Below are 72089 nucleotides of genomic sequence, written 5' to 3'. Positions count from 1 at the left end.
TGAGGGCTCAGTGGAGCTCCTTTAAGGCTTATTGCAAGGAAAGAAAATCAGCCATATGCATGCCAACTTCCCAACATATACAAACAAGAAGTCATCAGTATTTGGAAGAGCTTGTTCTAGATTCCGGTCCCTTACAATTAAGTCCTAAAGGAAATAGATTGAGTAGTCTTTGATCCTGGTGTGAGGAAACGTGCTTAATTCTGTTGTGCGGTTCCATGGCCATTGGTGCTTGCATACTGCCAGGAACCGTACCCTGCATCTAATCTGTGACTCTCTGTTGAGATTTCATTTGTGACTCTGAAATGTTGATATGCCTTTTTGTTCTGGAAAAACGATGATGGCACTGCTAACCTCTTGATTCTTATGGATGATGCTGACTTTTTAATATAACCTGTAATTGAACATACAGTCATGTGTTTCAACAGAGCTTTATCCAAACATTTACTAAATGAAAAGAAAAGTATTTTTCTTACAATAGGACAGGTTCTTAATCCATTTCAAAAAACTGCATTATAATTCTATAGAATTGTGTTGATTTCATAGCTTAAATACTTCAGGATTATTATAGAATTCTTTTTTTCCTTTTCCTAGTATGGAGAATCATAATGAAAATTATTCATAAAACTTTTGGGGGACCTTCAGATAAAAGCACCAAAGCCAGAGATATTCAAAAAGCTCAGCATCCACAAGCAGTTAAAGGGATGCAATCCCTTTGTGGGATTGATTCATTTGTAGTGAGTGGCAAAATCCCCACTGGTTTCAAGGGGGATATGGTCTCATCCTGCATGTTCAGATGAGCTCATGTTTAGGTTATAGAGCTCTTTGAAAATTTGTCTAATGGAATTGCAGTGGTTGCTGCTGAGAGCTGAGCACTTTTAGAAGGCCGGTCCCTACCTAGGTGCCTAAATGAGAATCTGATTTCTTTTGAAAACCTGGCTTCCCATAGGGAGTGCTCATCACTTGGAAATCTGGGCTCGTCGGAAGTATTGATTTTGTAGAAATACCACATGGACAATCTCTGGCTGTTATTATCAACAAAGCACCAGTGAAGTTAGTGCTTTTAAAGTATGCAGGAAGTAGAAGAAATGTAGAGTACATAATCTGATTTCGCTTTTTGCTTATCTTCACACAGTGCTCTCAGTCTGAGCGAAATAAGAGCTCAGGTCTTTGCTCCTTCCTGTAGGGAATGGATTAAACTGAAATAGAACTTTGCCTGAAACAGAACACCAGGATTAGGAACTGAAGTCATAGTGTCTGCGAGCGTATTTCCTCCTGTGAGGCAAACTCATGTTAGGAAGACTCTTCCTTGCTTCCTGTGCCTGATTTCTGTAACGCAAAGTCCAGTCATTAACTGTATTTTTCTTCATATAATGTCACCCTTTTGTGAGACGGCAATTTTCTGAGAAAGAAAAAATATATCCTTTTTTATGAAGCCAGAAGGGTATTCTGACAGCACAATATGATGCTGCTCTGTGTAGTTACCCTTTATGGGCTTCATTTGATGCTTTTTTCCCAAGATGCACAAGGACTTGATTTGATTTTTCAGTTGCTCAGACACGTTTGGTACAGCTATAATAAGTGTTGCAATGAGATCCCTGGTGATTTATTATGGTTTGGATTCAGCTGTGCTCTCATTGTGTTGCCAAAGTTTTACAGACCTCCTTATGAGGCTGATTACTACCGTAGAAGATAACTGTCGGAAGCCTGGTTAGATCTATGGAGCTGAAATCTTTGTCAAGGTTTCTTTTCGAAAAGCGGGTTTACCTTTCCTTATATTAGCATACGAAATACTCGAGCTGAATGGGTTAGGTCTTTCAGATATAAGTATCTCTAATACAGTAGTATTGCCAATTAACACGTCACCTCATATGTGAACATAAGTGCAAAAGAAAAGAAAAATAACACATGTAAGACCAATATAGGTTAAAATGAAATGTTTAAGTAAATATTTATCATTTTAAAAAGTGAATTCTTTTGCTGAATTCTGCTTTTGAAAGCGAGACCATAAAGTTGGAATAAACATGCTGATTAACCGGAGTGCTGCCAAAATACAATAACATGACGTTGAGCAGAATTGTGGTCTTTGAGGCTGCGTCTTCACGGAAAACCTACGTTACACGGGGAAATAAAATTTTTCCTTTTGCCTACCAAACAACCCTGAGAGGAAGCTGGGCCAACAAAAAACCAGAAATATAGGAATTCCTCCGAGTACAAAGGGGAGGCAAGGGAGACCCTGACTTATAGTTTCTGCTCCAAAGACTCTTGATATTTTGCATTAATGCAATTAGTTTTCGAGGAAGGAAGCAATCCCATACTCAGCAGCAAGAAAAAAAGAGTTGTTCATGTAACTGTGCAGGCAAGTCTTGTGTTCTTTTTCATAAAATGAATTCTTAAAGTTTGGGTTTATTTTTTGTCCTTGACGAACTCAGTAGGATGGATGAAGACCACCTCTGCTATAAGAGCAGATAGGCTGTCTACTGGAGAGATGTGAAAGGTGGTACCTGCAGGTCTTGTGGATGGATTTTATTGCCTTTGGAGTAATTTTGAACTGGGAAATTGAACTGGGGTATCCTTTTGTTGCATTAGAAGTCTCACCATGAATGTAATAAATAAAAAGGCATAACTACATATTATAAAGAGACTGAGCACTGGTCCCAGAAGCAACATCTCAGTGGTGCAAGAGATAAGTAAAAATGTGTCATTAAACTCTGTCCTTTGTGAATATGGGAAAAAAGTTAATACCAGTTTACAGTTTAGAAGTGATAAATTTTGTTTACCTGAGTTTACCATCCACTGCACCTCTGATTTCTCTTCAAGAGAGACTGTGGAGAGAAGGGCGGTATCTAAGCCCTGGATCAGGGTAGGTATTACACACAACATCCACAGGGAACCTTGGCTTTTTCTTTCTCTCTCCACAATGTCCAGTCACTATGGCACTTAAGCCCCTTGTTCACTTGTAGTGGCTCTGGAAATTCTTCCTCCAGCCTCCTCAGCAGGGCATATCGGAAGAAAAAGGGGACAAGAAAGCCAGTAAAGGAGGAACCTGAGACTTTCCACCAACACAGGGTGCTTTTTATTGCCTGGCTCTGGATAGATCCACTGCTCATCACAGGGTCTGCCTTAGACATTTTTTGGAGGTAATTTGGGAAACTCTGTCATCCTGCACATTACATTGCACATTAAGGGACAGGCAATGAGGTGCTACAATGCTTGTTTTCACAATACTGGGCACTTAAGCCTTGAATTATTGCCAATTTATACTAAATATATCGTGAGAAGAGGACCAAGAGTGGTGACTACAGCATTAAAGCTTGGGAAGACTTCACTGAGACAAAAAGCATCAGCCGCAGAGCTCTCACAGAAATAGATACAACATAGAAAAAACATCAGAAATATTTTCATTAGTGTGGTGTGACAAATTTGAGGAAAGAACATGTATTAACAATCCAAAATATACAGCAAGAAAAACAGTGCAGAGTTGCACGTGAGGCAAATTGATCAAGGAAGGTGGAAGAGGCAGTTCTACCAAATGTGCTGAGAAGTCTTTCTTCTTAAATTGAATTTGGAGTATATCCCAGGTACAAAACAGTGTTAGCCAGAGTGCTCCAGATGGATATAATCCTGAGCCAACAGCTTACTATATCAATGCTTTTCATTGACTTTGGTGCTGCAGAATGAAATGGCAGCAAAATGTCCAACATATGATTCCTTTTATTACTACTGATGCCATAAATGACACTTTCCCTGGACTATCGACACCTAGTAATTAGTATTCACCATCATCAGTACTGTTTCCACCTGTCAAATTGTGAGTCTCACTGATTAATTTGATATTTTAGCAATAAAGTAATCTCTGCTACCAGATTTAATCCATCCTCTTTTCTGTAGCTACTGCCTCATTCAGAAAAACTGAACTGGCGTGGAAATAGCTGAAGTTTTTAATCACAGTTAAAATTAAAATACTAATTTCTAGAAATGGAACCACCTACAGTATATATTATATTAATATAAATTCCTCAGTATGACAGAAAAAAAATTACCGGGGGAGAAATCCAACATGAATAAAAGCATGATATGCAAACATGGAAGAAATATGGTTTGTATTAATGTGTGTTGCTGTAAAGACTCCTGGATTTTTCACAACTCTCTTAAAGGCAGAAAATTTATCTAAAAAATCACAATGTCATTTCACTTACTATGATCCTGGGAGGCATAGCTAGTAGGTAATTATTTTTGATAACTTTTTCTTTCCCACCCTAGAGCACTTTTGTGTATACACTGAATATATTTAACACTTCATTATTCAACAGCCATTTATCTTACCTATAATTAGTAGTTAAATAAGTGAAAAATACTGAACAGTTTTTTAATAGGAACTTTTAAAAGTACACACAAGCTGCTGTATTATTCTCAATCCCTATTAGAAAAAATAAATAAGTAAACCAAAACATATTCTGGACAAGTAAAATCAAATCCTGACTGACAACTTCTGTGTCTGTTCAAGCAGATACAATTTTGAAATTACTGACATATTAAGTTTTCATCCACCTTGGAAAAAAAGGGATGTGTACTGAAAATGCTGACAAACCCCTTTTGATGGTGTTGCCATCGGATGCTGATATAATTAAGTCCCAGAATAAGGTACAGCATGTTAGTGATACAACCTGTCAGTAATTTTGCAATGATTTATGATCTGCAGCTAACAATAGAACACCAACAGGACAAGCAATATTGCACACATTGTTAAGAGGAAACATTTTCCACTAAACTTTTAAAGGTAAATGTTATCATTAGGTTTTCTAGACGAGATCTTTTCAAAGATATTTAGGTACCTACAGGTACAAATACGTGTCAGCTATAATTCTAAAAGACCGTAGGCCACTTGGTACCGCTTTCCTTAGTAAGCATCAAGTATTTATGAATGTAAAATGCTCAAAAGTGATGCAATATAGAAACAACATAAAATTCAAAAGCTTTTGTTTTTAGGTGGAATGAGTGTTTGTAACATCATTTCCACAGAAATGGTAAGCAGGTAGATACAATTGAAAAGTGTCCACTTAGCTAAAACTAAGTCTCAGCTCTATATAGTACGGTCTACTAGTAGGCAGAAAACATGATTTATTTTATGTTGAGAAAAGATAGTAGTAATAATGAATAACTGAAATCAAGGAGGCTCTTAAGAAAGAAAACAATATTGTTTAAATACCTTATTATATTACATTGTCTGCAAGAAAACATACTAGAAAATAATGTAAAAATCACTTCAGGAAATGTTTAATATGCTGTTTCCCCCCCCCCCCCCCGCCCCATTCCTACTACATTTTCTCTTCTTCCACTGAATTCTGAGACATATTCTTATCTGACAATTTAGTTCCCATTACACATTTCTAAATTGTGACTGTTTATGTGATATGTTTCTATACACATATATGTAGTCATTCCTGGTTTTCAGAAAAGCTGTGCTGACCTCATACACTATTTAAATGGATGTGAGAAGGAAAAAATAATTAAAATTTATTTTATTGGAAAAAAATTTCAGGATATACATTGCTCATTTCACTGTGAAAATTAGCCTGTGAAAAAAGCTGGCTCATGAGCTGATACTTAAAAGAGTAAATGACAGAGAACTAGCCAGTGAAAGAGTAGTCGGACAGCTGAGCAGATATGACACATTTCGAGGAAGACTTCCTAATAAGTTTCCTAATAAATGTTATATCACTCAACATGGTACAAGGAGCAAACAGTGATGTAGGTTCCAGTGACAGTTTCCACTTTGTCTGATGGTATTTGTACAATGAACAGAGGCATTTTACAAGAAGTAGGGTGCTTTTTTTCTGTTTTTTGTTTTTTTTTTTTTTAATGGACAAATGAAATTAGATCTTTTCTATGCTCATTACAAGGTGCAACATACCAAACCTTGATGCCTTTTGGATAAGCCACAGAATAAAATTTCTTTTAGAACAGAACACTCTGCAATTCCAGGGACATCTCGGTAGGGATTCGGACAAAGCAGATTAAACTTTCCTCTAGATTTCCACCTCAGCTATTTTTGTTTGGCCCAGTTATAAATAATAACCTGAGCTCAATTTGGGCTTCTTAGCAAAATAGACCAGCTGTGATTCTGGTGACATAATTCCCTCATGTGCCACTTGTGATAAAACTTTTTGCCCGATGGACAACCTAGGTCAGATGACCTTTTCTAATATCAAAGGAAGCCACGGTAAGTTAATAGTTTCTTGATTCAGTCTATCTGTTATTTGTGTCAAGAAATAGAATCAATGGATGCGCAACAATTTAATTGTTCTGGTAAAGATTTTGCAATTCAGTTTCAAGATAGGCACTGCTGTTTACTGCATGGCTTCTTTTCTCTTTTACCTTTTCAATCTTCATGCTCTTATATTACATTAATTCCTATAGCCCATTCACACTGCTGATCAAACTGTGTTCATTCTTGCTCTTCCCATTACTTCAGAATAAGTAAAGCACAGGGGGTGGAGATAATCTCTTATGCTTAATAATTTTTAAATTACCTTTCCTCTTTTGCCTCTTATTGTTGCCATGCAAAATTCTGTAAGCTGTGAAAATATTCCTTTCAGCTCTGTAATGTGCCAGTAGAAATTTCAGAGTAGTTACAGAATCACTGAATCACAGAATCACTGAGGTTGGAAAAGACCTGTAAGATCATCAAGTCCAACCATCAACCCAACACCACCATGCCCACTAAACCATGTCCCACGATGCCTCGTCCACACGTTCCTTGAACACCTCCAGGGATGGTTACACTGCAATTACACTTTTTGACCAGAAAGCAATTATGTAACTGGGAATAAATAAAGTGTAATTATAATCTTGGTAGTGTAACCTGGATCCTAATAGTTATTTTAAAAATTAAAATATCAAATGGAAAATAATAAAGGCATCTGTCACATAAATATCATTCCAATTCTGTGAATTAGAATTACTTACAAAAAAAACCCCAACACCTCCACGATGTAACTACACTGTATCTTACCTAAAATTACCATGTAATTGAAATAAATATATTAAATTTGTTTTAAAGGAGTGTAATGAAAAATCTCATTCTTGCAAGGTCATGAACTTCCACTATGAAGGATAGCCTCTGTCTTAGCAGCTTGCAGCCTGCAAGGTAAAGTGTTTTAGACTACAGTAAAATCATTAGTCCTGATTATTTACTGACAGGGCTGTAAAAACAGAACGTTTGATTAACACGGCAGTTGTACAAGTATGAACATTTTACAGCATGTTGCTTTTACACTTGTCCCCTCAAGTAATAAATTATTTCTCAGATTAAATTTTTTGCACCAATCTGGGCCTTTCAGCTACTCTTTGTTAAGACTTATGTGAATAACTTATTTCTTTTCTTAATACAGTTGCTAAATATTCATTGTTTTGGAAAAAGTGGATTCTGTTTTGCCTTTGGTCAGGAATTATGATTGCATATCTGAATGCAACAGACAACAAGAATACACATTCTAGACATTAACCTGGCACATAACTTGGAAAGAGTAGCACTACAGAGGTGAAAATGTCTTTAACAGAAATAGCATAACTGGTTTTCAGATTATATACCTGTTGACATTTTCATTGTTCATAGAAGAGTGATTTTCACTCTGAAGTTCAAGGTACTTAAATTTAATTTTCACAGGATTTATGTAGGCATGTATGTGTAACCTTTTATTCCATAAAACATTCACAGAACAATTGCACTCTTTTGCAAACTATGCAAACTGCATGCAAACTATTAAAACAGATATATAACATTTGGTCTCACTTTTTTGACTGGTGTGACCTAAAACAGTTAGCCAGTTAGAATGCCTGACTGTCAGAGTTGCGGTGTATGATTTTGATCAAGTTGACAGATAAGTAGGTGAAAAATTTCAGAGGTAACAGATCACAGAATCACAGAATCATTAAGGTTGGAAAAGACCTGTAAGATCATCAAGTCCAACCACCAACCCAACCCCACCATGCCCACTAAACCATGACCCGCAGTGCCACATCCACATGTTTCTTGAACACCTCCATTGATGGTGACTCCACCACGTCCCTGGGCAGCCTCTTCCAATGCTTCACCACTCTCTCCGTAAAGAATTTTTTCCTAATATCCAGCCTAACAATGAAAGGTTGTGACGAAATTTCTGTAAAATAATAATTTGTGAATTCATCACTATCAGCCCAGGATTTATGTTTGATTTTTTTAGGAAAAATATGCCATCGGGGTGTCTACAGAAATGTATAGTTGCTTCAAGAAGTGCTATTTTGTAGTGTTGAACTAAGCTAGCTAAGAATTAGTTTATTGGGATAGAGTCATATTCATCTCTGTGCTTCACTGATAGTTCTTCAGTCCTTTTAGGGAACACTGGAAATTCCTCCTCTTTTGCTTGTTGTTGCAAAGGAGGAAAGAAGATAAGAGTTCAGGAAAGCACTTTAGGCTGTAAAGCCTGAGTGCGCAAGAAACACCTTCACTGACTATAGCTGGAGAATGCTCCCTGTTTGACACGTTTTCTCCCTGTAGCAAGAATTAGCTGTCTTCACTGGGAAAGAGGTGTTTCAGGGATGCTGCAGGATCTTGGGGATTCCAGAATAGGGATCTGAAGATCTGATGAGGTGAGATTCCTCATGATTTGGTTTGGGAGACATTTATTACCTGGTCTTCATTCACTTAATTGAAATTGCTTGCCATAAACAATTTTAACATAAGCCCTGAAGGCAACAGATCTGACTAATGACAACACGTATCAGTTGCTATAGGGTGCAAATGAATAATGTAGTATATACATAGCCAATGGGTAGGATTTGTCACTAAGGCTTTGCCAACATGACTGTGTTTCACTTCACAAAAATTTCTTAGGGCGAAGTAACATTTTCAAGACCCTTTTTCTCCATGGTGAAATTTCAGTGTACCTTTCCCAGGACAGAGCATATGTTTGTCAAAGTAGCAAGGTGTTATTCTGAATAGGAAACTGCAAATTTCTCCAGTTTGCTACAACTAGAGCCTAGCAATTTTGATGTAGAAATAAACTTTTATTATGAACAAATGTATCTGAAATTTAAATAAATAATTGAAATAAGTAATTGTGTCCTTGGAGACACTTACTAAAAGGGAAAAAAGTACTGCTCAAGGAAAGAATTGTATAAGGAAATATATTTTTAAATTTCTGTTCATTCTGTATCTACCTTTTATTCTTCGATATTCCTTTTCCTGCCAATACAAACTATTTAGACACAAGAGGACATACCCTGAAATCCCCATGAGCACACGTGCGTTTGTTGCAAGGATATCAGGCATTCCTTAATTTCCTCATTCCATTTCAACAAGTATACTTATGCTGAAGAATTTGGCTGTTTAACTGGTTAAAGTTTATCTGCCAAAAAATGTAGTGTAGAGTAATAACAGTACAAGAAGATTGGCGTAATAATCTGCTATCAACAAATAATTGGGAGTCTCCCTAGCAACAAGAACCAAAATGACTTAGTTGTACTTGATTTAATTGTTTGAAAATTAGTGACAATTCATTTTATTCAAATAATTTACTTCTGTTTCTTATATTTGGGTTAAGATAACATGCAGCTCATAGAACAACTGTAATTTGATTTAAAGTAAAAATCTAAAAGCCGTCAGATAAAGAAATATGTTTAGATTGGGGAAAACACTAGATGTTTACCATAATGTGTAATTATGGATTTGGTTTAGCAATGGCTGATCTGAACACTTTCCATTTCCAATTTTATGAATTCTCTCATCAAATATGTCTCACTTAGGAATTTTATTTAAGCTTGTACTGGATATTTACCATTGAGCTGTTTGTAAAAAACCACATAAAATATATAATAGAAATGCCTAACTAGCTATTTAGAAGACTCCAAAGAACTTTTGTTCTGTATTCTTATCCACTATTTAAGAAAGTATCTCTCATTCTCTAATAAAAAAAGCATTCACTAACAACTAACAGCTACAGGTTATTGCTATTTAATTCTGAAATAACTTTACAGCAAATGATCATATATGTTAAAATAAAATTACGATTATAAAAATATTTCTTGATCTCTATTAATAAATATAGAGATATGTAGCAGCTTATGGGGGTTTCACCACTGTTACTTATTTTTAAAATTAGTATTATAAATTTTTAAATACATGTTTTACTTTCATCCAGAGGGATTCATTTTGGAAAATTGCTTAAGTGTCTTAGGAGTATACATCACAGTTATTAACTTTACTGAGACCTAATTATTTTTTTCTAAATGTCATCTAGATTTCAGTCTACACAGATAACTGATAAATTTTCTGTGATTGTTCCTGTAACAGTGGAGAACTTTTTATTTCAAGGTACTTACTCAGTGGCTGCGAAGATGAAGAAAATACCATCTGTCTGTATAAATAAGTTCAGAATTAGGATGACTTTCAAGAAAACTATGTGCCTGGAGCATAAGAATGGTTCATTATAAAACTCTTTGGGAATCTCTATTTGCTACAACAAACTCTCTTCATTCAGGCAGCCTTCCTCCTTTGTAGATCTTATAAGCAGAATAGAGAATTTTAGAGGGCTAGGAAGAGTCAGCGAACAAAGATATTTCAATTCTCTGGTTACCATTATGCTACTTCATGAATACATGCTATCATACAGATTATTAACTTGATGTAGGAGTACTTGAGCCATGTCAATCCTTTTTGCTCGAACCCTGGCCTCCTAGTAAAGAATGCTCTTTTTTCACCTGCGACACCTACATAGATGCTATGTGTAACATGCATTTGAGATTTTTAGAATAAGAGACAAGAAATGGGATCTAAGGATGGTCCATGTGAGAGATGTGTCCTTTGTAACATGGCCACTGAAATCATTAGTTAACAATTTGTTGAATTCCGTATTATGTCTATAATAGCTTATAACCTGTGGCCATGGCAAGTGTTTGAAGATACCCTAGCTATGAATATGTATGGAAAGATAGAAAAAATTAATATAAAGGCAGTAGAAATATATAATACAGAATTTCTTAATATGTTCAGTTTTGTCTTTTAAAGAATCTGTCTTAAGCAATTTAGTACATCTCAATGACAATGTTGCCCAGCTTTGTTTTTGTTTTATTATATGATTTTTATTAGTTATTGCACTGTGTCCATAAACTCTACTTCTAGAGAAGGAGACATAGTAAAACTGTCATATTGAATTGAAATATCACACTGTGGTATAGCCACAACTATAAACGAAAGCATATCCAAAATGTTCCATATTTGAAAAGGTCAAGTTAGCAAAAGAACAGTTCAGGAATAGCTTTTATATCAGTGGACCTAATATAGTAATGACTGTCAAAACAAAAATTTAATCAAATAAAAAGTTTTAGGAATGAGCCCTATTAACTGAGTAAAGGTACAGATATTTTAGTTACCAAGTTCAATGGCATATGATACTATGCTGTTCTCTTCTTAGCTGATTGCTCTCCTAGCTGGGTTGTGAAACAAAGGAAAAGAAACAAGTTCTTTCTAATTCTCTTGTGGTCCCTGTTTATTTTTCCATAAAGATCCCTTTTCTGTAGTAAGACTCAACCATTACTTTTCTATTGTCATTCAGAGAGTCTTTGACATCTTTTTGAAATCAGGTAAGAAGTGTGGTGACTCACCCTATCCAGAAAATTCTGAGTGCAAAAGTAGCTCTTCAAGTAACCTGTTTTCAAATGAAGACTAGAATTCAAGAACATGTCTCAGCTTAACATCAATTTATAAAAATGACTTTGATCAGATATTTTTTTTCATATTTCTAGGAAACACGTTTTCTGTTTTACTAGAAAAATCACTACGCTTGACATAAACCTAGTTGGATTTCTTGTGTTACAGAAATGTTACCTGTTGTTGTTTAGTTATTTTTATGTCTTAGTCTGTCTCAGTTGCTGTTGTTGGTTTGTTCTCTTCCTTTTTTTTTTTGATATTTCTCCTTTCTTATTCTATGTTTTATAATATGTAGGTCTTTGATAGCATTTTTCAAGATAAAAGTAATTTTGACTTAAAACTTTCTATATGAAGATGTGATGTTTAAATCTTCTTGATGGTTAACTTACCTGAAAATGTTTGGTGTGTTTTGTACAGCTATTCTGACACTAGGACTGAAATTTAAGGAATTACTAATATTATAAAGAAGAGTGCACCTCAGTTAATTTTAGTCCTCAGATACTTCAATTTTTAAGCAGATTGATAAGAATCATCTAAGTTAAAGATTGTATAGTTGCTGAACAATAAATATATGTGAGCTGTCCTCAGAATTTTTCATTATGTTTCACAATATGAAGTTTATCTGCAAGGCTTCGAAAATAAACAATATGACATCATAACTTCTGTCCCATTTCTTTTTCTCTTCCACCCAAAAAGATATAAAGCAAACTATATATAGCTATTTCTAAGCTATTATTGTGTTAAGAAATTAAGTTGTGGTTTAACGTACATGGAAGGTAAAACATTGAATGATAATTAAAAAGAAGGAAAATGAAAACTAAATGAAAGAAAACTGGCATGGAATGGAAGAAATGCTGATCCCTGAGTTATTAAACAACTTACAGTTCTTTCCAGAAGCTGTAGAAGACTTTCTTCAAGCATGGACATTAATACTTCAGGTCTCTGGATTTACACCACTTTGGACAGTAGTAACTCAAAATAATCCAGCCACTCTGTTTCAAAAATGTTATATTATGGCTGGACTGGCCTTTAGAGAAACTGAAAAATGGACATTAACATGGGATAGGAAAAAGCTAAATGAACTATCTTATCTACAGATGCAGTGAAGCATTGAAATGTAATCTGTACATTTCATTTTAAGTAGACAAGCTTATCTCAGCTCTAACCTGTAAATTCAATTGTTGCCTAGCAGGTTCTCTGTTCTCCTTTGTTCTGCATCACCATGTCAAACGCAGAAAAAATAATATGTTAGTGTTGGCTTACATTAACAGAAAATGAAAAAAGAAAAATTAAAATCTTTATAATAAAAAGTCATACCAAAAATTCTCTTAAATTGTTTGAAATCAGTTATTTTTACAAGACAGGTATTAGTCTTTGTTTTCCTTCACTCACATGAATATACACAGGACTCACCTTAGAGAATATGAAATCCAAAATTTTGAAGCTCAATTGATCAGCTGTTGAAGCACGACTTTGCTTTAAATATGTTCCATTATGTACGAATTAAAGATATTTTATACCTAGTTTGTTCCACCTTGATTAGAAAACATGTCTTCCGAGTTTTCATTGCTCATATAACTTTCAGTACATTTGGGCTATTATAGGTTTGTGCATGTTTCCATTAAAATGCTAGTGAAAAATGGCAAAATATACAAATCTGGTGCAATCTAATGGGTCTTTGGAAGTCTGAGAATGACCGAGAGAATGATGAACTTTCTGTTCTTCAGGTTAAGCAAACACAGACCACTAAAGTTGTTCAAATTGCTTAGTACTTATTGGCGTCCTATACAACTATGATGAAATGAGTCAGCTTACATGGCTGTAATAAAGTAAGAAATTGTTCTAGAGCAGTTATGTCTTTAATGCGTGTATTTAAAAATATATTTTTATATATCCCAGGCTTCTGAGACAAGAGGAAAAGTTTAGAGCAAGGAAGACTTACACGTGGTGGAGGTGGACCAGGTTAAGGAGCACTTAAACAAACTAAACATACCTAAGTGGGGGCCTGACTGCTTGCACCCTGCAGGAGTTCTGCTGGAGCTTGCTGTCATTGCGAGACCAGTCTCAAATATCTTTGAAAGGTCTCAGCGACTGGGACAGGTTCCTGAAGACTGGAAGAGAACAAACATCACTCGTATCTTCAAGAATGTCAAGAAGGAAGATCTGGGCAACTACAGGCCAGCCAGCCTCACCTCAGTCCCTGGGAAAGGGATGGAGAAAATCCTCCTGGAAATTAGTTCCAAACACATGAAGGACAAAAAGGTGATGGGGAGTAGTCAGCATGGATTTACAAAGGGGAAATCATGCTTGACCAGACTCATTGCCTTCTACAATGAGGTGACTAAGTTGGTGGGTGAGGGAACAGCAGTGGATGTTGTTTACCTCAGCTTTAGTAAAGCTTTTGACAGTGTCTCCCATACCATCATAAACAAACTGATAAAGTACTATTAGATAAGAGGACAGCGAGGTGGACTGAAAACTGCCTAAACTACCAGGTCCTGAAGGTTGTGATGAGTAGCACAAAGTGAAGTTGGAGGCAAGTCACTAGTGGTGTACCCCAGGGGTCAACACTGGGGCCAGTACTGTTCAACATCTTCATTAACAATCTGATCACTGGGTTAGAGTGCACCCGCAGCAAGTTCACAGAGGATACAAGACTGGGAGGAGAGACTGATGTACCAGATAGTTGTGCTGCCATTTAGAGGGACCTTGACAGGCTGGAGAACTGTACAGAGAGGAACCTCATGAAGTTCATCAAAGGACAATGCAAAGTCCTGCACCCGGGGACAAATAACCCCAGGCACCAGTGCAGCATGGTGGCTGACCAGCTGGAAAGCAGCTTTGCCAAAATGGACCTCAGAGTCTTGGTGGGCAACAAGCTGACCAGCAGTGCACACTCACTGCAAAAAAGACCAACAGTATCCTGGGCAGCATGAGGCAGAATGCTGTCAGCAGGTTGAGGGAGGTGATCCTTCCCCTCTGCTCAGCACTGGTGAGGTTGCATCTGGAATTCTGTGTTCAGTTCTGGGCTGCCCAGTACAAGAAAGATAAGAGACTTATGGAATGAGTCCAGCGTAAGATCACAAAGATGATTAAGGGGCTGGAGCATCTCACATACGTGGAGAGGCTGAGAGAGCTGGGACTGTTCAGTCTGGACAAGAGAAGACTCAGGGCGCTCTTACCCAGATTCATAAAAAGCTGAAGGGTAGAGAATGAGGAAAATTGAGCCAGACTCTTCTCAGCAGCGCCCACTGACAGGACAAGGAATGGGCACAAAGTAAACACACAAAATTAAATCTGAATACAAGAAAATGCTTTTTTATTGTGAGGGTGGTCAAACACCAGAACAGGTTGTACAGACAGGTTGTAGAGACTCTGTCTGTGGAGATATTCAAAATGTGACAGTATGTGGTCCTGGGCAGCCTGCTAGCTGACCCTGCCTGAGCTGGGGGAGCTGGACTGGATGATTTCCAGAGGTCCCTTCCAATCTAATTGGTTTGGTGAGATACATACATAATGTATAGATAACATATTTAAATTTTATGCATATAAAATAATATAACTTGTACACGTGTGTGCACACACATTTTTTTTTGTTGGCCATGATCAAATGTTCATATAATGCTTCTAATAGGGCTTCATAGCATAATGAATATCTCAGGCAATTACTAGTGATCTTTTGAAGGTCCCACAGGAGACTTCCTTTGATTTCTGATAAACTCATTGACACTCACAGAGAGAAAACAAATAGCAGAAGATGTTTGCGATAATTTCCAGGAAGAGTTAGCCAAAATCTACTAGCACTACAGACCTGTGGTTCCTTCTCACCACATTTTCCAGATGTGGATAATATTTGCAAAAATAACATGTCTACAATCTTTAAGTGAACTAAGCACCTTCCCTACACTTTGAAATCTCAGTAAAAAACTGTATTTCTTTCCACCAAGTATTCTAAGGCAGCAAACTTCTTAATATTTGGATTTTTTATTCATCAAATAACAAATGTACTTTTAGATTTTTTTTATTTTTTTCTCTCTGTGCATGTCATAGGCATTTTAGCTTTCTTTGCTACTGTTAAATGCCTTTTATGATCAAATGTCAACTTTCCTCCTGTAGCACTTTTTTTCTCCTATTTATTCAGTTTTTATTTTATTTCAATCTTTTTAAAATTATGGTTATTTTGGCCTCATTTCATTTCACAGTTCCTAACATGATGGAAAGAAGATGCTTGTATATTGCTTCATATGCATTTTGTTCATTTAGAATTGCAAATACAATTTCCCAGCCTCCCACAATATGTGGCTGCTACAGTCATGGGTTTCATGATAGCATTTCATAGAACACATTTGCTGTTGCATACTGTTTATTTCTTTTTTATGTCTGTTCATCTCACATTCAGGGGAATCTGAATCACCTTGAAAATGTTTTTTTTTCTTTTTTTCTTATACCCAGCATGTGTCTTCTTCCCTCTTTTATATTCAATTATTTCTATTTTTACAATATATTTTATTTATTAGTTTATTTAAAGATTTTGGTTGTTAGCCAATGAATTTTAGCCCATGAAAGTAGCATAGAAACTATGAAGCCTGAAGAGTTGCATCAGTTTATGATTGTTTTGTCACTGCACTTCTTACAGAGTAGATCAAAGTCTTAAATTCATGTTCTTGCTAGCAAAATCAGAAGTTCTCTGTCCTCAATATTAGGAGTCCTATTTTCTTCCTCAATAGCTCTTCTCAGTTATTTTTGTCTTCTGGTAATCTACCATATCCCTCTTTCTCCACAGAAATGGTGAAAAAGCCTGTATCCTTAATTATATATAGTTTACAAGTCAAAAAGGCAAGGTGGTAAAAATAACTCTGAAAAAAAATACTTGCTTCCTTAGTAGCACTTGATCATTACACCTATTATTTTTCTCTGCTCCTTCTATTGCTTATCTTTATCACTAACTGAGTTAGCCATTTCCCCCACATTTTTAGTCTGTTGTGTTTATTTATAAACAGCCCTAAAATTATGCAGATTATATTCTTTGTCAATGCCTTTCAAAAGAGACATAAAGTTGAGGCACCCGGGTTCTATAATGATAAGGTCAATAGAAGCAGCTAGGTAGAAAACAAAATTTAAATGATTGATTTAGTTGGTAAGAAAAGCTTGGAGGATAATGCCTTTCTAATAATAAACCCAGATAATTGTTAGCAAATAATATGTTAGCAGCATTGTTATTAGCTTACAATCTTTTCCAGTTTATAAAAGGACAGAAATCGGGGATATTGCTAAGAATAATAAGCCTACTCTGGAATGAAATTTATCAGAAGTGCCTAGGATTCACAAAGCAGAGCTCAATGTCCCTGTATTTGGCACTTGTGAGGCTGCACCTGGCGCTGTATGACCTGTTGTACACGAGGGATGATAATAAACTGGAAAGAGTCCAGCAGAAGATCAACAAAATGCGCCATGGTTGGAACACGTGAAGTACAAGGAGAACCCGACAGACCTGGGTTTGTGGAGCCTGAAGGGGAGAAGGATATGGGCTTCACAGCTTTAGGGGACAAGGCAACCTGTGCTGGCTTTGGGGCGGACTTTGTTTGGAACACGAGGTTGGACTAGAGAGATCCTCCTGGGGTCCCTGCCAACCCCATGTATTTTCCAATCCTAGTGTGCTAGATAAGGCCTCCAGGGCATTTCAGAGCAGAAATAATCATCTGCAGTAGCTTTTGTGAAAGTGGAAGATTTGAGTAAATGACCCACTAGGCTCGAGCTCATCACACCTCATTCCAGGCCCTGGTGTCTCTCTATAACGCTGAGGAGTCCTGTTATATTTTAGTTCAGACCTTTACTGTCAAAGTTGCAAGCTCTTTATTTTTTTGCTGTCCACCTCATTCTCTAGCTAATTTCTTAACACTTGACTTGTAGCAAAATATTTCTGTCTACTAATTCGCCAGTACACCATGGGAATCCTCATTTTTATATACTTGTGAAAAGATTGTTTACAGAGATGTTAGAGTACTGCAAGTAGTTAAAGGAACTTTGATCTTTCATATAAAATCAGAAAATTAATTCTTCAGAGCTTTGTAGAAAGTTCACAGTATTTTCAGTACACAAATAAGATGATCTGCCTCTGCTTCACCAGTAGAAAATAATTAGATATCAGCAGAAAAGCAGTGAACTATAGCTGTATTTTTCAAGCAAACAGGAGTGTTATTCACTACCTTTCCTTCTTATTCTTAATACTATATTCTAGTAGTTGTTCTTGGATATGGTTCTTTTTATGAAAGTGAAGCCAATTATAGGAAACTTAGACTCTGAGGCACTTCAGAGCAATAGAGATTACAAATAATCACCCTATCCGGCTTATTTTCTTTAGAAGACCTTAGTCACCTACATTAATTAAATTAGCTCTACAATATTTGTCAAGTGTTTATAATCTATGAGAAAAGAGCCCCCTGACATTACAGACTTTCAAGAAACTTTTCAGTTGTGGCTTTCTGTTTGTATAGCTGTTGCAGCATTTTAAAATACATTGCCCACTATAGTGTAAAATTTGCAGGTTTTTTCTCTTTTCCAGCAGTAAAGAGGTAAAAGACAGATAAGTTTTTATGTGGAAGCCTCAACTTTTTCATTCTGTATAGATCCACCCTAATATTATATCATAAAATCACCCAAAGTATTCAACTCCTTAGGCCTGATTAATTCCTGTATCTTCTTATCTCACTTATCAAAAAAAATTGGAGACCAGGGCAACAAGTCAGAATCTCTTATCATGAAGACTCTGTTTTCCCAGGTATAGATGAAAGATTCAGAAAGAAATAAGAACGCCTTTTCACCAAAGTAGCATAATTTACTTGTAGGTATTACCCTTTCTACTTCAAGGTATATTTTCCTAGGCTAGTCCTTTAGATCATAAGTTTTCACCATAGTCTGATCACAAAGTCTAGGGCACACCCTTTTATCATCTATTTTTTTTTATTATTACTTTATGCAGTTGAGAAACTTTAGGAGAAAAACAGTAGGTCTAATCATTGGTCTGAGCTTAAAATCAAACATCTTATATACATACTATTGACATGGATGTACCAGGAGTAAACATATATATGTTGTGGTTATTGCTTAAGAAAGAATTTTGCATAGTTACTTGTCATTGATTGTAATCATGTATCCAGAATAATTTTTCCCTGAAATCTTTTGGAACATTAAAGAAAATTATAATTGAATGTTAATGTATTTGCTGATGAATTTTAAATCAGTCTTAATGAATACACTGTATTAGCAACACTATGGAAAAAAGAATGTGTGGGTTGGTTCTGAGGGGTCTGGAAGCATCTGCCAGCAGTAATAAATACCAAAAATAATGAAAATTGGTTTTCCAAGTTCCAAATTCTACCTACTCACCAAAAGGGGTCTTTGTTTTTCCTTTTTAAAATTTTTTTAAATCAGGTCTCAAACCCAAATTGGTATTTTTCTGTTCATAGAACTTTATCAGTATATACCCTATTTGGCAAGTTCAATAAGTCAGAAAGAGCGAAAGCTGTTCATGTTCAAGGAAAGGTCATATGAAAGCTTGAAACCTAAAGGGTAAAAGGCCCTTTCAAGAGTGGGTGGAAAATGCTATGTGTCTTGCAAATGGATGAAACTAATTTGCTCTCTTAATTTGTAAAATTAATAAAGTTCATGTAGCGTTTCCAGTAAAAAGTGTTGGAAGGTGACTGTTGCCATTCCCCTATCTGGGTAAAACAAAAAATTCCCTGCAGGAAACTTAGCACATTCTCAAGAGAAAAAAGGGAATGCCAAGTACCGTCTTCAGTAATAATCTACAGAGAAACTTTCTCTCGTCTCTCTATGTGTTCTGCAGACTTTCATGTGAAAGCTGGATTTATAACTCAGGGTTTTTTTAGCCTTTGGAATTAGACTTTATGTAAGTACCCTTTTGGTTCAATAAGTGTCATAGCAACCTACTATATTGTTTAAACACATTGGACAAATCTGATAAAAATTTCCATCTGCAGTCCACAAAATGCCAACACATACACTTGCATACAGTATTTCACACATTTGATTTGCTCTGCTTATAGCTTTTATGACATCTGTTTCATCAGTGATGGACTACTGCAGTATTTTTTCTTAAAATGTAACATAGCTGTGAAAGAAGTTTCCCAGAATATTAACACTCAATTAACTTCCATGGCAATTTTATTTATTTTTTTTAAGTAATAAAATGCAACTGATATTAATATGACCTATTCTTCCTCAAAACCAAAACTGGAAGAACAAGTGGTATTTTACCTTTTCAACTATCTTAACAAGAGGTCATTCAAAGAAAAATAAAATAAAAACCACATACTAATGAATCCCTTGTCCTCAAAGTATGGTATCATAATGTCCTTTATTGTCTTTATCAACAATGAAATATTAATTTCTAGCCTTGACTGTTTATTGGCTTGAGCTTTTGAAATCTGGCTCTGCAAGCCTTCCTTAGCCTATATCTAAACTGGGAGCTAAGGAACACTTACTTTCTAGTTCAGGATTCAGGTGTGAGTGTTACTTATGCTACTCCTTATTGTGTTACTCCTCCTGAGGACAAGATACGATTTCTCCCTAAATCCATTCCTACATTTCTTAGCAATTTTGTGTTTTGTTTGGGTTTTTTTCCCATAGGAAACCCAGATACTCGGGTAGAATTTCAGTTCATCTGTGCTCCACACTTTTATCGGGAGACCAGGATTGAAGGAGAGGCTTTGAATTTGCCTTTTCTTGACTAGATAATGATTCACACTAACCAGTTTCCCTCCTGATTTTCTGCCAGTTCTGGTGAAAATCATGCAATAAATCAGTAGCTAGCGATAAATTAAATTCATCATGTAATTTGGGCAGCCTCACTTACGTTCTGCCTACCAATCCATCTCCTGCAGAGCTACTTATGCCATTTTGGACTTTCCAACAGCTTTAAACACACATGGCAGTTTAAAAGATATGCCAGATAAATAATTCATTGTTTCCCCTCTGAACCAGTCCATATGTGATAGTGGTCTGAGGTACAGGACAGAGAATATTCAGTTTTGTCATGATAACAAGATTAAGATATGATGTTTTTGCAAGTCATCTGTAAGACCATATGGAGCCTTAGCCCCCCAAAATGGTAAACGGTTAACTTATCAGTGAGGTATAAAATTTTCACCTTTTATCCTGGAAAAAAGTGAGTTATAAGAGCTCTTCATCTGTAAGTTTGTTTTTCAAACATTCTCGTCACTAAACCATTTCCTAAGTAGTCATGCTACAGCATACGCAGCATATGCAGATACCATAATGCCTAGTTATGGTTTATGAGTTTACTTGGCAGAGCTAAACATGATCTGAGAACTTAATAATACATCTCTCCAAAAAAGATCTGATCAAATCTTCATATGTGCGCCACTATGACAAAACCCCCTCACACTCAGAAAGTCATTGTGTTTTATTACATTGCCTTTGGATGTCACCTTGGTTTTAGTAACAGCATTCATTTCTCTGCAGTAAGAGAAACAGTTTCTTAGCTCTAAATATGTTCACCTATAACTAGATTCTTTTTAGTATTGCCTTACAATACAGCATCAAATGGAGAACCAGATTCCACTATCATTACACGTCTAGGATGTGGAAGACTGATTGAACCTCTGTTGTCATAGATAAGGTCAGTGGGCAGTACCAAGGCCACTGCCACATCGTATATGGATTTACCCAGAGTCCTTTTTTCTTCCAGAATTCCAATTTTTTCAGAGATTACTGCAATTCCAATACAGTATAGGTTTTATTTGCTTTTCAAAACCATGTCAAGGAAGTTAACTTAAGCCACAGTCTAGAAGTAACTATACATTTTTCATTCTTTGTCATCTTACTTTTTTTGTGGTGAAGTGTTGTTTAAATTAAATTTTGTATTTTAATTTTGACATACCTCTTGATCCTGCTCAGCAGTTTCAGGATAAATTAGTAGCTGATATGGTAAAAAGTCAACTATCCAAACTGAGAGTATAAAACTTCTACATACTCTCATATTTCATTTCAAAACAATTAAAGAGAAATTGGCATGATTTATTTAGAGTACCATAAATTTAACTGTAGTATTAATATACTCACAAATTTGTCCTCTGTTTGCATTGCTTATGCAGAATATATTCAATCTCCATTTCTTCTGACTGTAATTAAGGATGCTTCAAGATGGAAATATATTGTGCTATCAATTTTAACAAGACTACAGTTTTAAGAACAATAAAAATTCCCAGTTTGTTTTCAAGCTTTTTTTCTTATTTTGTTTGAGATGTATTAGAAAGATTATTACCACATAAACCAAGTTTTAGCAGAAAGGTTATATTACAGAATAAAAGAAATATAGTACACTTCCTCAATATTAAAGCCTTGTGCTTCATATTTCAATCTGATTTAATTTTCCATAGATACTACAGAAGATTGAGTGAAATGGTAAATTCGGTGAAGTTAAGATTAATATCATTGTCAGCTGTGTACTTACTTAAAAATTGCTTAGGAGTGTTGAATGCACCCATTTGCATTGGAAAGTCACACAGATAGGGGCTATTCTCAGAAACATAACCATTAAACGCAAACCGAAAGAAGTGTTCTGTTCAATAAGAAATAGGAAAACAAAGTCAATAGTTCCCGTACAGAATAAAAGGCATATTGCCTCCCGTTCTCTCTTTATTGTGTATACAGACAGACAACTTCATGTATGATATACCCATATTAATTTGCAAGTGACAGAAGATTGTGTTTTTATCACTTTCTTCTAAAGAATATTCAACTTGCATATTAGTTTTCCTACCTCTGCGTCTAAAATAAGCTCACTCAGCACAACACTCCATACACAGGAAGATAGTGATGTCAGCTCCTGCAAGAAGCCGTTTTAAGAAACCATTGCACAAGTAATGAAATGGAAATAAAAAGTCTTTTAGAAAACTGTATGATTCTACATTGATGCAGTAAATAAGGAGGGCATGAAAAAGTGTTCTAGATTGGAAAGTCTTCCTTTAAGCTTCCACTCGGACTAACTGACCACTAAATCATTACATCTGTAAAATTATATCTTTCTGGATTGAATGGGGAGGTGGGGTAGCTGAAATCTTTTGACACACAAGTTTAAATAAATTATGTGTTTCTGACAATTGATTTTTGCAGAAGGAAATGACAGCTTTGAGGGTGGGCTGTCATTAACCAAATTGCATGCTGTTTTTTTTATAACTGCCTTTCAGAGAGCAGTAGGAAATTTCTTTTTGATTCCTAGGTCAATTTAGGTCCCTTCCCTCTTCACCTCTCATATTAGGAAAAAAATAAAACACTTAAAGTAATGGAAGGTGAAAAATGCTTCCTCCCACTTTCTAACTTCACTATCTCATACTTTCTCCTCCATCAAACCAGAAAAATAAAGATAACAAAGGAAGTCTATTTTTCCACCTGTATATTATTTTAATTACCTTGCTTCAAAATATATAATGTGGGAAAATAGTTATGGGAAAAATAACTAAATAAAATTGAAGCCTTTCTGATGTTTTCTAGGTTCATGAACTGCTGCTACAGATGGCTGGGAACAGTTTCAGATATTCATTTTAAAATGGCCATGGATGCTTCAAGCGTCAACCAATGTCTTTGAAAACCACAAGAGGAAAAGGCATCTTGATGTTGCATTCATGAGCATGAATTCAGCAAGGTGTGTGTTCAGAAGGTCATGTTGCCATATCATTTCTGCAAGCATTGACAAATAATTCCTGTGTTAATGGCCCTGTGCAGTTGGAAGAGGATGCTGCATTACCACTGAGTAGAGATGCTGGGTTTGGGGGCATGTGGAACTGAGGACACAGCTGTGGGTGAACATGAGGTTGGATGCTCACCAAGCAGATTAGACAGACGAATAAATACCTCATGGAAAAATGAATCAGACTTTGGGAGGGGCTATGAAAAGCTTTCCAGGGAGAATCTTTGTATACATATATAACCTGACAGAAACCTGTTTCATCCAGAGTTTGGTGAAGTGCAAAATATATGTAAAATGAGCCTCTTCATATGTGCAACTTTGGTTAGCTCTGGAATGTGTTACAGTAGCTATTCTTTACATCTTGGTTTCTAACAAACATAAAAAGTATAATTATTAAAAAGATCTAGTTGTTATTTCAGTCAGGTAGGCTTGGCATAATTTTTTGCTATATAGTTCACACTTCCAGTAATATTTGTTCTTTCTTTCACGTAATTCAATGAAGAGAATAGAAAAAAATTAAGTAAGCTGGGTGAAATTGCCTCTTGTTCTTCCTTTTACAGCAGGAGTACTGTGCCCCCGTTAAACACCTGGAGACAGCGGAAGCTGGAGGAAGAAAGGTACATTTAGGGTTTATAGCTGAACTTGATATAATACAGCTCCTTTGGTGAAAATCTAAATGGCAGAAGTGAATAATGATGACCTGATATTTCTATCATAAGCAGCAAATTGCTAAGAACTCTGTGAAAAATTGGGGTATTCTTTATGCATTGGAAAATAACTATAGGGAACAGGTTTGTATGCACTTATTTTGCAATTAACCTGTACAAGGAGTTTGGCATGTTGCATGCAATCCATCCAACTGACATAGTGACTGTACTGTCACTTACACTGCATAAATGAAACAGCCCACTCTTTAACTCAAGGATCAGGTTCCAAATGTGAAAGGAGACCTTTGTATCAAAAACCAAAGGTCAAATCATCAGCTGGTGTAAATCAGCTTATGCTTTCTGTCACCAGCACCAATAAATTTGGCTGACTTTTATCAAATGAATATTCAAACCATTAATGCCAGCAGACCTGTAAAAAGAGGACTTGGAAAAAATCCTAAGATTCCTCACAAGTAGTGGGCAGGAATACAGTTCTAATTTCTAAAACTACTAAAAAATAATTACAGAATTCTAAAATAAATGAGGTTGGCAGGGATCCCAGGAGGAACCTCCTGTTCCAAACAGAGCCAGCTCCAGACCATGCACAGGTCATTCAGGGCCTTGTCCCCTAGAGCTGTGAAAACCTCCAAGGAATGAGATCCCACATGTCAGCTTGGATTAAGAAGGATCTTGTATCCACAAAACATTTCTTCTTCCCAAGGGATGATATAAGCTTCCCTAAACATCACAAACATCACCTGGCTTAGGTAGGCTGCTCAGTTCAGTTTTGATTGTTGCTGGAAAGATGCTGATTTAGTACATATTACAAAAAGGAATTAAAAATAGAACATTTGACCTAGAAAATGTGCATATATGCATTTTGTGAACGCGTTTAACATTCACCAAATAAATTCTGCCCTTTGACAGATCAATATTTGAATTCCCGTGGAATTAAGAGAGGTACTGTTTTGGGTTTTCTTGTGTGCTTTTTTTTTTTCTACAGGCTAAACTCAAAAGTATAGATAATTCATTAAGTTTTCTCATTGAAAGAACAAGTACAACAGACTTTGACAAAGGGAACAGATGTCAGTATGATATTCAGCAAACATGTACTGAGGGCCATGTTTTGAATCCCAGTTTTATCTTAAGCACTAGGTCTCAAATTAACAGGACTGTTAATTTTTAATGCACTGTGTCAAAGGACCATTTCCTCATTGAGAACAACAAAAATCTGCTAGCTCCTTCAGAGTGTGCTTTAGGAAGGCAGATAACATTTGTTTTTTCCTTCTTCCTATACAGAAAGGGAAAATATTACATTATGGTGTCACATTAATGTATTAGGCATTGTATATTAGCTATATGAGAGTCTTGTTCCAAGAGATCTGCCTGGCATGCTGCATACCTGAGCTCGCAAGCTGGACGCCTGAGTTTTGGATGTCATAAAGTTAAAACCGTTAAATCAAACAGTTTCTGAACTGTTAAAAAATAGGAGAAAAAATATGCTGAACTCCTTCCTTACAGTTGGACCTCTCCTTTGACCTTTATGAGAAGTGACCTTCATGCTATTTAAGAGACCAACCACTTCCAGCTGGAAGTAGTAGTGGAAAAGTGTAGTCTCTGAAGAGCCCACCCCAACCATAGGTGAGAGTTCCCTGACACTAGTGAGCTCTGAGAATTTAATCTGGGTTTTTAAGAGATTTTTATAGGCCTTATTAGAACTGATCTCAGATAAAGGAACCATTTTTTTCTTGAGGCTGTCTTCCAGTAATAAAAAAAAAAGTTAAAAAACCACAGCAGCAAACATATATTTTGTCAATGATCAGCTTAAATTTCCCACAGAACAACCAAAGTAATTGGTCCTAATTTTGTGTGCCTCCATATTTAGGAGCTCCATACAATGTATCTTCTGAACCACCACAGCTCCTTCAGAAAATCGATATATAAGGCAGACATTGGCTCCAGTGAAGTAAGATCATAAACTGGCCTATAATGCTTGCTTCAGGAAGAATGTCAGGAACACAGTTGAGGCTATTTCTGAATTTTGAAGCTTTCTGTTGCTTTAGCAGTTTTAAAGTAACAAACCAACCCCTGTTATTTATGGTCAAAACCAAATTACATTAACAGTCCATAAATGTATGGCTTCCTGCCAGCTGTAATACTTTGTAACCTGACAGCTCTTCCTATGAAGGAAGCATTATTTCTGTTTATTTTTTGGTCTGTTTATTTTATAAACAATTTTCAGGAGAATTTTTTTGTCTGATTTGATATAATACAGAAGCTATCTTTTAAAAGAAAATTCTCATTTAGATTTTTAGTTTGATAGCTCTGCATTTTCTGATGTCTATATTTGTCTGAAATAAACATGAGCAACTGCATTTTCCCCTTTAAAATGGAAATAATACTAATTTAAAAAGTGGTTTTGTGTAACTGGATCAGTCTTACATAGCAAGAACGTATGTCATGAAAACAAGACCCCAATTTCTATTCTATAAAGCCCCAGTGTCTGCTACTTTACTGTTCCTTACCATCCACCTCAGCCCCACTTGTCACATTGCCTTCCAAATCCATCCTAACTGGAAGCTGAATATCTCGCCATCACGCTTTCAGCCCACTTGGTTACCACCGTAACATTTAATTTTATCTACATTGCTAAGAAGCCTTAAGCTATCTCTAGAACTGTTAGAGATGGGTTTAATCTCCATTGCATCCAATAGCTTTAAGCACTATCCTTCATTGTAGAAATCTGTGCTATAATATATTTCTGTCAAAAAGAAAGGCAGCAGAGTAATTTGTATGCACTGAACTCAGAGGTTTTATGGATTTTTTTTTTTTATGTTTTCATGTTTGTTTTCTTTTTCCAGCTAATTAGATAAAAGAATAATACTTGAAGAGGAAAACCCTTCAACATATTCTTCAAAAGGTATTTTATCACAAAATAACATCACTTAACTGCTTTTAAAGCTACATGTTGCCCAGCTGTCTTAAAGTAGTCTATAGTCTGAGAAGTAAAACACAAATACCAGCAGTTTTTTCCAACTTACAATTGTATGCTGCGTATAAAAATGTATCTAAAGATTCTGAAAGATCAGAAAAAGCACATCAAAGTGGCATTCCCATCCATATCATAAAAAAGATACATTCTCAGTAGAAATTGATCAAATTACTGAATTTCAATAAATGAAATCAATCATTTGTATCAGCTGAAGACAAGGTCAATTTTATTATGTCGATGGAGGCTAAGGAAACATCCTTTTCAATAATATTCTAGGATAAGTTTTGCTAGTAATACTATTGCCAGTATATATATATCATTCCTATGCTATGCCATCTTCTATATTTGTCTCAGTCTTTGCTATATAAAAGAAACACCGGAATGGCAAAACCTTATCAGTCCTTTGAACTATGGACATGTGCTTTACTGTAGTACTTTTAACCTTTTCAGTCACCTGCTGTTAACTTAGGTGGCAAGCTACTCCAATTGCCTACGTATGTTCAGCCTTAATAAAATGTCAGTTCTGATAGAGAAGTGAGCTGGTTTAAGGACTTCCAAAACAAAATTCATTCTTGCACTTCATTGTATGGACCTATATATTATAGGTACATATATAGATGATATTTTTACACGCAGTAAGATGGGCAATGTTCAATTTTCCTTATTTCCCAGATAAATACTTGTATTAGTTTATATTAATTACTGCACATTTATAAATGAGCAGCTTAGAACGATCAAAGCAGTCCATGTGGATGACCAGATCGTGGCATCAGCTACACCAGAGCATCTTTTCAGAAACACATGGAATTAGATGAGATTTACGCAAGTATAACAGAATCAATTAACTTAGACCCCAGTTTTCAGATAGCTAATTGGAGAAATATAGGCAGCGATAAAAAATGTTAATTATTGTGGAATAATGTACTGCAGAGAAATGGTTTCTTCTTTCATTCATTATTTTTATTTCCTTAGAGACCATTCCCTGGACTTTCTTTACCTTAATTACAGATTTTCAAGGCTGGTGCAATCAGCTTTAGAATTTATGTTTATCTATTCTTAGTCTTATGTAGCATACTGTTACACTTATTAGATTGAAACTTAAGGGACTCTGTTTTCACCGACGTTATTTTACTTCCTGTCAGAGAATGTCCCTACAGTGGGTTTTTTTTTGCTTTTAAAGGTATATGGTTTACATAGAAAAACAAATTTAAAAAAATACAGAGAAGAGAAGAGTCTGTAAGAAATTCCGTATGAATGGGACTGGTTTTTATCTGTTTTGAGTTATATATTGTAATCAAACCAGATAACATCTTTTTCCAAGACATGATGAGGAATAAGTAAGGTTAAAAGGATAATGTCATGATATTGGTTTTCTTTAAAATGTATTTATACATAAAAGAATCTGTATTAGAACTACTAAAGGCAGGTATTGGACTTATTTTCCTGTAATTTACACAGCAGCAATCAGGGTTTGACAAGATGGCAGAGCTACACGTGAAAAGTAGTTAAGTTATGAATTATTATTTAGGTACTTATTGACACCTAGTAGTGTTCAATGAAGCTAGAGCCCTTAGAGGAAAATAATTCCAGTGCCAATAAATTGACTATCTAGTTCAGGAGGTAGCAGATTATCTTTGTTGGGGTGTTGGAGGACAGTTGAGGTAGTTGAGAGGACAGTAAATAAGAAAGACAAAGGTAGGGCACCTTAAAGAAACAAGGTCTAGGAAGACATTAAGAGGCAAAATCTCAGCTAGACTGCATCATGCCTGGCTTGCTGTAATCTTCCTAAGGCTGGAAACCTTAAGATCCCAGTTCTTCAAAGAGGAATTCCAACCAAAGACCAAAGAGGGATCCCCATCCCTAGTTTCTGACCAGGAGAGAAGAATGAAGCTATGCCCGTACTTCACGGCCTGAAGGCAATTCCCCTTTCCCAGGTCTGACTGTGCACCCTGCTTGCATCCATATTCCAGATCTCCCCCTTGTTACCATAGCCCTTTTTGGCCTGTGCGTCCAAATTGCTATGTTTCTCTCCAGGAAGATCCCAAGCAGAGCGTTCGACAGGTAAGAAAGGTTGGGGTATGCCCCAGCGCTCACCAGTCAGTGTGGGCACAGCCAGATGTGAATAGCTGCCAGGAGCAAACCAGAGAGGACACTGGCAGGTCAAGGACAGAATACAGAAACAGCAGAAAATTAGTACTTCTAACTTGGAAATAAGCTGGCCTGCTTGAAAAGATTGGCTTATCAAGAAGCATGGTGGCATTTTTACAAATCTTTTCAAGTGCTGTGTTCCTTCTGGCCAATAAAACTTTCATTGCTTTGAAAAGCTGACTATTTCACAGATCCTCTGAGCAGGCAATAAAGCCAATGAGGCATGTCTAGTTAAAAAAAAAAAACAGAAAACAACAAAAAATGAGAGAATTCAGCCCAGGAATCTGTTCCCAGTAGCAAAGCTGTGTATGTTGAGACACTGAGTAACTCCTAGATAGCTCCACTTGAGATTGTCTGTGTTGCCCCAGACTTGTAATTCACATTTACCAGAGGATGGGGAGAAAGCTGTTGTGAAGAATTACAGAGAAGAATTTCACAGAATTAGACAACCCAAATAACTTCCATTTTTAGTCATGTCACTCATAACGTCTTACCAAATTTGCAACCACCAACCTAAGAGAATGGTTTTGCACCAAAAAAAAAATCAATTTCCACTGGAGGTTTCTCTTGAAGTTAATCCTTCTCTTCACATTAAACCCCCTAGCATTTTATAGAATTTTTATGAACAAATATGTTGTTTAGAAATGGATTGTAATTTTTATTTACTACAAGGAATTATTTCATCAGTAATTAAGGTGATAGGTGTATAAAGCCTGTGCTATCTTTGTGGCTGGAGATATCAGTTCCTTCACAGATATTATAATTTCAGTATTTTAATTTGTTTATTTGCTTAGGTTTAATAGTCTCTATTACTTTTCACATTAAAATAATTTGACATAATTTAAGATACTTCCAATTGCCATGAAGGAACAGAGCTTATGAGTCATTAAAAATTGTTGGCTGTTACTGTCCGAGTAACACGATTTCACAGATCAAATGTTTGCTTCAGATCTTAGATTGACAAAAAATGTTTTTTAAATATGTCAATATTTTGATTTTGGAACTTAGAAGTTATAGTCTACATGGTGGGATACTAAACACAAATAGCTATGTACCTTTTCAAATAGACGGCCTCTTATTTCAGCTGCCTGAAGGTTGTTGGTTTTGGGTGTTTTTAAAGCAATAAAAATTGTCTTGTTAATATAACCTGAGGTGGGTTAACCTTGGCTGTCTGTCAGGTGCCCACCAAGTCCCTGTCTCACTCCCCCTCCTCAACAAGACAGGGGGAGAAAATATGATGAAAAAGCTTGTGGGTCTAGGTAAGGACAGGGAGATCACTCACCACTCACCATCAAGGGCAAAACAGGTTCAAATTGGGGAAGATTAATTTAATTTATTGCCAATTAATAACAGAGTAGGATAGCGAGAAACAAAAAAAAAATTATTAAACCACCTTCTCCCTTACTCCCCCCTTCTTCCCAGGCTCAGCTTCGCTCCTGAGTCTTCTACCTCCTCCCCTCCAACTCCTGAGTGGCACAGGGGTTGGAGAATGGGGATTGTGGTCAGCCCATAACAATTCCTTCTCTGCCACTCCTTCCTGCTCAGGCTGTTCCCCTGCTCCAGTGGGGCGTCCCTCCCATGGGATACAGTCATTCATGAACTTCTCCAACGTTGGTCCTTCCCATGGGTTGAAGTTCTTCAAGAACTGATGCAGTGTGGGTTCCCTCCATGGGGTACAGTCCTTCAGGAATGGACTGCTCCAGCGTGGGTTCCCCATGGGCCACAGTTCCTGTCAGAAAACCTGCTCCTATGTGGGCTCCTTTCCATGGGGTGCAGCTTCCTTCAGGCCACATCCACCTGCTATAGCGTGGGGTCCTCCTTCTTGGTGTCTGCAGGACTGTTTCTCTCACATTTTCTCAGTCGTCTCTCACAGCTGCTACTCAGTGGTTTTTACCTTTTCTTAAATATGTTACCACAGAGGCACCACCAGCTCAGCTGGGCAGCCGTTGACCTGACTTGGAGATGGCTGGAACTGGTCTCTTCTCAAAGAAGCCACCCCTGCTACCAAAACCTTGTCACGTACACCCAATACAGACCTTAAATTGGTGATCACGGAAAAGGTTTTGGGGCTTTTTTCCCCCTAACATTTCCCCATATCTCATTCTTATCTTTTGCAGTTTTATCAAAGACTTTTGATCAATTTTGTTGATCAATCAACAAAAGATCAATTTTTATCAAATTATTGATTCCAAACTGTCAATGAAAACAATGCTAGGATTAGATGACACATTACAGGTAGACAAGGAAATGGAGAAGAACATAGTTTAAAAAGCCTAAGGTCATATAAAAACTGTAACTCTACAATAGAAAGATAATGTGTGATTATTGCACAGCAATAATTTCCTATGATAAGAGGAAATGCTTCCATGAGTCGGAAACAAGGTACAATCCTTACACCTAGGATTTTCACAAGATACTAAACTGGTTTTAGTGTAAGATCTTACGATCACATTGTGATTGCTATCTGACAACAGTAGAGACAGGCTTTTTATGTGCACTTCTGATTAGTCCCATTTTTTTTATGGTTATTACGTAATAGTACTATGTGGGAAAAAAATTATGACCAAGACAGTTGCAGGAAAATAAGACTTGGAATCCAGTTTTCTTTTTTTCCCCCGAACATCTGGTGAAACCAAATTGAATATCATATTGTGTATGTGACTATGCATCTCACCCAAAAAACCTTTCAAGATTTCAACTAGGTGTTTCATAGTGATGGAGCTTTTACAGCTCACCAAATGCCAAGTGAAAATGGGATGGTTATTAAAGGAGAGAATCCAGTGTTCTCCATAAGCATTCCAACAGGATAAGCTTCCAAATGTCTTCAGAACTTGCTATTTCAGATAATAAAGACAGCTACAGAAAAACTTTATGTATTTTTAGTTTTGCTGGTCATGAAGGTTTTTTTTATACATTCTATCTGTTCAGGTACACCTGAAAAAAAGGAAAATTCCTTATTTTGTCTTCTACACACAAGACATTTTTCATTTCTCTCAAAGCTGTGAGTCCCTTGGAGGCAATCTGCAGCATTGATCTTGGGTAGGTTAACAATAACGATTAAACTTACTGCTCATTAATCTGTGACAATATAAAAATAATGTCTCAATCCCATGAGTAAGAAACAACAAGGATTTCTGGTTGGTTTTTTTTTGGAGATCTGGAAACATTTGGTATTTCTTTAGCTTAAGAACTGTTGACTAGTGAAAAGCCAGTCTTCAATATCTTGCCATTTAAATTGTTAATTGCTTGATCTGCAGTTGCTTCCCAAGTTAAAAATAATTATCATATCACATACAGGTTTGAGACAATATGAGAATATTATTGATGGGGGGGGGTTATATTTAAGGGGTTTAGTGTCTTAAAAAGTGATGTGGGACATTACATATTTGCTCTGGGAAACAAGAGTAAAATACATTGAAGTTAGTTTTGTGCTAGGACAGAGCTGGGGCCAGCAGACCCTCAGGGCCTGGAGCCAGGGGGATGCCCACAGGGCCATCTGGCCAAGGGCTGTCCCACCACCCCAGCCAAGGAACAGGGCAGCTGTGGGGGGTTAGGGCAGCACCAGGCCCAGGCATCGGGCACCTCCATGGGTACAGGGATGGGATGGGATGGGACATTGGCCCATGGGTCAGGCCTGGCTCAGCACAGCCCAGTAGAGCACAGCAGTGGTGGGGCATGGACATCCTACAGTATTGCTGGGATGGTATTGAGGTCCCAGTAGGGATGACTTGGGGTTCTGAGCCCATGAAGGGGGGCTGATGAGGCTGTGAGCGCCCTCAGGACCGAATGACAAAGGTCCTTAAAAACTTTTCTAAAGCTGAAGATCATACTGAATTCAGTAGCCACAATTTAGCCACAATAAGTGACCTTCCTCCTCACACTTTTCCCCTGCTCCACTGTGGGCTCTTCATGGACTGCAGCCCTTCAGGATAAACCTGCTCCAGCATAGGTCATCCACAGGCCACAGTTCCTTCAGGAAATATCCACCTCCTCCTGCGTGGTGTCTTCCATGGGCTGCAGCGTGGATATCTGCTCCACTGTGGTCTCTGCACGGAGGAATCCCCTGAGTCCTGAAGTTCAACACATTTGATTTTCCCTACCCCGTGTCAGTATGTGAGACTGTCCTTGGTTTTATGAGGAAATTAGTTCAGATTAGGTGGAAATTCTTCTGGTTTGTATTTAAATGCAAAACAAAAAAAAGAAAAAAAAGGAAAAAAAAAAAAGAAATACACTAATGTAGTAAAATTATTATGTATATTATAAGAATTTTGTGTAAAACATTAATGATGACAAACTCCAGCCACGAGAACTCTAATTTAGTGGAAGTCAGGTACTGAAACAAGTGGCACACAAGACAGAGTTCTCAGGGGAGAGTGTAGCTAAGTAGGATTTTAATTTTTGAAGTGAGTGTTCGGCATAGCTTACGTCTTAATTCTTGTATCTAGCCCCAGATTGTTCCTTAACTTTTATAAAAAACATGTTTCCCTTAAAACAGTTTCCAAATACGTTAGCCTGCATCAAGTTGTCATTTTCCATCTCAACATGCTTTATATCTCAACGTACCTGACAGTTTGATCCGATATGCCACACTTTACTCTCTCCATGAGTACTAAATTTAAAAATACTTTATTTTGGGAATCTTAGCTATGGTAACCACAGTTTTTAGAAAGTGAATAATTCACAGAAGTTATAAAACAGTTCAGGCTTGACTATTCCCCATATACATGCTGTGAACAATGTGGATCCTTTTTTTTCTCTTGGTTGGTGGAACTGAAGTTATTGCTTATTTGGAGTGTATTCAAAAAAGCGTCCTTTATTTAAAAAAAAAATAATAAGGAGTTTCCAAAATGAGCAAAGAAGGTGCACTACTTGGTTTAAGAACTTACCTCAGGAAAATCCACCTCCTCAAAATATAATATGAGCTTCTGTTAAGGCTGCTGAACTTAGCCCCCTGATTAAAGACCATGTTCCATACTTCTTCTTGCAACCTTCTTTCTTTCATTTCTCTGTCAGTGATTCCAGCATGCCACAGCCTGTATGACTTTTCTGCAACTACTTCTTTCTATCTATATTAGTGTTATTGGATAGCATCACATATAACTCCATCAGCACTCTGAGATTGGGATGTTTCATTCCCGGTTTTATTCAGTCAGAAGCATGGAGACAGTGAGATTTAAGAACTCGCTTCCCAGTTCTGTTAGATCACATGGATAGGCCTTGAGGATTTTTTTTTCTGAGTACAAGCAACAAGATATGACTTGGAAAATAAGTTTTATCCTATATCATCTCTATACCTCTACCTGTTTGGTACACTCCGAGGCTGAAAGGTGATTATTGATAATTCCAGTTCTAGTGTGCCCTGGACAGATGCTTGCTTCTCAGAAGACATTGTTTCTTTCTCTGACTCGTAAATTCATTTCCCCAGTAACCATGAGTAGAGATACAAGTGAACCATCTTCAGTGCATGAAATTGACTGAAACTTTTAGTTATATGCTAAAACCAAGTTATAGCTGCTTGTTTATCTACAATTATTAAAAATACTCATTAATACCAATAAAAGATGCTGGAGATGGAATTAGTTGAATGGATATGAACTACATAACTAACCTTCCTCAGTCAAAAAATGTTTTTTGAAGTTGTAATGGATTATTTTGTCCTCTCATGGGATGACAGAGCTTTTTAGGACTCCTCTTCCTCCTGCATAACACTTTAAAAAGATTGTTATTGCAAAAGTCAAGAAAGTTCCAAAATCTACAATAGATCTTAGAGCACCAACTGCCCATGGACTTGTCTTAGTCAAACTTCTGAAACCACCTTCCCCACTTGGTCTTCTTTGGAAGCTGTAACCAGGATAAAGCATTGCAGGGCCTAAGAAAGAAATGGGTCTAGGGTTCTACAGCTCTTGTGAGCACATAGTTAAAACTGAAGAGCAGCAGAAACCAACAGAGGAATTGCTGGAGCCCATCAAATCAAATATCACCTCTGGTTGCTATGGCTGCCCTCAGGCACAGGCAGTCTTCTGTTTAAGGTCAGGAAATTTGTTCACCCCTAACTATAGTATCCTACACAGCATGCAAATTTTAAGGGAAGGAAGAGTTGTATGATATTAGACTGAATTTCTCTGGCAGTAGTATCAGGTTATTCTGATTGTTCTGGGCAGTTGTATCCAAAACATAAAGCAGTACCATTAAAAAAGAAAGAAAAATAAATCCCTTTCAGCCAAAAGTCATAAGGCAATGAAGTTGCTGTGAAAGGCCCTTCTCATATAAATCATTATAATTTCTCCAATTATGTTTGCTATGTTTTGAATGAAACTGAAACATCCAAGCAGAATACCAAACATTTTAAGTTAAATTTACCTCTTTAAAAATGCTGAAATGCATAGGATGGTGGTCATTAAATTGTGATGCTTCTTTGCACAATAAAAATAATTTTAGAAAACCCAAGAAGCATAATAAACCATGAGCTGAGATGCATAGGAAAATAGACTATTCATCTTCAGTGGGCATCACCTGTATATGACCTGTTAGCTGGCTGTATCACCACAAGAAACGGACTCTTGTATCAGGCAGAAATGGACTCTAGTTCCCTGGTGCTACCCCGTTTGGCTCTTTGGGGCTGTGAACAGAAAAGTTACAGCCCTCTGGAGTGGAGGCAACTTCCCAGTTTTTAGCACTCTTTTTTTGGAAGTCAGGAGAGTGAGTTGCTCTGAGGAGAATCAGCTCTAGTTAAATCCTCTGTCAGTAGCAGCACTGCAATATTGTGTATGGCTTTTTCAGTTAAGCAGATTGCAGCACTGATGGAAGATAATATGATTATCTCAGTTACATATTTCTTAGCAATAGTGAAGCCAGAAAGCAAGGGCAGGAGAAAACTGGATAATAAGTGTAAATAATGGAAGAGTCTGAAATATAAGGCATTCTTTAGATCAAATATTAATAGTCACAAGTCTCCAACAATGAATAAATGTGCTTGTTATTAAGTCCATTTTCTAAATGAAGCTGCTTCTATTGGAGGATGCAGTTCACATTCTTGGGCTTTGATCAAACTTATCTCTTAGCAATTAAATTAACAGTGTCCTACTTTTTTGATTCTAAGTACTCTGAAACTTTTTACATTACAAAGAGGCTTGTTGACATCATAGCTCATGGGATTGTTTGTCTTACTCAATTAGAGTAAAATAGGGTAGTTCTGTCAGTATGACAGAGGATTATTCTTTCTCCACAGAAATGTACTGAGTGTACATTCATCATACCAGTATCATTAGATTTAGAGTATACTTTTCAAAAGCATGGGGTTTAGTATCACCTTACAGTTAAAACAATCAATTATGGATCATTTCCCAGTATACAGACTGAGCTATTTTGAACTAGTCTATCATGTTGCACCTTGCCCAACCCAATGCTTTACTTTCCCATATTCTCAAAACTGTTTCTGTATATGAGTGAGAAGATAAAAATGTTGAAGGCTGACAAACTGCAGTTCCAGAATAGTTTCAAGCAAATATTAGCAGTTATTTATACTGGTTTAGGTCTGTTTGGATTGTGGAGGTAGGGGTAAGAAGATTTCTATCAGCCTAAGCTTTAGTACTCTTAAAATCTCAAGAGTGATTCCAGCGCGGTCTCCTAGAAAACACCTCAGAAATGTTTGAGCAGGACTGGGTCGGAAATACAACCTTCTTGTGGCCAATTCAAAGATGTTTAACTAATCTAAACGTAACGGTTTTGATGAACAAGGTTGTAAATAAGTAAATCTCACTTTCAAATCACATTACCAATACTACAAAAAGCTCTCAGCTTCTCAGGAGATGTAAGTCAGCTAGAAGATGATAATTTGATGTACTGCTGTGTCAGTAGCTTAAGACATATGGTTACTCTTTTTTTTTATAGCTGTTTCAGGTTCAGTATCAGTAAGGGCTGAATTACCTCACATTTACTCTAAGATACCAAAAGGAAAAAACCATATGAATGGAGGGTACCTTAAGTTCATATACCAGGTTTTCCAATGAAGAATAATTGGTATGCCTCTATTCTGTACCCTGCTTGCTATACTAAAACTGTTTCCAATTAAGCCATATGCTAACTTCTGTCCCTACTCAAGGATTCCCACTGAATCCTGAAGGAAAACAAGATATCGCACACATCTGTGAACTAACAAAGGCATGAGGGATCAGGCAGAATACTGGTCGTGGTGTAATATTAGACACATCCCTAGATTTTCTATCAGAACGGAAGAAGTCAGGTTGTCTATGGCCTGAGGAAAGGCTTCTGGGTCCAAAAGGGAGCAATGAATTACTCTGACTTTTAAGTCACATCATCACAAAAACTCCAAAATTTACAGTGATGCCTCTGCAGTCACCCCAGACCTTTGAAGATAGTTTGCTGAAGTGCATTTTACCTTACCATGGCTTTTTTACCTGGAACAAAGCAAAACCCTAACAGGACAAAAAGCAAGGGACCAACCTATTAACTCTGGACTGAAGGAAAACAGAGAAGATAAAATGTAATTGAAAAAAAGTAAGCACGGTCTTACTTCTTTCATACAACTAGTGACTAGATACTTTGCGAACATAAGCTAAGTCTATTTATTTTCTTATTGCTGTGTTATTACTCCATTATTAGTCTATTCCCTTATGATGACATTCAAGGTCCTACCTGTGCAGGTCAGGTCATTGTCCTGAACAACCAGCACATGTTTCTTCTGGAACCATACTAGGCTGGTTAGATTGGTTCATTGCCTAAGGGTTGCTCTCAATTTTAAAGATCACACATCTGATCTTCTAGTATCTGAGGCTGAGAAGGGAGAGAAATGAAATAGCAACGTCTTTAAGAGATTGCGTTTATGTAAGTGTTAAGGTCAGCTTACCTTTCCTTGACAAAGCATAAAATTGCTATTCGTTAGGAATTAAAAATCAGTAGAACATTAATGAAGAACATATTTTCTTATAATTGAAAGCATCTCAATTTTTGTTATCATTCATACTTCTGTTACTTGCTTAATTAAAAATTGTCATTTTGAGCAACATGTCAGGTAATGCTTATCTGGATGTTCAGATGAATTTAACAGGACTCATAGCACAGTGAAAACTAAGTGATTCAATGCAGAGACAATGTTATTTTTCAAAAGCATTAAAAAAAAAGGGAAAAAAAAGAGACATTTAGAGTAACAGCCATCTCTCATTTGTGCCTTTGAAAATCTCTCCTCAAAACCCTGAAGGACCATTTTAACAAACTGTTAGATGTAATTCAGTGCAAAAAAGCAATGTGTTGAGTATTGCAGAAGTCTTGACATTTTTCTTACAAAAATAATTAGCATGGAACTACTACTAATATCAGACTGATGCTAATTGCTTCCCAGTGGTAAATGTCAACTGTAGTCAGATAGTAGGAGGTCACAGAAGAGGAAAAGCTCACTTCTAGAGCAATTGATTCCCGACTCCTGTCCTTTCTGTTGTGTCTATGTCAATCACTGCATGTGCCTGCGGATCAGGTGGATAATTCTACAGCTGTTAGGACAAATGTATTGGGTTTTTTTCCCTGTCTCTTCTCAATCAGTTTTTCCACTCTGATAATTTGCCGTAATACAAGGAGGCACAAAATCTCATATTTGTTATGGATTGAAATAAGTTCTGAAGGCTTTTTTTTAAACAAACCTCACCTTCACTATTTCAGACATGGGGCTATTATAAGAAGCTCTTTCACTTGTCACAGTCAAGGCTCTTTGAAAATTTAATCATGCTTGCCTCTTTGGTCTAAATGCAGCTGAAATGCAGCCATTTCACAAAATAGTAAAAACATGGGAACTGCGTAAGTTTTCCCATATAGAAAAATCCTATGAGTTTCTTATAACAAAAGATTGCTACCAATTTCAGAAAACTCAGCTGAATCAAAGATGAATGAGAGCACAGAGAGCATATGTCAGGCCATATTTACATGTGGGTATGTTCCAGAATTTGAAGTGTGGATTTAACTTTTATGTTGAAAAATAAATCTTGTTTTTAAACTACCTAAACCAGTAGACTGATTTCTAGCTTCAAAAATATTAGCAATTGATACCACACTGGAACGATATTTCTTAAATGTACAATTGATTCAAGATTCTTATGAACTTTTTGCTCTAAGTTATTCTTTTCCCTTATCAGTGTACTGTTTTAAGAAAACAAGTTCTGATTCTCAAAACAAATTACAGAGTTGCAAGAATATCATATAGCTTCTCCCAGCATTCTCTATTTTTCATATTTATTCTTTACTGTGATGTTCATAATTAAGTAACACTATTAATTACTTTTTTTTGTAATAGATATTTATTTTTAAGCAATTCTATGCTATCTGCAGATCAGTCTGTGCTTTAATATCAGATTATAATATCCTCATCACTCTGAATTGTATCTTACTTCATACTGACTTCACTGGATCTTCTTTAACTTGATATACCATTCATTATCAAAAAGCTGGTGTTTTCACAGACTCTGTCCCATCACTGTGTAATCTTTCAAAAAAGCAAAAGTCTTCACAAAAGAAAAAATAGTTTTGTTGATTTAGGGCTTCTTTTACTATACTATTTGAACAATGAGTCTTGTAAAAGGCATTATTTGGTAAAACCAAGTAAAATAAGGATTGGTACTAAACTGCCATATAAGTTTACTTCTCCAACCATATCAACAGTAACATGAGTTTCAGGTGACTGTCTCCACATTATTAGAGCTGTGGGTCTGTGATCTGGGTACACCTGGAAAATGTCCTGTTTCTGTAATGCTGTAATCTTTTACTGCTCTGTTCATACACCTACTTCCAAAATTAGCACTGTACATCCTCATATTCATTAATGTATGACAACGTGCTAGCTTATGCACTAACATGAACATAAAAGTGGTTGTCTGTATACTGTTACCTGAGCAAGACTTAAGAGTCTTCTATGAGGACAGGCTGAGATAGTTAACGTTGTTCAGCCTGGAGAAGAGAAGGTTCCGGGGAGACCTTATAGCAGCCTTCCAGTACCTGAAGGGGCCTACAAGAAAGTTGAGAGGGACTTTTTACAAGGGCATGTAGTGCTAGGACAAGGGGTAATGTCTTTAAGCTGAAAGAGGGTAGATTTAGATTAGATATTAGGAAGAAATTCTTCACCATGAAGGTGGTGAGACACTGGAACAGGTCGCCCAGAGAAGCTGTGGGTGCCCCATTCCTGGGAGTGTTCAGGGCCAGGTTGGATGGGGCTTTGAGCAACCTGGTCTAGTGGAAGGTGTCCCTGCCCATGGCAGGGGTTTGGGACTAGATGATCTTTAAGGTCCCTTCCAACCCAAACCATTCTATGATTCCATGATTCTATGATTTTGGCAATCTTTCTTCCTTTCCTATGTCACATCTGTCCATTTCAGCTTTTCCGGTGTCCAGGAGTGCCTGAACAACTGGGTATGTCCATGTGCTGCTAAGCTTCTGCTTCTAGAAAGGGGATGCAGCTGATAAAAATTTTCTGGGAACTGTAACGGCCATTAACATACACAGAACAGCCAATCCTCAGCTGACGTTACACAGCTTTTTTTCATTCATGTCACTGGAATAGCAGTGTTTCACCTTAAATCCTCTAGCATATTTTTATTTTGTTCAGCAGCGATTGTCTCAATCTTCATTACTAAATCTTAAAAAAAAATGAAGTATTTTGCCAATAAATATTTATTTCCTTATGTATATATTTTCTTACAGTAAAAATCATATTTTTCTGCTGACTAAACTCCTGCTCTCTTTGCAACAGAAATCAATAAATGGCAGAACAATCTAAACTTGTATTTATTAGCCTGAGAATTTTGGTTTTATAAATATTTTAAAAACGTGTTCTCAGCAGATTGCAACACAGCCTTTACTGCTGAAATATAAAGCAAATTATGGATTTTCCCCCACCCCTTATCTCCCCCATCCCAAGCTTGAGATGTGGAAACAGAGACGCAGTCATTTCTAGTCATTACCTAGCTTTCTGTACTAAGGAACTAACGTGCAAATATATATAAAATTAGGAATAGTTAAAATTTTATTACTGAAACTCCCTGTACCCAGGTAGTTACAGGACCCTATCTCATCATTTCCTGGCCTGTTGTAGCATATCATCAGCTGTGGAAAACTGCTGTAATCCTCCTTCCAGCCAGATTCTCTTACTTGCTGTGCCTTTGCATATTGTCCTGTGTATTGCTTCCCACCCCAACCATTTCTAGTCACTTTTAGAGATAAGACAAGCATTATTAGTAGATGTAGAGACAACAGTACAACAGGACTTGATATTTTGACCAAGGTCACTAGACAAATAGGTGATAAAATTGCAAATAAACCAGATTTTGTTGGTCTCTTTTTCCCTGTTCCAGGCATTCAGACTGTTTTCCCACCATCTCCAGTGCACAACTTTTGAGGAATGAACACAAATTAATAAAGAATACATTTGAGCTCTAATTCCCATTGCTTAATACCATAATATCCTTTTAACTTCAATTTCATAGCTACAGAGACTTTCTAAACTTACACTCCTCCTTTAAAGCTATACTAAAAGTCAACAACTGTACATTTTCTTGCAAACCTTAGGCACTGAATTGGCTCCATGTCACCTCATAGACCAATAGCTAAACCATCTAATCTGCTTGGTGTGCACAGGCTGTAAATGGAATTAAATAAAGCATTTATTAAAGACTGACTGAATATATTTTATGCTGTGAGGACATATGTCTGAAGGCTTATGGAAGACCTGTGATACAATATGCTTTTCAACTTAGCTTATAGGTGGTGAGCAGAAGAACAAGCCAGGTGATTTGGTGTGGCTCACCAGAGTTGTACAGAAGCTTACCATTCTTTTTGTACCCTAGTGCACCAATACAATAGCGCAGTAAGCCAAAAACTGAAGATTTTTTTTTTTTCTTATACAAAGGTACTGCCATGTTGTTTAGAGGGGGTCTTGAAAACATTTTTAGTAGCAGGAGCTTTCAAATTCTACTGCTGAAATTCCAGAACTGTGAAAGAATGTTCCTTAAGATTAAAAGTATTCTACTTCCAGTGCCTGATGGGTAGCAGAATTTAACACTGAGAAAAACGTCATTGAAGTCAGCAGCCTGATAGTTCTGCAAAATAAAGAACAGTTACTTAGTTATTTCATAGTTTTGAGCTAAACCCTTTCCTTTAAAAATCTTTTACTTTCTGTGATTTAATTTCTTCTTTTCCCCTTTTTAAATAGATGTATCTGCATTAATTAATTCATTTAAGACCTTGTTACTAAGAGACAGCTTCAATATTAAAAAAAAAAGGGAAGCAATGAGTGAATTGAGTTGTAAATTAGCAGGAAAAATTAAATTTCACACTGTAATTCAGTCACAAATGCAATACTCAGTTTTGTGTATGCTAAAATCCTTATTAGCATTTAGGAAGAAAGAAAGTGAAGCTTTGAATTTTAAGTAATATAATTTTTTTTTTTAATATATTTTTAAAATCTTGGGCAATGCTGGAATTGCATTGATTTGAAAGCAGTTAAAGGGAAACAAAGAGCAGATGAGTTATTCACTGTTGACTGATTATTTGTAAAATGAAGAAAGAAGTTGTATGCACCCTATAGTAGATGGGTCTTATGATCAGACATGTTTTGACAAAGTAGCATATATATATTTATTTAATAAATTTTAAAATTTTTTATTAAAATCAAAGATTTTTTCATTTCTTCATGAATTAGATAAGGGACCTCAGAAGGTATCTAGTCCAATTTCCTGCTCAAAGCAGGGGCAGCTCTGAGGTCAGACCATGCTGATCAGAGCTTGATCCAGTCAGATCTCAAAAACCTCCGAGGGTGGAAAGAGTGCAACAGAATCACAGAATCTCAGAAGACTGAGGTTGGAAGGGACCTCTGGATGCCATCTGATCTAACCTCCCTGCTCAAGCAGGACCACCTAGATCCAGTTGACCAGAACTGTGTTCAGACGCCTTTTGAATGATCCCCAAGGATGGAGACTCTGCTACCTCTCTGCGCAACCTGTTCCAGTGCTTGGTCACCCTCACAGTAAAAAAGTGTTTCTTGATGTTCTGAGGGAACCTCCTGTGTTTCAGTTTGTGCCCATTGCCTCTGGTCCTGTCACTGGGCACCACTGAGAAGAGCATGGCTCTGTCCTCTTTGCACCCTCCTGTCAGGAATTTCTATACATCGATAAGATGCCTCTGAGCCTCCTCTTCCCCATGCTGAACAGTCCAGGGTCTCTCAGCCTGTCCTCATAGGAGAGATGCTCCAGTCCCTACATCATCTTTGTGGCTCTTTGTTGGATTCTTTCCAGCATGTCCATGTCTCTCGTACTGGGGAGCCCAGAACTGGGCACAGTCCTTCAGGTACGGCCTCACCAGTGCTGAGGAGAGCAGAAGGGTCCCCTCCCTCAACATTCTGGCAACACACCTCCTAATGCTGCCCAGAATACCATCAGCCTTCTTTGCTGCAAGGGCACATTGCTGGCTCACAGTCAACATGGTGTCCACCAGGAAACCCAGGTCTTTTTCTGCCAAGCTGCTTTCCAGCTGGGTGGTCCCCAGCATATGGGGTTGTTCAACAACCCCCATGCCTGGGGTTGTTCCTTCTCAGGTGCAAGACTTGGCACTTCGCTTTGTTGAACTTCATGAGGTTCTTGCCAGCCCATTTCTCCAGCCTGTTGAGGTCCCTCTGGATGGCAGCACAACCTTCTGGCATATCAGTCAGTCCTCCCAGTTTTGTCTCATCTGCAAACTTGCTGAGGGTACATTGCCCCATCATCCAGATCATTAATGAAGATATTAAACAGGACCGGACCCAGTATTGACCCCTGGGGTACACCAATAGCGATGGGCCTCCAGCTAGACTTTGTGCCACTGATCATATCCTCTGAGCTCAGCTGTTTAGCCAAGTCTCAGTCCACTTCAGTGTCTGTTTATCTCACTCATACTTCATCAGCTTCTCTATAAGGATCTTAATGGGAGAGAGCATCAAAAGACCTACTGAAGTCTAGGCAGACAACAGCCAGTGCTCTTCCCTCAGCTACCAGTCATTTTTTCATCAACCTGGGCAGCCGGTGCCACTGCTCACCTGTCCTCAGAGACATTTCAGAGCTCATAGAAATTCTGTATTTGAAAGGGCTTTTTTTTGGAGAGGTGATGACTCTAAATGCCTATACTGTCAACATGTGCTTCAGTAGTGGTTTCAGGATTAAAAAAAAAAAAAAGAAAAAAAGGGAATGTTTGGGTATAATTTCTGGGGTCAGTGACTAGTGTGAAGACTAGTTACTTATAAACATGATCCTTCTCCTTCTGAATGCATCCCTCATTGATGTAAAGTGATATCTAAAGCTGTGATCATCTCTAGATAACATTACTTCATAATTTCTATTCAGTTATACTGTCTTTTACAGCACATGATAATACGGCAGAAAGAGTAACAAGTAGGGTTATTTTAAACATATATCTTTCTCCAGGAGACACAAAGTCACCCAATTTAATTAACAGCTAACGTCTGTTTTCAATTTTCTGAAGTAACTTGCAGCAACTTTAATAGCTGGTCTCCCCCTTCCTCCTGGCTGTATAAATTGCTGTCTTTCATAGACTGTGATGAACAAAAATAAACGTTATGGCATGTTTTCTTTAGGTAACTATTACCACCCAAGGACACATATGCATAGTAATTTAATGATTACATCTTTAAAATTACAGATTCAGATATATAAAAAAAAAAGTGCTTCTAAAAGTCAGTATGAGTTTTCTTATATTAATATCATGTCTCTAGACTCAGTTATTCCAAAAAGCATTTGTGATCATAACATCAAGATTTCCCTTAAGACTTCAAATGATGCCATTTTATATGATACCTTTGAAATTACAAAAAGAGATAATTTCAGGTTCAAACTGCACTTTAATGTGCTACTACCATCCCAGTTATGCTGCAAATACCATTTTTTTTCCTGTAATAAATACATTATACTCAAAAGCTGTGCTTGTAGAATTCAGGCAGTATTTCCATTACAGCACTAATAACAAAGACTCAGTTGATACACCAAACATATTGTTCATCTGGATGACATTTGAGTTGACTAAGCAGAATGAATCAGAGTAACAAAAAGGAAGCTTGGCGACCAAAATGAGATTCCTGGTCGTAATTTGCCTGCTGGATTTTTGGAAGGTCTTAGCCAGAAATCAAGGACCGGCCTTTTTAACCTGAAATAACCTCAGTAGCCTGGTAAGCAGTGATAAGATGGAAATGACAAAAGAGGTGCCAGAAAGAAACAGAGGCTGTGAGAATTGAGTAGGAAAAAATACTTACTGAACATGATCCTATGCAGTCCTTTGTGTCAGGGCTGTGAGTGCACCAACACATTCTGCAACATCTTCCCCTCACTCTCTCCTAAGGGCTTCACTGTAGCGTTCAAGGTCAGCTCTGATGTGGTAGAGCTGTGTAACTGTTGCAACTGAATGCATTGCTGTTATGGGAGCATTTAAGAGACTGATATATATTAAGCCAGTTTTAAACGGTAGAATTAAACTTTATTAAACTAATTCATTAACCACACACTGTATGTTTATAATTTTTCTTACATCTTATCACTACATGTAAGAAACTGTTCCAGTGAGTATACAATACTGTAGAGCTGCAGTCATGCACTTTGTGCTGGTAGCAGTGGTCCTTAATGCTCTTAGTCACTGAGGTCAAGATGATCAGGCTTGTGAGCTTCTGATGAGACAGGCTGGAGATCACGCAGGCTAGTCTTTCCTCTACATCTTTCCTCAGTCATCCTTAGTGTTTTATACTTCTCACCCTCACACTGCCCACCTTCCCAAAAGGGAATCCCATCTGCTGATATGGGGTATTTTGGTTTCAGTTTCGGTTTCGTAAGTCAGTCTTCTTTTGTATTTGGCAGAATGTCCTGCCCCTTTAGAGTATTATGCTTATGTTACTATTCATTCTTCTGTCACTGGGATGCCTTCTATGAGCAACCACAGGGATCTCTGCCTGCCCCTTTGGTCATCACGTTGCTCACGTACTTAGGTAAATTTCTTAGATATTGTGAATGACTATGGCATCACAGTGTTATCAGACGGTAAACTGAACATTGTGGCACTGTTGCTAGGTACACTATTTTAGTACACCTATTAGGGTTTAAGACCATTTAATATCAATTATAACCTAACTAATTTCAAATTCATAAATTTGTAGGTGTCTCAGGTGTCTGCTTTGGCTAGATAGCCTTGCATCAGGCTTCAGTGAGAATAGCTGCCTGAGAATCTGCTGGGACAAGCCTCATCTCTGGCTTCTGCCCTTGACTCAGGAGCCACCTTCAAACTCAGATCATTGACCTTAGTCCTTGCCTGAGCTACTCTGTAGGATGAGCTTCACTTGCTTACTTTGACTTGCTAGCTTAGTCCTGGACATGCACTATGACTACAGACTTGTCTGCTGTTCTGGACTCTTGGCTGACTAGGTTTATTGTCACTGGACCTGCTCAGCTCACTTGGCACAGTACCCTGGTCCAGGGGGCACTGCTCTGATGGCCTTCATATGAGAACAAATGCTGGCTCTCCTTCCCCTGCAGAAAAGCTGCTCCAGCTGCTTGTTGACATATTCAAACAATTAGTTTAATCTAGAGTTTGATTCACCCACACTCCTACAGCACAATCATCCTGTTTCAAAGGACTCATGCTGGCAATGACGACATCCTTAATCAATGATCTTGTAGTAAAATACCTAGAAACTAATTTGCTACAGATACAGTTTAATGGAACAACTTATTTAAAAACATCAATTGCTTGTTCTCCTACTAATAATACTGTGACATTTTCTTCACAACTTGTTTAGTCTATATCTGATTCCCCATCCCAAAATACTATAGAAAACAGGCTGTGGGCTAGAATTTCAGCTGTTGCCTATCAGGGTAGTCATTTTGTTTGAGCTACGCCAACAAGCAGCAGCTGAGGATGTGACTGTAAGGAGAAAGGCCTGTACAGACAAGTAGACTTACCCAGACATGCAGTTTTGACAGAAACCAAACAGAACACATCAGCTGAATATCCCAGATGTTGACCTTTGAAGAGTTGGTGTCCAAATGTGAACGGTGGTAAGGGAAAATGACCAGCCCCTTTCGGGATTGTGTGTTTGGAGCTCTGTGAAGAAACTTGGAAAAACTTTGAATCACTGAAAAGTTATTTTTGCCTACTGAAAAGTGATTTTGGAATCAATTGAAGCTGTCATCTCTTTTACTGTGAGCAGAAATTACAACAAAAGTAGAATTAAATGTTCAGGGATTTTCCCCTCTATATTGTCCAAAAATTATTGCTCATGTCTTGAATATACACTAACTTAGCCAGCTGCTAGATAGAAAGTTTGTTTGTTTGGGTTTGTTTGTTTTTGTTTTGTGGGGCTGTTTTTTGGTTTTTTTTGAGGTGGTTTTTTTTTTCATTTTGCTGTACCAATACTCTATGACAATGTCCTCCATTTTATAGGCATAAGATGAAAATTCAGGTTGAAAGGGACCTCAGGAAGTCACCTAGTCCAGCCTCCTGATTGATTGTATTTCTTGAGGTAGATATTTTCATAGAATAGAGATATGAGGTAGATATTTTCATAGAATCATAGAATGGTTTGGGTTGGAAGGGACCTTCAGAGATCATCTAGTCCAACTGCCCTTCCATGGGTAGGGACATCTTCCACTAGATCAGTTTGCTCAAAGCCGCATCCAGCCTGACCCTGAACATTTCCAGTGATGGGGCATGCACAACTTCCCTTGCCAGCCTGTTCCAGTGTCTCACACACTCATCAATTTCTTCCCTCTGTCCAATTTAAATCTACCCTCTTTCAGTTTAAAACCAATGGAAGGCAAAAGTCTCAATGACAGATATTTAGTTCTCTCTTTGTCCCTTTTCCTGCATGCATGGATGAATGACTCCTCCTTATCTCTGCTGAGATTTTCTGAAATATAAAATTCAAGCTCAGTACCTGAAACAGAATGTGTGCATTAATTGTTTCTTCATCTGACAGCAGAATTATGTCTTTGTGAAAAGTAGTATTTTGGAAATTGAACAGATCGCCATTATAATTTTCCATCCTCAATAAAACTGGTTTAAAATGTTTTCTGCCACATTCACAGTACTTCTGCTGATACTCCTCACAGAAAGACTTAGCAATCATCATTTACATCTTTCGTAACCAAAGAATAAACTCTAATCTAGGAGAATATGCAGTTCTCAGATAGCTTCAAAACACTTTATTAGTTTCTTGAAAGAAGTCTTGGAGATGTAAGCATGCACATTGCAATGAGAATCACGCTATTCTAGAAAACCTATGTCTTTCTTTAGTCCCAACCTTTCTGTTTACTAAATTTAGCGATTTAGGTGAAGAATGCTACTTCAGTCTGTGGAAGCTCAAATTAATAAAAAAAAATGACAAGCTGGCGCTGGAGGAAATTTTACCACCATGTAATGAAAGATGGCAACTCAAACAAAACATTAATACATCATTTTGAAGGTCACGGTTGTAACTGCCCATTTTTCACAAACACATTGAATATGTGAGCAGGAAATTCAAACGACATAATCAGCAAAGCTTGTTTTTAATTTATTCATTAATTCTTCCACAAAAGATTCTTAGTAATAAATGGGCAATTGCATACATCGTCTTGTACATATCAGTTGTATACAGCCATCACCTATAAATCAGCTATGTATCTGACTTGAATATTTAAAAGCTAAACAGAAAATGGGACATACTCTCTCACAACTTGTTCTTACACTTTCTCCACTGTCATAGTACACCTACTGTCTGTTTCTTATTCTTTGGCTAACAGGTATACTTCTCACATAATTGCCCAATCAAGGGATCTCTATAAGAGACATATTTGCTCGTGTGGCAAAAATACCATCCAGGTAGAAGAGAAGGAGGGAGGGGAGGGAGTATGAGTAAGTTCTGCAAGCACCAAGGTGAGAGAAGAAGGAAAGGGAGGAGGTGCTGCAGGTGTGCCAGAGCAAGGATTCCCCTGCGGCCTGTGGGAGAGACCACATAGGGGCAGGTTCATCTGAAGGACTGCAGCCTGTGGGAAGGAACCATGCAGAAAGAGGAGAAAAGTGTGAGAAGGAAGGGAGGGCAGAGGGGAGCTGTTGTGGACTGAATTGGCATGGGGAAGAGTCAGGAGTGAAGGAGTGAAGTTGAGCCTCGGTAAAGTGGGGTGGGGAAGGTGTTTTTTTAATTTCCTCTTCATTGCTAATCAAAACTATTTTAATAGATAATAAGTTAATTTCCCCAAGTTGAGTCTGTTTTGCCTCTGATGGTAATTGGTAAGTGATCTTCCTGTCTTGATCTCAACTATGAGTTGTCATATCCCCATTCTTCCTGTTTTTCTCCCCTTGTCCCATCGAGAGGGGAGAATGAACGAGCAGCTAAGTGGTAGCTTGGCTCTTAGCCAAAGCTAACCCACCACCTCAGCAAAAAATTTCTCTTACAGTTTTGAAATACAGTGTGTTACCAGGGAGTTACAGGTGGTTGGATGCGGGAACAGAACCACACTAGTCAGTGCCATATAACCAAACATTCGTCTGCTAAGGAGGGTGGGCAGTGATTGATCTCTGTTCTATGACACGCAGTCTCATCAATCAAGGCCATGCCCCTGTGGTCCAGTTGAGACAAACACCATAGACACAGGGAAAGAGGACACCCACTCCCACTGGCAGGTGACTGGCTTCCCAAGCTGCAGATGACTTATACAGTTTAACCAAGTGACAGCCAAATCAAAAGACATACTCTGGGTGTCTTATATTTCTTTCTCTGGTGTTTGATTTTTTTGTCCCCATTGGAGACAACTGAGATGCTAAAAATGTCACGGTCCTGAGTAATGCTGAGCCCAGTCTGGATTGTAACAGTTCTTTAAATTTATTTGAATTTAATTTGTTAAATATTAAACACTCTTTAAAATTCACAACTGTTTTTTAACTGAGAAAATTTAAACCGTGCAAGTTTTTCTATCCTGGAATATAAATCTGGAAAAGACCCTGAGACTTCATCTGATCCATCACAAGCTACATGGTACTCTGGGTAACCTTAACCTTTCTAATGTTGAGGGCCTGCCATTTACCATTCCGTAGTCTACCTTTGGCTTGCAGCTCTGGTAACCTTTGTCTAATTTTTTTGGCAGTGTTATTTCAAAGTCTCTGTGGAAATACTTTTCCCTTTTTTGTTCTCATGCTGTTGTTTTTGTGCTGTTGTTCTCACGACCTAGCATCTGCGAATCCTGATACTGTTGTTATGGTGTGTTTCCATGAAAAGAATTAATTGCCTGAGAATCACCCCTTACTTTCTCCTCCTTTCCTTATCCGTTGGCTTGCAACAAAGCCCTTTTTTTCCCCCTCCCAAAGAAGAAAATTTCACTACTAAAGTTGAGGTATGCCGTCATCTTACAGACGCTGTTAATAAAGCCTTGTGCATGTAAGGCAGTCTCAGCATCCTTTAGGAAACATCAGGTCTTCGTTCCTGGTCATACTCATGTCACTGTAGAGCCTGGTAATTTTCCCAGGCAGCCTGTTACAATGCCTCAATAACCCAGCAATTTGAACGTTTCCCACTTTTCTTCTACCTCATTATGTCTTGTCCTGTTTGTTTTGTCCTGGCTCATGACAGAAATAGAAAAGAACTTTTTCATTTCCATTTACAACAATAAGGGCTAGAAATATACTTTGTGTTTTAAGTGGAAGATCACATTCAAGACCTAAAAGAATCAACAAATATTTTCAAAACTGACAATAAAATGTGACCAGTGGCAAACTGATAACCCACTTTAAGTCTTTGACTTGGATTTTAATATCTCCAGTGTTATAAGAACCATAGCTTAAGAATTTCTGAGATTTATAGTAGCAGAAGTAAGATCAGAGCCTGGCTAAGCTCAAGATAGTAAGATGAGAACTATCAGAAAGATATTAATTACAATACGAAATATTTTAATAACACACAGTTTATCATTCTCCTTACACCACAATTATATGAAATGTTACAAATAGTATGACATCGTTACATAGTCGCCTGGTAGATACTGATATTTTTTATAACGTCATTCTTCTCATAATGCTACCAGCACATTCTGATAACAAATTGTCCTTATTAATTTAATTGATCAGACGTCATACACCCACACCCTGGTGATAATGAGCTGGACAGACACGGAGATACCAACTATAGATTAACTGGCCAGACAACTCCAAGAATAAGTAGAGAGCCTGGCTTCCTTCATGTGGGCCTATGTCTCGGCTGTGGACAGACTGACCCAAAAAATATCTGAGCAAGCCAAGAACAATAGGTCTTCTTCAAGCACTCCAACCAAGGCCTCAGCTATTAAGAGTCAGCCTTTTTCTGTTCAAGGGAAAGGGAACCGGTGGCGCACACCACGTGCAACCCTATGGTTCTTCCTGTGTGACCAGGGGGAGGACATGAGGAAGTGGGATGGTCAACCTACCTGGAGACTAGAAGCTCAGGCCCAGGAACTGCAAGGAAAAACAACAGCCAAAAAGCATCCATCCAGGAAAACTACTGCTCCAGTGTTGGGCAGAGTAGAAGGGCTGATTGTACTTTTGACCCTGATGAAGGGACTTCTGTTTTGCAATTACAAAAATCAAGTAACGAAGACTCAAAGCAGGAATAGAGGAGTCCTACCTTCAGCCAGGCAGAGGAAAGGGACAACCGGGTTTACTGGACTGCGTGGATTCAATGGCCTGGCACATCAGCCCCATGGGAGTATAAAGCTCTAGAGGACACCGGTGCACTGTGTACTCTAATACCATCAAATTATAAAGAGGCAGAATCCATCTGTATTTCTGGAGTGATGGGAGAATCCCAACTGTCTGTGTTGGAGACTGAGGTAAGCCTAACTGGAAATGAGTGGCAAAAACACCCAAAAACACCTACATGTCCAGAGGCTCCATGTATTCTTTGGGATAGACTATGTCAGGAGAGGGTACTTCAAAGACCCAAAAGGGTACCGGTGGGCTTTTGGTATAGCTGCTTTGAGGAAATTAAACAGCTGTCTAGCTTGCCTGGTCTCTCAGAGGATCCTTCTGTGGTGGGGTTGCTGCTGGTTAAAGAACAGCAGGTGCCAGTTGCTACCGTGACAGTGCACCGGCGACAATATCGCACCAATCGAGACTCCCTGGTTCCCATCCATAAGCTGATCCATCCACTGGGAAGTCAAGGAGTGATCAGTAAGACTCATTCACCCTTTAACAGTCCCATATGGCCCGTGCAAAAATCTAACGGAGTGGCGGTTAACAGTGGACTATCGAAGCCTGAACGAAGTCACACCGCCGCTGAGTGCTGCCGTACCAGACATGCTAGAACTGCAATATGAACTGGCATCAAAGGCCGCCAAATGGTATGCAACAATAGATATGGCCAACGCGTTTTTCTCAATCCTTCTGGCAGCAGAGTGCAGGCCACAGTTTGCTTTCACATGGAGGGGTATCCAGTACACCTGGAATCGACTGCCCCAGGGGTGGAAACACAGTCCTACCATTTGTCATGGATTGATACAGAGTGCACTGGAAGAAGGTGAAGCTCCCAAACACCTGCAGTATATTGATGACATCATTGTGTGGGGCAACACAGCAGAGGAAGTGTTTGAGAAGGGGAGAAGAATAATCCAGATTCTTTTGAAAGCTGGTTTTGCTGTAAAACAAAGCAAGATCAAAGGACCTGCACAGGAAATTAGGTTTTTAGGAATAAAATGGCAAGATGGGCATCATCATATCCCAATGGATGTGATCAATAAAATAACAGCTATGTCTTCACCAACTAACAAAAAGGAAACACAAGCTTTCTTAGGAGTCATGGGTTTCTGGAGAACGCATATTCCAGGTCTGATCGTACACCCTCTCTATCGAGTGACCCGGAAGAAGAACGACTTTGAATGGGGCCCTGAACAGCAGCAAGCCTTTGAACAAATTGAACGGAAGATAGCTCGTGCAGTAGTACTTGGGCCAGTCCGGACAGGACAAGATGTGAAAAACGTGCTTTACACCTCAACCATGGATAGTGGCCCTACCCGGAGCCTCTGGCAGAAAGCGCCTGTAGAGACTTGAGGTCGACCTCTAGGGCTTTGGAGCCGGGGATATAGGGGATCTGAAGCCCGTTACACTCCAACTGAAAAAGAAATATTAGCAGCATATGAAGGAATTTGAGCCACTTCAGAAGTAGTTGGTACTGAAGCACAGCTCCTTTTGGCCCCTCGATTGCCTGTGCTGGGCTGGACGTTCAAAGGGAATATCCCCTCTACGCATCATGCAGCTGATGCGACATGGAGTAAGTGGGTCGCACTGATAACACAACGGGCTCGCATGGGAAACCCTGACCACACAGGAATCCTGGAAGTGATCATGGACTGGCCAGAGGGCCGAAACTTTGGACTGTCACTAGAGGAGGTGACTTGGCTGAAGAGGCCCCTCTGTATAATAAATTATCAGAGACTGAGAAGCAATATGCCCTGTTTACAGATGGGTCCTGTCATATTGTGGGAAAACATCGAAGGTGGAAAGCTGCTGTGTGGAGTCCTACGCAACTAGTCGCAGAAACTGCTGAAGGACAAGGTGAATCGAGTCAGTTTGCAGAGGTGAAAGCCATTCAGCTGGCTTTAGATATTGCTGAACGAGAAAAACGGCCAGTACTTTATCTCTATACGGATTCATGGATGGTGGCAAATGCCCTGTGGGGGTGGCTACAGCAATGGAAGCAGAGCAACTGGCAGCACAGAGGTAAACCCATCTGGGCTGCTGAATTATGGCAAGATATTGCTGCTCGGGTAGAGAACCTGGTTGTAAAAGTACGTCACGTAGATGCTCGCATACCCAAGGGTCGTGCCACTGAAGAACATCGAAACAATGAGCGGGTGGACCAAGCTGCTAGAATTGAAGTGGCTCAGGTGAATCTGGATTGGGAACATAAGGGTGAGCTATTTGTAGCTCGATGGGCCCGTGACATATCAGGACATTTAGGAAGGGATGCAACATACAAATGGGCTCGTGATCGAGGGGTGGACTTGACCACTGATGCCATTGCACAGGTTATCCATGAATGTCAAACATGCGCCGTAATCAAACAAGCCAAGTGGCTAAAGCCTTTTTGGTATAGAGGACGATGGCTGAAATATCAATACGGGGAAGCCTGGCAGGTTGATTATATCACACTACCACGAACCCAGCATGGGAAGCAGCATGTGCTTACAATGGTGGAAGCAACTACTGGATGGTTGGAAACATACCCCGTGACCCATGCCACTGCCTGGAATATTATCTTGGGCCTTAAAAAGCAAGTTTTATGGTGACACAGCACCCCTGAAAGAATTGAATCCGACAATGGGACTCATTTCCAAAACAATCTCATAAACACATGGGCCACGGAGCATGGCATTGACTGGGTATATCACATCCCCTATCATGCACCAGCCTCCGGGAAAATTGAACAATACAACGCACTGTTAAAAACTACACTGAAAGCAATGGGTGCTGGGACATTCAAGCATTGGGATACACATTTAGCAGAAGCCACCTGGCTAGTCAACACTAGAGACTCTGCAGGTCGACCTGGCCCTGCCCAATCAAACCCCCTGCGCACTGCAGAAGGAGATAAGATCCCCATAGTACATATAAGGAACTTGTTGGAAAAAACAGTCTGGGTTATTCCTTCCTCAGGAAAGGGCAAGCGTAGTTGTGGGATTGTTTTTGTTCAAGGACCTGGGTGCACTTGCTGGGTAATGCAGAAGGATGGGGAAGTCCAATGCATACCTCAAGGTGATTTAATTCTGGGTGAAAATAATCCATGATTTGAGTTGCATGTTATGGGAATTGCTATAGCAGGAACCCATTGCTGCTAGCCGGACTAGGAGCAAGGGGAGAAGTTCACTGCAATGTTAAACCCTATAACCTGGCCCAAAGGGACCAGGGGTAGAGATTGTAATGGAAATACTTTTAAATTGCTGTAACCCATGATTTGAGTTGCATGTTACAGGAATTATATAGCAGGAACCACCTGAACCAACGGAGGACAAGCCTTACAAGAAGCAGCGCAAGTGCAGCAGTGACCCCACCTGAGCTGGCTGTGGTGCCCAATAACTCCACACAACACACCACCTCTCCTGTCATGAGTGACCACCATAACAGATGGAGCCCAAAGTCATGGACTAAATGAACTCAATGGACATTTTGTGGACATTTTGTGGACATTTATGGATATTTTACAGACATTTCACAGGGGTGCTCCATAGACTAAGGGAATACCTGTGTATTGTATCAAAGGATGGGAAGGGGGGTGGTAGTTAATGAGGATGTATTGGATAGTGCACTACCTGAGCATGACGTAAATAGTATGGAATAAGGGGTGGAGAATGTGCTGGTTTGGGCTGAGGTAGAATTATTTTTCTTCACAGTAGCTAGTATGGGGCTGTGTTTTGGATTTGTGCTGGAAAAAGTGTTGATAACACAGAGATGTTCTAGTTACTGCTGAACAGTGCTTACACAGAGTCAAGGCCTTTTCTGCTCCTCACCCCACCCCACCAGCAAGTAGGCTGGGGGTGTGCAAGAAGTTGGGAGGGGACACAGCCGGGACAGCTGATCCCAACTGACTAAAGGGATATTCCATACCATATGATGTCATGTTCAGCAATAAACTAGGAGGAAGGTTGGCTGGGAGGGTTGCTGCTTGGGGACTGGCTGGGCATTGGTCAGTTGGTGGTGAGCAATTGTTTTCGTTTGCATCACTTGTCTTTCTTGGGTTTTATTTATCTCTCTTTGCTATTTTCCTTTTCATTACAATATGTTGTTGTTGTTGTTATTATTTTTATTATTTTATTTTATTTTATTTTAATTTAATTTTATTTTAATTTTATTTTATTATTTGGTTTCAATTCTTAAACTATTCTTATCTCAACCCATGAGTTTTCTCACTTTTACCCTTCCAATTCTCTTCCCCCCATCCTGCTGTGGGAGGGAATGAGGGAGCGGCTGTGTGATGCTTAGTTGCCAGCTGGGGTTAAAGCACAGCAAAGCCCCATCATTCAACATGTTTATAAGTAGACCAAGATGCAAAACTGAACAAATGGGCTATAGAAAACAAGTCTGCCTTTACAGGCACATGGGTTATACAAGCTTACTTCTATGGCTGTAGTTTTAGCTTCCAACATCTAACATTTCAGAGTAGAATTTCCAATGGCTGGTTAATATAGTCCAATATCTGGAATAACTATTCTAATAAACCTGAAGATTTGATGAAATTAAATCTTGACCCTTCATTGTAGCTTCAATAAGAAGTGATGAAGAACACAAGAACAAATTAAATTTGACTCTTTGGGGCAAAATTAATAAAACTGAAATTAATATCCTCCCTGGGGTAGTCATCGTCTTTATCTCTCTGCCAATTCAGACTCCTAAATCTTTCTCTAATTGAGGCAAAACCTTTATCTGGAGTTTTTATGGGGTAGGAAAAAGAGAATGAGAATTTCATATTTAGAAATTATGTTACATAGAGAATAAAGTGACTTTAGATTACTGCATTTTCTGATTTATAAACCATATCATTCTCTGGATTATTGAACTTCACAGGTAAACCAAAACATTCTGGATTAGTATGGTCATTGCCTCTCTGGGAATAATGTTGCTTTGTTCAATATGCACATCTTTCTTAAACTTTTGCAATAATAAACCAAATATATTCCTCAGTTCCCAATTCTTTGTTGTATTATCCTTCTATTTGTTTTTTTTTTAATAAAGTTCCAGAATTTTACTGAGTATACATGGTGTGATATTGCCCTGTGACTTGAACTGCAAAAATGTACCCAATAACTGCAAATCTTGTTTGAAGTTTGCTAATATATTTTATTGACTCACAGAAAATAGACTTATACTAGGAAAAAAATTGCCCTCTTAGTCCAAAAGATAAAGTCTCCTGCTTGATGTAATGCCATAGCATTTATACAGAGATGGGTAATAAAGTACATACAACAAATCAGGAAAAGCAGGAAAAGGGTGCACAGCCACCAAGATAGTTTTAAAGTGAAGGTCTGTGAGTTGGTTCATTTTTAACTTTAATGGACTGAGGGTGGCAAGGAGAATGAGAGAAAGCAGGTCTTGCCAGTTTAGGTCATTCAAAATTATTCAGTTCCTTTTGCACATAAGAAAGAACATCAGGTTTGGCTCTGGAGATGTAGTTCTGAAAATTAAAAATATTTTGAGTCTCTGTCTGAATGGGAGAGATAAGACAAATTTATTGGCTCTCTAGCAGACTCTCTAATCTCTTTTCATATTGCTACCAAGTAATTGCTGAGTTGTGCTTGACTATTTCTTCTTCCTGACTGGTGATGCCATTTTCTAGGACCATTTCCTGTAACCTGTAACCTGTAACCTGAAGTTCTGACTGCAGAAGATTGTCTGGACTTTAGTGTGGAAGCTCTTGGGACTGCCATCTCAACAGGGAAGATCGATTGAATATCAAACACTGTGACAATACAAATTAAGAACTTTGTGACAAAAGAATCACAATTGTGAGATCACTATTAGCTTGTTAGTTATCTCCTCACTGTAAGCATCTCCTGAGAAATATTCTTAATTTGAAAACCTTCCACCAATTTTTGTCAATGACTGTACGCAAATATGCTTATGTGCTCTAAGGGTTTAACATAAATGTCTTTAAAGTCACCTATGGAAACTCCAGTCCATTGTACTGAATATTGATCAAGCTGTTAATACAACCATATATAGCAGACATAATTTGCACTCTATAACACAGAGGAAGTGCATAACAAGGCAGTGAGTTTCATTAATTCAAGATTCTTTGCCATTGAGAATTATGTACTTTTACTTTTTTCTTTTTAGTTTTGTAAAGAGACGTGGAAGCTTTATCTGTCAATTTGATTTGAATAAAGTCTATATTGTTCACAGATTGCTATTCTTTCGTGACCCAGATTAAACTTATTGCCTATATTCATCCATTTCATCAAGAAAGATGCCTTCACTGTAAATGTGCAGATGTGCAGGCTTAAAAAGGACATGGAAGCTTAATTCTCTTCTGCTTCTGTTAAACCTAATAGCTAGTTAAAGATACAGTGAATGGCAGGATGATACAAGAAAAATTCTCAACTATTTATTCTGTAGTAAATAAAACAGTAAAACTCTTTACTTTCCAGTCCATAGCTTTTATTTTTTCTAAGTATTAGGACTGAATGAATATTTAGGGAAGACATAAAAGTATCAACAGAAGATGAATTTATTAATAAAAATCATGGTTGTTGTTTTGTCAGGAGCATTGTTTTGACTGAAATGTAAATGTGCATCATCTACTAGACTTGCTGTTCACTTATTCATTGCTCTTGCTTTCTGGCTCATGAGCATTTGCATCTCACTTTTCTGAAAGTATAGACAGTATAAATTAAAAACTTTTTATGAACTTTACTTTTTATGTTCTTTTTAATCGTATATTTCCATGTGGGTGTGTATATATATATGTGTGTGTGTGTGCGCACATATATATATATGGCTACATACTTATATATAGATAAAATTCCCTAGAATCTGTTATTTATTAAGAGTTCATAGGACATGGCATCTCATCTTAAGCTTCATAACACATTTTGTTTTGCCAAAAGCTTTGAATGTATTTCCTGTCTAAGTACCAGAATCTTTTTTGGCAGTAGAAATAGGGATGAAACACTAAAATGGTTATGTTATATGATTATCTTCTAAATGTTCACAAATGTATTTTCAAACCAGCTTCTACTTAATTAACAGCTCAGTATGTAAAAGATGTAGAGCACATAGTCATACGGCAGCAAATAATGATGAGTAGAAACAGACAGACTCTATTTGTGCTAAATAAAGGTTTAACCAATACAGTCACTCACGTTTCCAAATTACACCTTCTTTTCCAAACTCCTCATTGTCAGTAAAGCTGGCAGAAAACTGGAAAAAAATATGAAAATGTTAGATGAATGGTTATTTTTAATACGTGGCCTCCTTAATCATTAACTGCTCCCAATCACTCAAAACCTTGCCTACACAAATATTTAAGGACTGCTATCCTCAGAAGGCCTGAGCCAAACATAGTAGCTAAGTTGCTTGGGTCTTTTGCTCATGAATTTTTCTTTATGGGACATTGTCATTCATATTTGTACAAGACATCAATCTGCTTGAACAATGGAATTCATTATTTGTGGTTTGCCACCCATTATTTTTTTCTAGGAAATTTAAGTCATTCAGTCAAAACAGCAAGAAAAACATATGACCTATGCTGACTAATTGCATTTGAAGTGTAGTAAATTGTAAACAGGTTAAGCGAGCAGTTTATCAGCTTCCCATGGGTGAAAATTTTCTTTGATATATCATTTGAAAATAGTAAATTGTGTTTCTTTATAAACACTTGGTAAGAGGTTTCTGAAACCCAGAGTGGGTATTTGAAGGAGATGAAGATTTAACTATTTTTCATCAGGGTATGTACTTTGAGCCAGGAAATACTAAGCATATTGAAGATTTATTTGCACGTGCTCTCTACTAGCCATCTAAACAGAGATCTTTTCCATCCCAGGATGGAAATGGATGCACTCCGTGGTAAATACTGTCCTATACCGTAACTTTTGAGTAGACCTACAACTTAAACCAATTTGTAGTTTCTAGACTATGCTTCCCATGTATAGTTTCTATTTCTATTCTCCCAATTCCAAAGAACTTTTCACTTTTCAAATTTTCAAATAGGAGATGTCTAATTAAGCTGTTACTCTCCTAGATAATTGTCTTCTGGATAAATAATATACCATGTTGAAATGTGTTTTCTTTTTAAATTAGAAGAGTAGGAGTGAGTGAGAGTCATATTAATAATAAAAGTATTACTTACCATGCAACCTAAATTATACACTCGTTTCTGCGGCTCCATAACTAAGCAGCCGGCTGAAGCCGCTAGAGACTTTTTATCTTTTCGGAAAGATTTTGCACTTGTCAGGGTATTCTGTAAAATGTCTGCACTGTACAGAATTTGCACTCTGCATTTTATATTTAAATGTCTCTGCTAAAAGGTGTGATCACACTTGCAATTATATTCTCTACTTTTCTGAGCACACCTGCATTGTCAACCTTTTGAAATGTCATACTCTGAAACCGGTAATGCAGAACATTTAAGATGATTCCCTTGTTATGAGAATGTATGTATTTATTATTGAAAATATTAGATGATCTTTTTTTTTTCCTTGTCTTATAATGTTGAAAAAAATTTTATCTCTATGACTCTCTATAGCCATAAGTAATATGAATATTTCCTCTTGGTCAGGGAGCCCAAATCATGACTAATATAACTAGTAACACTATGATCAATTTTTAGTGCGTCATAAAATTGCTAAGAAACAATTGATCTCATTCACACCCATTAAGATCTTTTTTTCAACTTTAGTAATTTTGGTATACTGAAAGCCACTGTGTGGGATCTCTTGAACGCAGAACATTTAAAGGCCATGAAGACTGGGGGAGCTTTCTATCTTCAAGATTTCTGAGATCTACTAAACATATCACTTTTAATATTGATGACTGTACCTCAAAAATAGAAATTACTCCAGGAATTATTTACAATTTCTTTCTTGGTTGCTATAACTTGAACACTTGAGCTTTTCATCTTTAAAGAGGTGAATTTTGTTATTTTTACATTTTATTTATTAGCTACATCCCATTATTCAGCAAAAACTCTCCAGCAAAGAGGTTATAGAACGGGAAACCTGCAAAGGTGTGTTTTAAAACATGTTATTTTCTGTTAGCATTTCTTAACCAAGTCCAGAACTTAGGTGGCCAGGTTTTCTTCATCATTTTAAAGTGTTCATTAAACTGATAGCACAACTACAGTTGCTTATTTACAACCATTTGCACCAGTTCATCTCACATGTGTCACTACCTTATTAGGCTCCCTGAATTCTTTGTAATTCTAAACAATAATATATAAAAAAGATAGTTATTTATTAACAAGGCCTGCTATCTTCATTAGTCTTTATTCAGAGTTTATTATATTTGAAGGGAGCAGTCAGCTGTGCCTAGCATACAGATTTTGTTATTTTCTTTTCCCATCTCTCTAACAAAGATTCAAAAAGAACACACTGAACACTAGAACAAGTTTGAACATTGAAGCAAGTTTATTATGTTTTGTGCATTTTATCTGTAGGTTTGAGCAAGTTTTATACAGACAATAAAATTCAATACAACCACGATCACATTAGTTATTTTCAAAGGAACAAAACCTATCTCGATAAACGGAATTTCTGTAGTCCACCTACACTCCAATATTACCTTGCTGAAAAAGGATGGAATATTTCGTAGCAGGAAAAGTAACCATATGCCAAACTACAGTCTAACCTCAGTAAAAAGACCCTTTGGGATCTGGATGAAAATTTGTCATGGCATGCCCCACCATAGCAATGCTTGATAGTTTGCTTCAGCATAATACTAATGCTAATGCTAATGCTAACGCTAATGTTAATGCTAATACTAATACATACTAATGCTAATAGTAATACTAATACTACTACTAATAAAATAAATAAAGGTATGGACCAAAAAGAAATATCTATATGGGGCACTGAGATATGTCTATAAAAATTGCTTTGTCTGGATTTAACACTGAAAAACATTTTTTAAATGATGGAAAGGGAAAATGGTTTTATATTGATCAAGTGCCTTTAATGAGCTCAAGAGGATAACAGGATATCAAACACAAACGAATATTATATTTTTGCTCTCTTAAGGCTATTTATGACTGGAGGAATAGTTCTTCATGTTGCCATTGTTGTAGATGGGAAACCATTATAAACAGTTTAATGCAATGCAGGTACATTGAAGGTCCAATGTCAAATGCTGCTGCTTGCAATTGCCTCCTCCATAAAAGCATTGGCCCATGTTCCTTGCCCTTACCAACTTGAAGCAGCTGAAGCTGAAATAAGAAAAAAATAGAACACGAGGTAATTCTTTATACATTCCATGTGCTTGTATAGTATTCATGTGTGTATATTTACATATACATACAAACACAGAAACCTCTACATACATACACAGACACACAAACATGCTATCTGCGTGAAAGAAAACTCTTAATAAAAGAATCTCCTACCTGAGTACTGACCTAAGACTTAATTTCTGACAACATCTTACTACATTCTGAAATCTGACACATTGTGTAGCTGGAAAGAAATGTTATTATTTTGTCCATAGGTCATTTGGACTTAGGTGAATTTATCATAATACCCCCTATCTAGCAAAATACTTAAGCACAGGAGTAGTACTACTCGCTTCTTCTAAGATAAACTAAACAAGTGCTTAGCTTACATTTACATGAACCTGTCAATAATTTCAATTGCCTAAACTATTATAAGGTCTTGGGGCCTGGTTCTGGCCTGCCTTAAATTCATGATATCTAGCTCTGGATTGAGCAGCTTTGTCGCCTCCAGAATAGAGATTTCCCATCAGAAATTGCACCATATGCATTGCCAGAAGGCTAACTCAGATTACCAAAACCCAATTTAAATTCTATTTCAGATGAAATTCATAAATTTCCTTGAAGGATAGTTTCAGTAGCACTTGCATGAACAAAACAGGAAAACATGTCTTTGTAGAAGGTTTATGACTATAAATAGACAGAATCTTTACTGGATAGAAAGATTACTTAGGAAGGAGATAAGAAGGAGACACTAATCAGCTGTAATATCAGCTCTTACCACCACTACTGTTTTTTCCTTATGCATTCTTCCTTTGCACAAGTTGATTCCAGCTCTGCTTTGCTTGCAGCTAGTACTGGAGCATCTGCTCTTTTTCCTGCTTTGCATTATTTGATTGCTGTTCTAAAATGTGTCTTCCTGACACTTCAAATTAAATGTTTTTTCTAGAGATATAAGATGAAAATGTTTTACTGGCAGCAGGTCCTGTTTCTTAACCTGTCCATTCCTTACTATCTTTTTTCACTTAATTTCATGTCTGGCATTCCTTCTCAATATCTCTACTAAACTTCAGTTCATAGGAGAAAAAAAATAATTTCTGTAGGTAGTCTTACTGCCTTGTGTCTATTTGCTCTTTTCTATTCCATTCATCTTGTGTATAACATGTAGTCTTTCAGTAAGAAGTTCTAAATGGAAGGATTTCCTTTTTCATATTCATTAGTTACCCTGTACTCAGTGGTAATTTTCTATGGAAACTCAATGACTTCTGTTTATTGGGAGCTACACTCACTTTGCTGCTTTTGGATGAGTTTCCATCCATGACAGAATGAAGATCAGGAAAAGAAAATTGCGGTTCAGTGGATGAAGGATAGATTTCCATTTCATAGAGCTGTAGTCATAACTGGTGGTTACTTGGCCATTGCATGATAGATCTAACGGATGTGGGAAATGAACGGTTCTTTCTTCTTTTCTGTTCTCCAAACAGGATAAAATTGAAACACATTGTAGAAGCAGTAGGGAAAGGTTATTTGTGCTGCAGTTGCTATTAGGAGAAGTGTTGTCATAATTGAGATATATCTCTGAGCACTAACATTTTCCTGAAGATTGATTGCATGCGAACATGAGCTCCAACCTGGCAGCATAACTTGAAGCCACAGTGTAGTTGCCCTTTACTCAATCTCCTCATGAGAAGCACATATCTGATTGTATCTTGTGAGTTAAGGGCAAGAGGCAGTTGTTTGGGCTGCTCTGCTTTGTTTTTAATCAAACTTCACTGAGAATGTAGCCTTTTCTTGCTCATTTCAATATGCTTCTGATGATGCTGGACTTCCTTCACTCTAAATTGTGCTACTTACCGTTGCTGGGCAACCCTGCACTGTCGCAGTGCTTATACGTTAAGCAAAACCATCAGTATCTCTTTTCCTCTTACAGTTTGTTTTTCACGAAAGAAATAGATGTAACATAAAATGCATTATGCCTTGAGATAAGCAGGTTACCCTGGTGAACACGGAAAAGTTGCTTCGTATTCAATTCTAACTTCTCTCCGATTCTGCCTTAGCATTTGATACCTAGCACTAACATCTGCGTGCGGGTTAGCTAAGGTTCACTGCTGGGAATGATCTTTGCGGTAGGAAATTTGTGTTACAGCCAGCAGCCAATCCTGAGACAACTATGTTTAAAGGCCTTATGATAAGCCATCATCAAAACAGACTGAACTGGCCTGAGAAGAAAGCTTTTGACGCTGTTTTTGGTTTTCAGCCATGCGACACATTGCTGAGTAATGTTAAAGGAAAATTTGCATCAATATTTGAATAGTTCTGTTAGTGTTAGAAATAATTGCAGTTGTTAACATCCTGCAACCTCAGGCAGGTTTCCATGCCTCAGAGTGTTGGTTAACCTGGGAAGAAAACAGAGATTGCCCTGAGGGATATAAGGGGCATAGGTACTCCTCTTGGGATAGCTCCTTTTGCAAAAACAACTTCTGATCGTCAGTTTGAGCTGATCATGGCCCCTGTGGCACTCCTACAGTGGCAGTACTGAGCATTTATGCTATTTTTCAAGTAGTGGAACTAACACTGATTTTAGCTGACATCTAAAGTCATCTTCTGCAATCATAAATCTGGGATCAATTTTAATGATTCCAGTAAATTGGTTAATCATTGCTTGACAGGAAAATTGACTACTTCCTCCTTTCGTGTTCTCACTCCAGCCTTTGCCACATCTCACATATAATTTTGCACAACCTGAGATATGAAATATTTAAAACTTTTTAAGTATATCTACAATATACTCCATTAGTAGTATTTTAAAATTTATACTGTGTCAACTGTGATGCAGTTTGCAAGGATTCTATAGCGATAAGAACATTACACTGTATATAGTATATCAAAAAGCCAGTCATATCTCCAATGGACACAATCCAATCCACTTTTCTATACAGTTCTGTGTGAAAAACTGAGATCATAATTTCATGAAGAAATTCAATAATCGATTTGTAGTGCAGTTTACTGCATGACTCATTGACCTTTTCTTTCTTGAACTCCAATTTAAAATGAGCCTAGGCAACACTGGCAAAATAGTCCATCTGGTAACTGGTTTCTTAAAAGTTCCATGGAAGGTATCTAGTAAACATAATTTCAAAGTCCACAAACTCTAAGGAAAGACATGCGTTTAGAAATTCTGAGCAGACCTGGCACTTGGAGGGGAAAAAAAAAGGTATGTTTGACATACAGATGAAGAATGAGAAATCCGTTCCCCTTAAAACTGATCTAACGTACAGAGCGACAATGGTATTCCTCACTTCAAGTGTATCTCTGCTTTGCAAAATCTGCTAGAATTCTATGAGGAGTGATTGATTTGATGTTATTTAAAAGTACAAATATTCCAGTTGTGATAATTTGTTATTTCCTGATCAACCGATTAAAATGAAACACGTTGCATAACTCTGTCAGATTTATTACTAGTTAAATTTCATTAATTGAATTTGTTTGATGTGAGCCAAGTCTTGATTGAATCACCCTGTAAGAACAGAACAGGGCTAGCATGGATTTTTCATCTTTCTATACGATACAGTAGTTCAGTTACTTGGCCTATTTATTCTTTCAGTGTCTCCTACTGTTACTATTGCTTCACGAAACTGGCCAGTGATATTTTCCTTCTTATTATGATTTAATTAGCCTAGTAGTAGAAATCTAGTACCTGTTATGAATGTTTTGTTAGAACTCTAATTTTCTATCAGGATTTCTATTGGGGGGGGGGGGGGTTGTTGGTTTGATTTTTTTTTAATTTATTTTTATTTTTTAAAGTGGCAGAGTATGGAGAGGATGTCTCCATGGCACAAATAGGCCAAGGTGGATAAGATATCTACCAATTGTCAGCAGTTGAAGCCAAGAATAAAATGACACATAGAAAGGACGAAGAAAATGGAAAAAAGAAAACTGGGTTACGACAGTAATATCTGAAGTTAGGAGAAGGGAGTTTCTACAGAGGGAAACTTTTCAAGTCATTCAAAAAGGTTTACATAAACGTTTTAGTTAAAAACTTATATGAAATCAACTTGCTTAACTGCTCCAAGTACTAACGGCTGAATGAAGGAATGTCAAGTGGTTAGGGTGCCTGTCCTAGAAGAGGGAAATCCTGGCTTCATTCTTCTACACGAACACAGCTTTCCTGTGTTTTAATCTGTCTGGTTCATTCTATAAAGGGAAGGTAGCAATATATATTTTCCCTCAAAATAAATAATACAAAATAAAATAAATATATTTAAGATTATGAGGCTTTTATGTACTGAACTTACAGGATTATTGCTTATAATGATACAGACTATAGTGTGGTAAAAACATTTGCTGTCCAACTTGCACTGAGAAATTAAAATACAACTGCTTTCATTATGATTTTGGAATAAGAACATTTTTCCATGAATATGCATAAAGCAACAGTAAACTTTTGATTTTTCTTTTAATTTGGTTTTGATATTCAAATAGTTGTGAAATGTTTAATGAAAATAATATACAGATATACATTTTTACTAGGCTTAACTTTTTACATATCTTTGACCAGCGATTTAGAAATAAACTCTCAAATATGTAGAGAGGACTATTGCAATATTCTGTATGGAAACTGCAAATATAATAAGAATTTCCATGATTAATTAACAAAACCAGAAAATGCTACCAATGAGGGAGGACTGTTAGAGTCAGAGGCTAACTAGGAATCAGTGATTATGACCTGATTACATTCATAATCAACACAGAAAAGGCAGTCTGTACTTGTAATATTACATACCTATATTAGTTCTTCAGATAGGTTAGATTCCCACTTTCATGGGAAATTAGAAATGGAAATTACCAAAAGAGAGAAAGAATCTGAATAAAACTGAACTTTATTGAAACCATTGGAAACAACCTAGGACAGCTGGCTGTGTTTTTCAAGAGAGAATAATATGCTCTTGGTTTCTGTAAGATTTCATGCAACTCTATGTAGTTTCTTCACATACTATACACCAAAATGTTATTTATTGTGAGTAAGCAGTCCAGAAATTGACTCTAAAAAAATTAAGAACCAACAGCACATCAGTGCAATCCCTGTAGAACAGAATAGACTAGTTCAGTTGGAAGGGGCCTACAATGATCATCTAGTGCAACTGCAACTGTAGTAATCTGTGTAAGTAATTGCTATGCTATATGTATTTCAGAAGAGACAGATTAAACTGTATATAGTTAGGATGAAACTGCAGCCTGCGAAGAGCCCACACTGGAGCAGGTTTATCCAGTAGGACTGCAGCCCATGGAAAGGACCCACAGTTGAGCAACGGAAAAGCATGGGGGTGAAGGAGCAGCAGAGAGGGGTTCTTATGGACTGATTCCAAACCCCTACTCTCCATCACCCCTGCACCCCTCGGAGGGTAGGAGGTAGAAGATCTGGGAGTGAAGTTGAGCCGGGGAAAGGGGGTGCGGGAGGAAGGTGATTTAGTTTTTGTCTGTTTCTCACCATCCAACTCTATTTTTCATTGGTAATAAACTAGATTAATTTTCCCCAGGTTGTGTTGTTTTGCCCACGATGGTAATTGGGAAGTGATCTCCATGTCTTTATCTTGACTCATGACCTTTTTTATCTTATTTGCTCCCCTGTCCTGTTGGGACGGTGGGGGGTAGTAAGAGGGCAGCTGGGTGAGTGTCTGGCCGCTGGCCGTGATCAGCTCACCACAACTGCACAAAATTTCTCATAAACGTTGTGTGTTAATTCTGTAACGTCATACAATATACATCCTTTACTAATTACACGTGAACCAATAGGGCTGAGTGACATAAGAATAAACATAGCCTGACAAACTGTTTGTAACACAAACAAAGCAAAATGGTGCTCAAGAACTGAAACCCACATGAGAATGTAACATAAAGGGGACAAACATGAGATTGTAGAAAGAAGTTGTACATTTTATTTCTCGTTTAAATAAGGATACCTATGTGGAAAGATCATAAATTAATAAAATAACTTTAGATTGATAGTGTATCAAAGAAGTTAACTGATGTCTGCTTCTGAAGTTTCTGTTTTGCACAATAACCTGCAGTGAAATTACTTCACATATGAAAAGCTTATTCACTTCAGTAAATGTCATGCTCTTAATAGAGTCATTTTCCAAATACTATTATATCATAAAATGTTACAGAAAATAATAAGGATGTTTTATAATTAGAACTATGCGGGATCACAATTTGAGATTACTCATTTGCTTGAACATTCCTGTACCACCAACTGTCTGTATGACATTTGAATGTCACAAAGCTTCATTTATTAGTATTTGCACAGTAATGTGGAATACTTGGATAATACTTCGTACATTTGCAATGAGTTCTTATTAGATCCCATGTAAGCCATAGATATACTCAGTTTCCTGCAGAGTTTCAGAGCCAATGTCTATAGGACACCATAAACAGTTAATGTTCACCAATGAGTAGGTTAAGCTTTTTAAGAGTGAGTAAGAAAACAAAGAATAAACCAGCTTAAACATTAATCCAAACACAAGAAAGTGCCAACAATATAGTGGTAATGACATAAAAAGACAAATTTGCAGATGTCACAAGGTAGTACCCCCCCCCCCCCCCATTAATTTCCTGCAGGCCAACAAAGTGAAGAAACCAGGTTTAAAGTAGGGAAGAAGAATGCCAGCTTGCTAGTCATCATTCTTTGACATTACAGTTTGATGTTCTTAGGCCTCAGATAGCCATGCTTTAAGAAAAGTGGCTGTGAAAGTGATACTAAATGGATGGGCCCATGGCTAAAGTGGTGTTTCAGTATTAGTTTCATATTCTTTTGCAAAAGGATCATTCCTTAAAGTACTAGAAGTGGGTTCTTTTTGCACCTTTACCTTTTTTTGGTTTTAAGATCTTAGTTGTTTTTATTGAGGGTTGACAGAATTTGTTCATGGAGTGAATCACAGGCTCTGGAGTGACATTCTTGTTTGAGAGACAAAAGATAGAGAGGCAATAGCTTGGTTTATGTGACTGAATGGTGAGTCAGCTACCTTAGATTGAAGACATTGAATGTGTGGGGAGTTTTACAATTCAGTGAGTTTTGACATAGACATGCACCTCTGTTTATGTATATTGCAAGATGGACAATTCTTTTTTTTCTTTTTACTTTTTTTAATTTGTAAGCAGCTTTTTGCAACTTAAGAGGTCCTGGGTTTTTTTTTTCTTTCTTTCATGCTTTCACTTCAAGTAATTCCAGTGATGCTATTTCATTTGATATTTCACATGAAGATATTTCACATGAATATCTAAAAGCAGATGAAACTTTACAGTCTCCACTTGCCAACAGTAGCATGTCCTTTTTCCATGCAACATAGAAAAAATTTTCATCAAGCCAATGTTTTTATTCATCCATAGTTTATTAATGACAAACATCTTCACTTGTTTTAACTTTTTGCATTTTCCTTATTTATTTTTCTTACTCACCGTATAAATCCACAACCTTCCTCTTATTTTTTCACAGAAAATGTGGCTCACTTACATTGCCTTTTTTCTGATGCTTCCTATGGCCAACTCTTCTGGATTAACATTTAACATGTTACTGGAAATGTTTGTGTTAAGTCAGGAAATTTTAAGGTTTCACCTGCCATGCTTTTATTGTGGATTCTTATCACATTGAAAAATATCACCATAAATCTAAAAAAGAGTCTTTGCTCTAAACTTTCCTCTTTAACAAGAAAGTCCTAAGGTTTTTTTACTAGGTACAAGATCTGGATATATAACTTGTGCAATTTCCCACAGCTTGTACAAAGCACTTGAAAAAAATGACTACTACAAACACAATAAATATTTGTTCGCAGTACTGTAAAGAAGGGAACAAAAGAAATATTTTATATAAAACATGCATTTGAAAATAAAAGTACCATTTTCTTCTATGTTTCTTGTTAAAAAGAGCATCAATCATTCATTAAACATTATAAACCAAACAAATTATTCCCTTGTGGACACCCAGTTTAGCTCTCTAATGTCTCACTACAAATATATATTAAAATAATGTTAAAACTCACACAGGATTTTATTTTATTTCCAAGACATAGATTAAAAAAATTAGTAACTTTTGAACTATTTTTTATGTTAAGTGGCACTCTCTTACTCTTCAAATAGAATGAAATTTGTTACAGAGAAGGTACGTCATGGCTGCTGTCTCCTGCATCATTTCACATGATGGAAAGACACTTCCTTTAAAAGGACCATTAGGAAATTGTTCCTAAAAAATCCTACCTTCTAATGAGTAAAAACCCCTCAACTCTGTTTGAGATGGAAGAATATCTGATAGATTTTTTATTCAGATATCTCATCAGAAAAAGATTGATTTTGTTCAAACCAAAACAGAATTATTCTGAGGACTGAAATAGATTAAATAAAACATATTGGCCAACTCAAACTATTAATTCCTAAATACTAACTCCAGGAGTTATTTAATCTTTAATTTAACTTTTTAAAATAATTCAAAGTGCTTTTGAATGAAGATAGAAAAATAGCTAATCTATAAAAAGAGAAGTTTCTCAGGTTTTTAAGGTCAAGCCATTACTAGAATTTACCAATATTTTTTAGTGGTTCTTTTTTTGATCATTCATTACTAAGTAGTATAAATAACTGTCTTTTAATTCAGCATAATTTCTGTTTGCTTTACTTGGGATGTTTTCTTTATCGATTGAGACAGATATTAGGAATCTTACACTGATTCTACTCTTTCTGACACAGTGTCACTGAAAACTTGCAGGAAGCTTTAACCAGATTGTGAGTCTGGATATGGAACTATCTGCAGGTAGAGTTGCCAGCTTTCTCTTTGTAACCAGAACTTGTCCACCTGCATTTTTTTTTCCTTTGTTGTCAGTATTTCATGGTAAACTTGATTTCTGATTTCAGTTTTCCTTTTTCATTTCACCTAGTGTTTTTCCTCCCATGGGTATGATACATTTTCTTTTCCTTACATAGTGTTCTTTAACTTCCAGACCTCCACTTCGCATTACGTTTTTCGCCAGTCTTGAAGTATTTCACTTCGCTGTCAGGGTGTGGGGTGGGAACAAAGTCTGTTGGAAAGAAGGCTTGCTGTATCAATTTTTTCCAAAGTGATATTTAATTGTCTTCTCTTCTTCCTTCTAATTTCATAATCTTTTTTTTGAAGCAGAATGTTAAAACGACATTTTAATGTTGTCCAAAAAATGTCTTCAAAATTGTCATTATCTTTTGAAGGTGTTTGTATTTCTAAGCATTACAGTTTGAAACAGCTTTTTTTTTTCTTTTCTTGTAAGTACCTTGTATACCAATTAGTTGCACTTAAAATCCATGTTTTGCTATAGTCATGGTTTCAAAAGTCATGACAGCAATTATTTATTATCTGTTTGTATCACTTTCCATATACTGCATCGTTACATTTTTTTCATATCTACTGTTGCCGACCATTTTTGTAACTTTTTAAGTTCATCTATGGGTTTGTGACTTTTTGTATTGTAGTCAACACTGCCTGTTTAATTAGTAGGGTTTTTCCTTCTTCTCATAGTATTGGCAACAGAAAAGTTAAAAAGTCTTTACGTAACATGAGTACTTTGGTATAAATGCTACCTACTCTAGAATAGTTCCATGCCTGTAGTCCTATTGCTGATTGCTCAGGATTCATAAGCTAGTTTTTGACTCACTTTACAGTACAGGTAGGTCAGATTAATTTGAATTTTTAATAAATTTTTGGTATGTACTTATTAAATTATAATCTAACTTTTGTGGTAAAGAAGGTTTTCTTTAGACAAAGCTTTAAAAAATTAAACACACACTTCCTAAAGCCTTAAAATACACATTGGTTTTATTCATATTTATTCCTCCAGTTGCTTTAGCAATTCAAGGATTTTCTGTTATTCTTAGTACTTCACATGAGAAATCACTTCCAGTTGCATTTTCCTTTCTTTCCTTTCCCTCTTCTACAC

This window comes from Gavia stellata, chromosome 10 (genome assembly GCF_030936135.1).
Source record: "Gavia stellata isolate bGavSte3 chromosome 10, bGavSte3.hap2, whole genome shotgun sequence".
Taxonomy (NCBI): domain Eukaryota; kingdom Metazoa; phylum Chordata; class Aves; order Gaviiformes; family Gaviidae; genus Gavia; species Gavia stellata.
This window is presented reverse-complemented; position numbering follows the sequence as displayed.